The sequence below is a fragment of the Leptodactylus fuscus genome, chromosome 2, assembly GCF_031893055.1.
Source record: "Leptodactylus fuscus isolate aLepFus1 chromosome 2, aLepFus1.hap2, whole genome shotgun sequence".
Lineage (NCBI taxonomy): Eukaryota > Metazoa > Chordata > Amphibia > Anura > Leptodactylidae > Leptodactylus > Leptodactylus fuscus.
In genome coordinates, this window is record NC_134266.1 from 273,641,203 (window position 1) to 273,713,291 (window position 72,089).

The following is a 72,089-nucleotide window of genomic DNA, read 5'->3' on the forward strand; positions in this document are numbered from 1 at the left end:
TTACAGGATTACAGTGGTGGCCTTTTACCGATTTCTGGAAGGCCACCTACAATGACATGGGACCCCTGCTTGCCACCCATTCAGGAGAGTCCGTCACGTAATTGCCTTACACGTCTGACTCCTAGTAGACGGGAGGAGTCAGAGGGGCGGAGCTCACATTGGTTTGACCTTTAGAGGGGGTCATATTGGGATTCTGATATTTGTAACAGCGATTTGTGTAAAATGAAGCACTCACAGAAAACTTGGGTTTTATGGTCTAACTTGCGAAAACCAACGATGTACAAAGAAGATCCTATCTAGTCTACAGGACGCTTAAAGGAGCCCTACACTGTAATTCGTACGTTGCTTTACAGTCTATGTATACTTGGTCATTTTTTTATTGCATTAGATGTATTATTGGCTAGAAAACATTTTTCAAATAGGGTTTTATTAAAAATTCTGCAGTCTTGACCCGCTCTCAGTGCAAGTTTCTCTTTCCCCTTCTCATTGTGATCTGTCTGATAAGCCGCCTGATGGTTCGGTCGGTGACTGTTATCTCTGTTGTCCAAAGTGCTCAGTAACTTTATTAAACTACTAACAATTCAATGTGGACAACAGAGATAACACTCACAGAATGAACCATCAGATGGCTTATCAGACAGATCTCGGTGACAGGGGGAAAGAGAAGCTCGAACGGAGAGCAGGCGAATATTATAAATGCAAATGTTTGTGTGTTTGGATGTTTGTTCCTCAATCACACAAAAACGGCTGAACGGATTTAGATTAAATTCAGCACATAGATAGATTGTAACCTCGATTGAAACATAGGCTACTTTTTATCCCGGTAAATAACATGGCTTCACAACTGTTATGAATTTATGTTCACATGTTATATTACATTGCTCTTGCAGCAGCTTATCTCAGGTCCCAAGACTGTTATCTCTCTATGTAAACACTCAACTAACCCTCAGTCCATTCTGTACATACATTTGCATATTATCTGATCTGTCCCAGGCAGTGCTGACACACTGGATGGGAAAACACCTTTAATCCAAATTGGCAGTTTGCTACTTTTAAACATGCCGGGAATAAGAAAATCTAATTTGTCGGTCGCAAAATTCTAAAACAACGAGAACTATGAAGGAGCCAGAAGTCACAGAGCTCTCCTCAAGCGGGGCTGACGGGGATCATCAATGCCAACAACGCGCTCATTATATGGCCAGCCACCTGCTGAGATGCCGGAACAATCACAGGCACGGTGTGAGGAACAAGTTCAGCAATAGGACAGCTTGAGAGCTGCCGAAACACCGGAGCAGGCAAACCACCAACGGCAGCAAATTGCTGAATATAGGTGGATCATCGACGCCAACAAGACGCAGACGAAGTCGCGGGCAGAGGCTAGTTTTAAATAAAACCTTATTTGAAAAATGTTTTCTAGCCAATAATATTTAACGCAATAAAAAAAAATTCCACAAGGTGAACATAGACTTTAATCTTGAAACCGTTTCTAGCAATTACTCCAGACTCTCTCAGAATACGCCATGTTCTAAGTAGCAATCTGCAGGGGACGTAATCTATGAAAGACTCTATACCGACTTCCCACCAGGAAGTTGACTATAGGAAGTAGCTCCCACCCCCTCAATCTTATTACCTACAGGCCAGTCTTTTGTGACAGGACCCTTAAGTTGCCTGCAGCCTCCGACACGTTCCGTCCATTGCCAATGACTCTACATATACTATACGTTGTGCTACCTACTATTACAGAACAACTGCACTGCCTTCGACGTGACATTCACAGTCCATGGTCATCTGTTCGGCCACAACTTCAGCACAGCTTCTAACACAGTATCATAGCTCTATTGATCCTGAGCTATGAATAAAATGCAAAATGATGGTGAAGACTGACACAGGTGCTACAAAGGGAGACAGAAATTGTAAATCTGTATATCTTTGGGTTATGTAGAGACTGCCATTAGTGATTGTCCCCCATGTAAGGCTATGTTCAGAGGTCAGAATGAAATCAGATGTCTATTTCCGCAATTTCCATTCCAGCAGACTCGCCCCACTAAACTCAATGGGGCGAATTTCCATTAAAATTTTTTGTTTACGCCACCAGTGGAAATCCACATTTTCTATGACTGAGAACGTGTCTGTACATGTGGAATTTATTCAGATTTAGATGTAGAACCCATTCCTAAATTCATGTGAAAAAGGACACGTGTGAATACGCCTTAAACGGATCATGCAGGGACGAAACGGTGTGCAGTGCGCTCACTACACCATACCAATAAACTTATTATATACACCGCAGTCCCCTGTCATGCCGATTCTTACAGTCTCAGAGAGCTATGCGGGACTGGAAGTCTCTCTTAACCCCCCCCCCCCGATGACCAAGATCAACGACTTATCATGCACAGAGCAGAGGGAGGTCGGCCATGTGGCCAAAAGTCAAAGCAGAGACAGAAGACTTCTGACCTCCAGTAACTCAATAATAACGTAAGAAATGCCACGACAGGGAACTGGGGTGTATATTAGTAAATCCTCACCCCTTTAAGAGACCCAAATAACTCAGAATCTGCAGAAGAGGACCTATGGCGACTATAGACAGTCATTCTAGGTTTTCTATATCTAGAGCTAAATTCCATTTTGGTAACAAATGAAGAAATCTCGCATCTTGCCGCATCCACCAAACATGCTGTTTTATCGATTTTTATAAAATTGCGTAATTTTGCAAAAATTTGCGCTCCTATATAAAATTTACAGCAGAGAATCCATCTGAACAGGGGAATTGTAAGAATTTATTGCTGTCACGTCATTACTATTACAAGTTCTGCCCATAGTCCTCCATCCTCTGTCCCTTTAAGGGAGGCCAACATCAATGTAAAGGGAAGTATCAGCTTCATAGGTGTACAAAGTCTATACAATACCAAAGGGCCCATAAAAAAGGGAACGGACACACATAGATGGCATCCATGTGCCGTTAGGGTTACTCAACAGAATAGATGGACCAAGCCGTAAAACGAACAGGAAATCGACTTGCTCGAGCCACAAGCGCGATCCTACGGCCCCCACATGGATCCATTAAGCTACGGCTGTGTATGTCTCCAGACCAAAACTACGGTTGTGTGCTTGGAGTCTTAAGACTGTCTCTATAATCCGAACCAAGTTGAATTTGAGAACCAGAAATTTGTGCCCGTCAATGCAAATTGCGCCATATCAAGGTTCACAGGGAACATGGCTACAATGTGATCCTTCCCTTTTTGTTGCCATATATAAAGAATAGGTGTCGATGATTATAACAGAGCAGTAACAAGGACTACAACAATTTATGGAAATTTATTTTGACCAATTGGTTCCCCCAAAATAAGCATTTAAAAAAAAAATTAAAAAAAAATTCTATGAAATTGCTCAGATTTGTGTGCAATTCATCGGGTTCTGCCATTTCTACAGCTAGATATTTTCCCAAACTTCAGTGCAAAGCTGAGGTATCAATAGGACAGTGCACGGGGGGAGGGGCAAGGGGCGGAGTCACGTAACTAGCACATCGCTAAATAAATATCAGGGGGAAATCGGTCTGCAGTCAGGAAAACGGCTATAACACCACAGCGATGACTAAGGCTTTGTCTACCTGCTGCGGAGACAAATATCAAAATATAGGCCCTGACCGGACCGTCGAGGGCGGTTACCGAAAAACGCGTCTTCCCTCGCTGCGCCGCCATTTGGTCGGCAGCGGGCTAACGGTTTATGACTAAATAATCTTCGATGCCTAAACACACATGCAAACTTTGTATTGTTCTATCTACAGAACACTCAGGCTTTCTACTGTAACACGTCTCACAAATACAACATGTCATAACTAGAGTAAAACCCGACCGCGGGCGGCCTAGCGGCGCCCAGTGCGATCGCCAGATGTTGGGTATATAGTGGTGCGGTGTGTATTTGTGATTGTCTGGTTGCCCAGGACATTTGTGGTAGCGTAGAGGTCTCCCTACAGTGCTAAAATATATATTCGAGATATATATATTTTATGCCCTCAAAAAAAAAAAAAAAAAAAAAAAAAAAAAAATAAGAATGAAATAACAGACACAAAGGTGTTTTGTGCTTTTACAGAAACCGGTGGCTATTATACAACTTATTATAATACCGATAGTTTTCCAACACGAAAAACTAGTATAGCAGCCTTGATATTCATTGCAAGTTAAAAACCACATAAAAAAAAAAAAATCTAAAAAAAAAAAAAAAAAAAAAATTGTAGTTTTCCTATGACATCACCATCACGAAAATAAAAAATGAAAATTGTTCTAGATGTTTTTTTGTGTTTTTTTTTTAGACGTTATTCTAACTTTTGGAAGACACCATTTTTTTTTTTTTTTCAAAACTTATTCTATGAAAAAGGATTTTGGGAGAAAAAAAAATAAAAAAAATAAAATGATTAAAATAAAAGTAAACATCTAGTGTTGCGAAGTCATAGAATGATTTTGGATGAAAAGGATCTTACAATGATGGTTAAAGCAGAGGAACCTGTGACGGCTCGAGCGGCGGATGGATGGTGATCGCGTGAGGAGACGTGGGGGGGATCTGCGCTCGGCACGTGGGCGACGGATGGGAAACCGAAGAGGTTACAGAAAAAGCAGCTTTTTACAAAAACACTAAAGAATATTTAAAGTGACCGTTGCACTTTCGTGTTTCGTTGTTTCGTTCTTGTAGACAAACTTGGTGCCGTCGGCCGGTTGTTCCAGCACCGATGTAAGACTTGAGCAGTTTGCATACAACGTTTTACTCCAGACCTGCAAGACAAGGTTCGTAGGTTATTACTGACGCGACGTTCTTCCACTTACACTGGCAAGGTTCACAAATGGTCAATAAAGTTTATTCAATGTCCACTGGGACAGTCCTGGATTGCAGGTGCAGTCCCGCTGTCCCAGTAAGTTGCAGCATATTGCAATTTCAAGGGGCAGTAAAAGGCATCTCTACTATGCATTTCTGGGGGGAAGGGAAGGCACTCCTATTGTATGTAGGGAAGGACAATAAGGAGCTCTGAATATGGTGTGGGGCAATAAGATATTATATTTAGAGATGAGCGAACACTAAAATGTTCGAGGTTCGAAATTCGATTCGAACAGCCGCTCACTGTTCGAGTGTTCGAATGGGTTTCGAACCCCATTATAGTCTATGGGGAACATAAACTCGTTAAGGGGGAAACCCAAATTCGTGTCTGGAGGGTCACCAAGTCCACTATGACACCCCAGGAAATGATACCAACACCCTGGAATGACACTGGGACAGCAGGGGAAGCATGTCTGGGGGCATAAAAGTCACTTTATTTCATGGAAATCCCTGTCAGTTTGCGATTTTCGCAAGCTAACTTTTCCCCATAGAAATGCATTGGCCAGTGCTGATTGGCCAGAGTACGGAACTCGACCAATCAGCGCTGGCTCTGCTGGAGGAGGCGGAGTCTAAGATCGCTCCACACCAGTCTCCATTCAGGTCCGACCTTAGACTCCGCCTCCTCCAGCAGAGCCAGCGCTGATTGGCCGAATTCCGTACTCTGGCCAATCAGCGCTGGCTAATGCATTGTATTGGCGTGATGAAGCAGTGCTGAATGTGTGTGTTTAGCTCAACTAAACCGGTGGAGTAGTTGAGCTAAGCACACAGATTCAGCTCTGCTTCAATCAGCGCTGGCCAATGCATTCTATTAGCTTGATGAAGCAGAGTGTGCACAAGAGTTCAAGCGCACCCTCGGCTCTGATGTAGCAGAGCCGAGGCTGCACAAGGGTTCAAGCGCACCCTCAGCTCTGATGTAGCAGAGCCGAGGCTGCACAAGGGTTCAAGCGCACCCTCGGCTCGGATGTAGCAGAGCCGAGGGTGCACTTGAACCCTTGTGCACCCTCGGCTCTGCTACATCAGAGCCGAGGGTGCGCTTGAACCCTTGTGCACACTCTGCTTCATCAAGCTAATAGAATGCATTGGCCAGCGCTGATTGAAGCAGAGCTGAATCTGTGTGCTTAGCTCAACTACTCCACTGGTGTAGTTGAGCTAAACACACACATTCAGCACTGCTTCATCACGCCAATACAATGCATTAGCCAGTGCTGATTGGCCAGAGTACGGAATTCGGCCAATCAGCACTGGCTCTGCTGGAGGAGGCGGAGTCTAAGATCGCTCCACACCAGTCTCCATTCAGGTCCGACCTTAGACTCCGCCTCCTCCAGCAGAGCCAGCGCTGAATGGCCGAATTCCGTACTCTGGCCAATCAGCACTGGCTAATGCATTGTATTGGCGTGATGAAGCAGTGCTGAATGTGTGTGCTTAGCACACACATTCAGCTCTACTTCATCGGGCTAATAGAATGCATTGGCCAATCAGCGCTGGCCAATGCATTCTATTAGCGTGAACTGAGTTTGCACAGGGGTTCTAGTGCACCCTCGGCTCTGCTACATCAGATTGCTACATCTGATGTAGCAGTGCCGAGTGTGCATCAGATGTGTAGTTGAGCAGAACTGGCTCAGCACTGCTAAGTCTCTGCATTCGCATAGGAATGCATTGGCCAGCCTTCGGCCAATCAGCGCTGGCTCTGCCGGAGGAGGCGGAGTCTAAGGTCGGACCTGAATGGAGACTGGTGTGGAGCGATCTTAGACTCCGCCTCCTCCAGCAGAGCCAGCGCTGATTGGCCGAATTCCGTACTCTGGCCAATCAGCACTGGCTAATGCATTGTATTGGCGTGATGAAGCAGTGCTGAATGTGTGTGTTTAGCTCAACTACACCGGTGGAGTAGTTGAGCTAAGCACACAGATTCAGCTCTGCTTCAATCAGCGCTGGCCAATGCATTCTATTAGCTTGATGAAGCAGAGTGTGCACAAGGGTTCAAGCGCACCCTCGGCTCTGATGTAGCAGAGCCGAGGGTGCACTTGAACCCTTGTGCACCCTCAGCTCTGCTACATCAGAGCCGAGGGTGCGCTTGAACCTTTGTGCACACTCTGCTTCATCAAGCTAATAGAATGCATTGGCCAGCGCTGATTGGCCAAAGTACGGAATTCGGCCAATCAGCGCTGGCCAATGCATCCCTATGGGAAAAAGTTTATCTCACAAAAATCACAATTACACACCCGATAGAGCCCCAAAAAGTTATTTTTAATAACATTCCCCCCTAAATAAAGGTTATCCCTAGCTATCCCTGCCTGTACAGCTATCCCTGTCTCATAGTCACAAAGTTCACATTCTCATATGACCCGGATTTGAAATCCACTATTCGTCTAAAATGGAGGTCACCTGATTTCGGCAGCCAATGACTTTTTCCATTTTTTTTCAATGCCCCCGGGGTCGTAGTTCCTGTCCCACCTCCCCTGCGCTGTTATTGGTGCAAAAAAGGCGCCAGGGAAGGTGGGAGGGGAATCGAATTTTGGCACACTTTACCACGCGGTGTTCGATTCGATTCGAACATGGCGAACACCCTGATATCCGATCGAACATGTGTTCGATAGAACACTGTTCGCTCATCTCTAATTATATTGTGATGGGTGAGGGAGCGGGGATATTCAAAGGCATCCCAACTGTGGGGTGGTGCAGAAGATTGGTATCCATATTTTGGGGGAAGGGAGACACTCAGGGGGCATAGCTACTGTGTTTGGGGTACACAATTGTGTGGGAAGCATCTTTATCAACTATTAGGGGTCTGGGCAGAATTGAGTACCTATGGACAGGAATTGGGTAAATATCTAGAACTTTCCATTCCAGCCCGGAGGTACCATAAAGTAAATTAGAATAAGGCTATGGGCGCATGGAGTAAACACAGGTATGATGCATTAAAGGGATCCTATCATTAACACTGAATTTTTTCTGCCTACCACGTAGGAAGAGCCTTAAGAAAGTCTATTCTTCTCCTACCTTTAGATGTCTTCTCCGCGCCGCTGTTCGGTATATAATCCGGTTTTCGTTGGTATGCAAATGAGCTCTCTCACAGCACTGGGGGCGGGCCTCAACGCTCATACAGCACTGGGGGCGTCCCCGATGCTGCGAGAGAACTCTCCAGTACCGCCTCCATCTTCTTCAGGAACGGGTCTTCTTCTGGCGGTGGCTTCAAACTCCTAGGCCTCGGGCAGCCGACTGCGCATGCCTGCTGGCCACAAGAAAATGGCCGCTTACAATGTGTAAGCAGCCATTTTCTTGTGGCCGACGGGCATGCGCAGTTGGCTTTGCCCTAGGCCTAGAAGTTTGAAGAAGACCCGTTCCTGAAGAAGATGGAGGCAGTGCTGGAGAGTTCTCTCACAGCATTGGCGATGCCCCCAGTGCTGTATGAGCGCTGGGGCCCACCTCCAGTGCTGTGAGAGAACTCATTTGCATATTGACAAAAACTGGATTATATACCGAACGGCAGCGCGGAGAAGACATCTAAAGGTAGGAAAAGAATAGCCTTTCTTAAGGCTGTTCCTACATGATAGGCAGAAAAAATTCAGTTTTAATGATAGGATCCCTTTAATGAAACCAAGACACAAAACAGAATAGGACCAGTCACAAATTTTGCCTCCCAGCTTATGGCCCATGATAATACAGAACAGGGTTCTAATGAGGGACACGCTATTCACTGACTGTCCAGCAGAGACCCCTCCTAACATCACAACAGCAGAGGCTGCACTACTTACATGGACAGGCCAGCTGGTTTACCAGTGGGGTGGTACATAGCTGTACGCTGGGGTCCCTTGGGCTCTGTATGTTGGCACAGAGACGGGGTGTGCTCCTATAGCGGTGTGCTGAGGTGTAGTCAGCAACGTACCTGACGGAAGAAGATGAGGACAGTCAATCACCATTACGTATAGAGAGGTGAAGCCTGCGGCATGTTGGGTGCGCGTGTACTTTACCTGCTGACATAGCCATGGTGGTCCCAGCGACCATTCCCATTGTGACTCCATTGCTTCGTGGTGCAGCTACGGGGGCCGGGTAGATTGCAGAAGGAATGCTGTTTGGTTGGACCACGGTGGTGTGGTGGATGACGTGGGGTTGTGCCGCATACACAGGCTGAGTGTAGTATGCACCCTAGACAACAAAAGACGGACATAGAAACTGTCAGCAGGCATGTCTTACAGGAGTCACTAAGCTTTCCCAGGATTCTGGATCACTTTGCACCAAAAATTGGATGTTCATGGCGCATCTGCAGACTGTCTGCTCAACATTTGTGCCGTCTACTAGTAATTCTGTCCCAGTAAATAACCACAAACATGTGCAACGTGTATATAGGACAGACTGCAGGAGAGCCTCGGGGTTTCTAGGAGGCATGCTCCTTGTACTGGAGTGTGTGCAGTGCTCCTGGCAGACTCTAGGTGGTGCTCAATGCTTCACAATACAGAGATATTCCACTATTCCATGGGGACAGGAAACAAAAGGCGAGACTGAGACAAATCCTAATACTTAATGGGGTTTTCTAGGGAAAAGAAAAAGACAGCGAAGACGAGATACTCACCTGCCTCCGCTCCCTGCAAAGACGAGATACTCACCTGCCTTTGCTCCTAAGACGAGATACTCACCTGCCTCCGCTCCCTGCAAAGACGAGATACTCACCTGCCTCCGCTCCCTGCGAAGACGAGATACTCACCTGCCTCCGCTCCCTGCGAAGACGAGATACTCACCTGCCTCCGCTCCCTGCGAAGACGAGATACTCACCTGCCTCCGCTCCCTGCGAAGACGAGATACTCACCTGCCTCCGCTCCCTGCGAAGACGAGATACTCACCTGCCTCCGCTCCCTGCAAAGACGAGATACTCACCTGCCTCCGCTCCCTGCAAAGACGAGATACTCACCTGCCTCCGCTCCCTGCAAAGACGAGATACTCACCTGCCTCCGCTCCCTGCGAAGACGAGATACTCACCTGCCTCCGCTCCCTGCGAAGACGAGATACTCACCTGCCTCCGCTCCCTGCGAAGACGAGATACTCACCTACCTCCGCTCCCTGCGAAGACGAGATACTCACCTACCCCCGCTACCTGCGAAGACGAGATACTCGCCTGCCCCCGCTCTCTGCGAAGACGAAATACGAGACGAGGAGCCCGACAGACAGACATGAGCAGTAGGAGCCGGACATACAGACACAGGGGGAAGGGCAGGAGCCCGACAGACATGAGGAGTAGGAGCCCGACAGACAGACAAGGGGGGCAGGAACATGACAGACAAAAACGGGGGGCAGGAGCCCAACAGACAGACAGACATGGGGGCAGGAGTCCGAAAGACAGACACATGGGGAAGGAGCTTGACAAACAGACATGGGGGGCAGGGGCCTGACAGACAGACAGATATGGGGGGCAGCAGCATAACAGACAGACACGTGGGGGGAAGGGGGGGCAGGAGCCCGACAGACACGGGGGACAGGAGTCCAACAAACAGACACAGGGGCAGAAGCCCAACAGACACAGGGGGCAGGTCTTACCTGGGCATACAAGTTCTGCTGTGGGTAGGCACTTCTGATGGGGTACATTGCTGTCTGGTATGGATTTGGTGATGGAGAGTACGGCGGTGGGGCACTGTTACTCTGGGCAGGTGGAACTTTGTATGGGGTGCCAGCAGTGTATCCTAAAATAGGAGAAAAGAAAAATGGAGGATATATATTAACCAGTGTATTACTGTCTACTATTATTGTAATATAACGCCCTGAATCCTAGAGTATAAATAGCTGTATACCTGAGCTCCACATAAAGGGGGCGATATAGAGTCCTACCCTATATTACCTCCATATACCATAACAGGGATGATAGGGAGAGTCAAATCTGACTACTACGGCAGACTCCGATGGCTCCTGGCATGACATGACTATTCTCTGCACCTAACAATCCTTGGCTGGAACACACTGGTAGCTAGAGACCCCCATAACCTAACCATGACAGCCTATTATATAGGAGATCATACACCTAGCACTCATACCTAAGCCACGCCTTCCCTAGGTGTGTCAGTCTATACTGTCGTTCTAGCATTCTATTCACATACTAGAATGAACAGCTCCATAGGTGATGCTGCAATGCAGGGGACAGAAAATGTTGCATGTACATGGAGGAGACGGCTGATGACGGGAAAAACAAGGAGATTTTAAAAAATGGTGTATTTACTGAATGCGGCAGAAGAAGCTTGATAAGTCCTGTTCTCCGTCCCAGAATCGACAGGAAGGTGGAACGTGCCCTCGTTGGCGCAGGATGAAGATGGAGTCTGCGGCCACGCTTGCTTCATCAGGAGCGTCGCTTAAAAACAAAAACATACAGAAGACATTTTGACTTTGGGCACACACAAGGCGCGGGGCGCAACCCCCCCAAACTAGGTCCAGGCTGAGCGGCCATATTGCTGCTTTATAGGCCAGGCACACTGGGCTCTACCACAAGCACTCGCCATCCAAGCAAGAAATAAATTCTGCAGGTTTCGGATGAGCGCAGAACATGACGGCGAGGCTGCCAGGGCGCTCGCTGCGATCCAGAATTGGCATCACACGAGCGGTGACAGCTTGGTGAAGTCTCACATTGCCGCTGCTGGCAGATACACAGAGCTTGTCATTTCTGAAAGACGGCCAAATGGAAATCTAAAAAAAAGTGCGGCTTCTGCGGCTGCCGCGCCATCGCTGTGACCTCTCTTGTTATTTCGCAGTGAGCCGAGCCGTCAATCACACGCCGTCTCCTGAGACCGCATCGCTCCCTGTGATCTTATCAGCGCTCGCAGCGGGATCATTTAAGGAAAACGCTCGCAAAGATGAAAATACCTCTCGAAACTTTCACTACAAGAAGCCATGTTCTATCGTCACCAAGTCGGGCCCCATTCTACCGACACCGCGCCCTAATCTGTACCACGCCGGGCCCCGTTCTAATCGGCAGCGGTGACGAAATCGGGATAGATTAAAAAAAAGTGCGATACCTTAAAGGGATTCCACCATTAAAACACTTTTTTTCTGGTTGACACGTAGGAATAGCCCGTGGCCACAAGAAAAATGGCCGCTTACACAGTAAGTAAGCGGCCATTTTCTTGTGGCTTGTGGTCATGCGTAGTCGGCTCTGCCCAAGACCTACAAGTTTGACCACCTGCGCCAGAAAAAGACGAGTGAAGAGGACGTTCCTGAAGAAGAGGAGGCGTCACTGGAGAGTTCTCTCGCAGCATTGGGGACACCCCCAGTGCTGTTTGAGCGCTGGGGACCGCCCACAGTGCTGCGAGAGAAATCATTTGCATACTGATGAAAAGCGGGATTTCTACGGAACGGCGGCGCAGAGAAGACATCTAAAGGTAGGAGAAGAATAGACTTTCTAAAAAGGGATCCTATCATACAACCCCTTTTTTTTTTTTCTTAGTACTACGTCGGAATAGCCTTAAGAAAGGCTATTCTTCTCAGACCTTTTGTTTTCTTCTCCGCGCCGCCGTTCCGTAGGAATCCCGGTTCCTGTCATTATGCAAATGAGTTCTTTAACAGCACTGGGGGCGGGCCCTAGCCCTCAAAAAGCACTGGGGCATCCCCAATACTGCGAGAGAACTCTCTGCAGCGCCGCCTCCATCTTAGACAGCAGCGTACTCTTCATCTTCTTCTTCCGGCAGTGGCTTGTAACTTCTAGGCCTCGGGCAGAGCAGACTGTGCATGCCCACAGGCCACAAGAAAATGGCCGCTTACAATACTGTGCAAGCGGCCATTTTCTCGTGGCCTGTGGATATGCGCAGTCTGCCTCTGCTTAAGGCCCGAGGTCTAGAAGTTACAAGCCACCACCGGAAGAAGAGGACGCTGCTGTCTAAGATGGAGGTGGCGCTGGAGAGAGTTCTCTCGCAGCATTGGGGACGCCCCCAGTGCTGTTTAAATGCTAGGGTCTGCCCCCAGTGCTGCGAGAGAACTCATATGCATACCGACAAGAACCGGGATTCCTACGGAACGGCGGTGCGGAGAAGACAACGAAAGGTAGGAGAAGAATAGCCTTTCTTAAGGCTATTCCGACGTGTTAGTTAGAAAGAAAAGTGTTTTAATGGTAGAATCCCTTTAAGGCCGAGGGCCCTCGCTGCGGAAAAAGCTTTGTTTGTTGCAGATTTTTCTGAGATTTTTTGAGCCAAAGTCAAGAATGGTTACAAAAGGAATGGAAATATCTAGGAAGCTTCTTAGGGCTAGTTCACACAAAGTGTTTTGCAGGTGGATTTTGAAACCAAAGGATTTCCATCCCAAATGATTTCTCTCGCAGCACTGGGGGCGGGCCCTAGCGCTCAAACAGCACTGGGGCATCCCCAATGCTGCGAGAGAACTATGCTGTAAGAATGCTGTTACATGGCTTCCCAGGTCTTGCCTTCTGCCTCTGTCCAGTGCTTTTCACCAGCTCTACTGCTGCCCGGGAACTCATAAGGGAAGTCAGGAAACCACTTCACAAGGACGGGACTTCCGATTGGCTTTGCCTATAGAATAGGTGATGACTGATAATGTAGGGGCTGGGGGGGGGGGGAATATAATAGCAGCTCACGAGCCGATGATGGGATATGTCAAAGCTACATGAAGGGCGGTAGACTCTTTCCAAAAACAACACCATAAAGGATGGCACCCAACCCCTACAATACAAGAAAGCGCTGACACAATGTAACGAGCCCTACAGCGCCCTCTGCTGGAAACGACATTTGTTCTATTCACATCTAGCAAACAGGGAGGGAATGAAACTGCAGAAAAGTTATTATATGGCAATTAACCCCTTCCTTTACCAAAGAGAGCCATAGAAGGGCTTACTTATTTTTGGGACAAGTTGTACTTTGTAGTAATAACATTTAAAGGGGCTCTACCAGCAAAATTATTCCGTATGGGCCCCACATATGCGTGAATAGCTTTTAAAAAGGCCATTCAGGCACCGCTAATGTTATTTTAAAATAAAACTATAAAAACGAATATGCAAATTATACTTACCGTGCACGGTGGGCGGTCATGCACTGTCCGACGTCATCTTATGTCACGCCTTCCTCTTCTTTCGACGACGCATTCCGGTTCTGGCTCTTCCCCGCCTTGATCTTCCTCTTCTTCCAGCGGGCTTGGTTCAAATCCGGCGCGTGCGCAGTATCGCTCCCTCCAGAGTTACTGCGCACGCTCCGGCGCCATTTTTCCCAATGGCAGTTTGAAGGGAGCGATACTGCGCATGCATCGGATTTGAACCAAGCCCACCAGAAGAAGAGGAAGATCAAGGTGGGGAAGAGCCAGGACCGGAGGGCATCGCCGAAACAAGAAGAAAGAGGAGGAAAGTGAGACAAAAGATGACGTCGGACCGTGCAGACCAACCACCGTGCACGATAAGGATAATTTGCATATTCGGTTTTATGGTTTTATTTTAAAACGGGGGGGAGAGAAGGGGTTGAAATAAGATTAGCGGTGTCTGAATAGCCCCAGTTGCAGGAGGAATATAGCCCCCTGCCCGTTCTATAGAGCTGATCTGGATCCTCTGGGGCCCAGTAAAACTAACAGACTCTGATCCCTGTCGGATCACGCGACCACCGGATCACAGTGATTGGGAAGGCAGGGACGGTAATAAACCTTCCCTGCTTTCTCTAGGGGCGCTCCGGCTCCCCCTTTTAGCAGCCGCACAAAACTTCATGGAACAAAAACTGCAGAATAAGGAAGCCGCTATCCAAATGTATTTACCCAATGGGCGTTCCAGAAGCGATTACATTTTGTTTTGTTTTTAGTATTATTTTGGGGCGATCAGCTCACTAATACAATACACTGCAATGCTTATGCACTGCAATGTATAGTAAAATTCCTTATTTCTGTTACAGTCTGCCTTGGAATGGACTGTCGCCCCTGGAGGGTATTCCAAATGAATGAGATCCTACCCAAAATGGTGCAGCCGGGAAAATAACTCCTTGGCAGTAGGGTTAATGCACTGATTGTGGACGTTACAGCGGAAATCCAGCGTCTACGGTAGCCCCTCAGCTCCTGAGCCGCATATTTAAAGATAATAGGGTGGTTACAGGTCCTTTCTGGAGATTGAATGACAATCAATGCTCTGCATAGATCACTACATAGAAGATGACAAAGGACCTTGTAGTGATGTCATCACAGGTCCTGTTCCAGGCGTCCGGGAAGAGACAGTTGGAGGCGGTGAATCGAAAGCAGGAGGAGGACTTGCATAGAAGAACCAAGAGAGGAGGGCGTGAACAGAGGATGATGTTGAGGGGTGCACGGAACGCCCACGGTGCATGGTAGGGCTCATTTACATATATGTTTAAAAGTGAATTCATTAAAACGGGGGGGGGGGGGTCTTTGCAATTAGCAGGACTTGAATAGACTTTTTATGCTATCCAGGCGTATGTTTATCTAGAATAGCGAAAAACCAGTGATAGAGCCCCTTTAAAACGGCACACAGGCCATGTGACATCAAATTCATCTCTCACATGGACTGATCACCGCTCAGTCCCATTCAAGTAAAAGGGCTGAGCTGCAATACCAAGCACAACCACTACAGAAAGGTACAGTGCTGTAGGCAACACGGTGGCTCAGTGATTAGCATTGCAGCCTTGCAGTGCTGGAGCCCTGGATTCGAATTCTGCCAAGGACAAAACGTCTGCAAGGAGTTTGTATGTTCTACCCGTGTTTGCATGGGTTTCCTCCTACACTCCAAAAACATACTGTAAGGGGGGGGGGGGGGGAATTCTACCGAAATTTGGCGCTGCCCTATAAAGATATAATACAGTGTCACAGTACAGGGCTGTTTTTGGAAGGGAAAAAAAAAAAAATCAGCTTCAAATTTCAAAAGCAGAAATTTTCTGCCTGACAAATTCAGCGGCAAAATCTGACGACAGATAATCTCTAAGAGGAGAAATTATTGGCTTTAGATTATACAATGGCTTAGATATCATGTAATGGGACCAACAGGAGCAAATACTGTATATACTGCATATGGTTTCACTAGACCAGGTTGGCCATGCATGTATAGGAATACACGGTCACGAGATACACATGGCGGGTACAGGGGGCGGGAGAAGATTTCCACCCCATTGGTTGCTCCGAACATGTTAAGCGATTATCAAATCCTTGCAGGAAATCCAATTTAACAAGCACAAGCAGAGCGGAGCCGCTGAAATATTCATGAAGGCAATGATGTGCTGCAGGAGGAAGGATGGAAATAACTAGGATGGCAAGACAGGAAGGGAGAGAGAATCAGGAGGCTGGAGGACTACAAGTCACAGCAGGTCCTGCCAGAGGGTGCAGGTCATTACCTCTATAAACTGGGCGCTGGGTGCTAGACCTCCCCTCTCCTACAGATCAAAATAGCCAGTATACTAAATAACATGCAGAATAGTGAGCGCAGCTCTGGAGTATAATACAGGATAAGTAATGTAATGTATGTACACAGTGACTGCACCAGAAGAATAGTGAGCGCAGCTCTGGAGTATAATACAGGATAAGTAATGTAATGTATGTACACAGTGACTGTACCAGCAGAATAGTGAGTGCAGCTCTGGAGTATAATACAGGATAAGTAACATAATGTATGTACACAGTGACTGCACCAGCAGAATAGTGAGCGCAGCTCTGGAGTATAATACAGGATAAGTAATGTAATGTATGTACACAGTGACTGCACCAGCAGAATAGTGAGCACAGCTCTGGAGTATAATACAGGATAAGTAATGTAATGTATGTACACAGTGACTGTACCAGCAGAATAGTGAGCGCAGCTCTGGAGTATAATACAGGATAAGTAATGTAATGTATGTACACAGTGACTGTACCAGCAGAATAGTGAGCGCAGCTCTGGAGTATAATACAGGATAAGTAATGTAATGTATGTACACAGTGACTGTACCAGCAGAATAGTGAGCGCAGCTCTGGAGTATAATACAGGATAAGTAATGTAATGTATGTACACAGTGACTGCACCAGCAGAATAGTGAGCGCAGCTCTGGAGGATAATATAGGATAAGTAATGTAATGTATGTACACAGTGACTGCACCAGCAGAATAGTGAGCGCAGCTCTGGAATATAATACAGGATAAGTAATGTAATGTATGTACACAGTGACTGCACCAGCAGAATAGTGAGCGCAGCTCTGGAATATAATACAGGATAAGTAATGTAATGTATGTACACAGTGACTGCACCAGCAGAATAGTGAGCGCAGCTCTGGAGGATAATACAGATAAGTAGTGTAATGTAGTGACAGAATTTGCTTTGTGAAAAAAAATGTTAAAAAACAGCCTGTGATGTTCCAGATATTTGGGAAGCTGCAGTACCCGGTGTAGCATCTCTTCTGCTCACATTCATCTATTTTCAGCCACTTTTACCACCTCCCCCTCCCTCTTCCGAGGCTGCAGGTGAACGGGAAAGATGTAAGAGCCTTTGACTGCCCTCTGCGCTCTCTCGTTCAGTCTCTCAGACAAGAAGCATTAAATATACATAGAGAAACCTTCGTGCGCCACAACCAGCTTGACATTGCTTACAGCAGATGAGGTTCTTACCTGGGGCATAGCCTGGGCTGCTGGTGGCATACATGTTGGGATTATAGGCAGGAGCAGCTGTGGGGTATCCAGCGGGGTAACCTACAGGTAAAGACAAAGCTGGGTGAGAAGAGCAGAACAGAGGGATGAAGAATCCTGCAAAGGTTAAATCAATCAACATAGAAATGCAGTTTTAGCAGAAAATGTGACAGCAGATAAGAAGACAAAGACGCCGCCATCCCCCGGCCTGAGGAGGAAGACAAGCGCTTGCCTCAAGTTTTCCATCGTCGCCGTATCCTGTCCTATATCTAGTGACTTTATTATTGATTTATCTGTGATGAATATAGATGAATGTCCTTAGGGTAGCTCATAGTTCCGACAACCGGGACCCCCACTGATCAGCTGTTATAAGAGCAGAATTCGGCTTCTCTTCCCTGAACACCAAGCACAGTGCCATACATTGTATGGTGGCTGCCCACGGTACTGCAGCTCAGCCCCATTCGTGGGATGCAAACAGGCCATGGGACAAATCACCAGTAAAGCAAAAGCCGCCTGTGATGATCTGTGAGGGTTCGGGGTGTTGAGCCCCCACCGATCAGATACAGACCAGTGATTAGAAAGCCAAATATGAAACTTTTTGGGTTAGTCACCAGACTCTCAGTCCTTTTCCAGCCTTCTAAGAGATGTCATGACGCTTGGGGCGATCCCATGTCACCTGTAATCGATACGGTTGAGCCAATCTTGGGATTTCAGGATCGATTTTAAAATCTCATTTCCGATCATTTTCCAGCCGATCACGATATTTGCTCGATCAACGATCATCATCCGATCCCGATCGCTCAACCCTAGTCAATGCTTCTCCACGGGAAGAGTCACTTTTGGGGTTGAGACGATCTTGAGATTTCAAAATCCGATTTCCGATCGTTTTCCAGCCGATCCCGATCGTGAAATTTGCTCGATCGCCGATCGGAATCCGATCTTTTCCGATCCTGATCGCTCAGCCCTAGTAATCGGGCCTCTGAGTGATCCTGGGTGCAAGACGTCATCCAAGAGGCAACAAGGAGGCCCAGAAGAGGGAAGGCAGGGATGACCTCATTTTTACACCTCCCCTCGGAGGGGACTACAAACAAGCTTGGAACGAAACAAACCGGAGGGTCGACTTGTCCGAACCAGAGGCGAAAAAAACTTTATGAGGTTCACCCATATCCACAAATGGCCTCTATATCCCAAATTCTGGGTAAGCGCTGTAATGTCTGGACGGAGAGTAGCTCGGTATACAGAGCAATACGCAATGAAGACAAGAGGTCACCTCAAGGGGGTCAGCTCCTATTAAAGGCACTCCCTCATGACTAATAGACATGACACAGCCCATTTATTTTTATGGTTTCATAGTACCCCCCTTAACTGGCATGACTGATGTATGGCCAGGCCTGGGGATGGCAGTGCCAGGAGGATGGAGCGGGCCGCAGCACTTCTCTTATTGTTCTGATGTACTGCAGAGAAATGTTACTCTGCTGGAATGATGGCCGCCCGGGGGCCCGGCGAGGCTCGCAGAAGATTTCCATTATACACAGGCTGTATTTCTGAGGACTTACAGGTCACTGCTAGCAGCGGCAAAATCAATAACACTATAAAGAGGATCCCGAGCCCAGAGACAATGCACTTACTGCGGAGATCCATGTGCGGCCCCTCTAACCAGGCACAGACATCGTAGCTTTATATACAACATGGAATGACAGGGAGGGGTGAGTGATGTCATCAGATACTGTCCATATGCTACATGACATCACTATACCCCATAAGCCCCGGCCACTGATGAGCGGCCTGGTTAGGGAGCTGGACAACGCGTGGCAACAACTGGGAAATGACGGAAGGAAGAAAGAAAAATCTGCGCACCAGAAAATGTTTCCCCTTAGTTCCCCCATAGTAAAATGTCCATTAAAGCCCTCGCACACAGTATAATGCCTCCTTAGTATACTCCCTCAGTATAATGCTCCCCTCAGAACCTCACACAATATAATGCCCCCATAAAGCCCTCGCACACAGTATAATGCCCTCTTAGTATGCCCCCACAGTATACTACTACCCTCAGAACCTCACACACAGTATAATGCTCCTCTCATAACCCTCTCACAAGGTATAATGCATCCTTTGCTTCCCCCCCCCCAGTATAATGCTCCCCTCAGTACCTCACACACAGTATAATGCTCCCCTCATAACCCTCTCACAAGGTATAATGCTCCCCTCAGTACCTCACACACAGTATAATGCCCTCTTAGTATGCCCCCACAGTATACTACTACCCTCAGAACCTCACACACAGTATAATGCTCCTCTCATAACCCTCTCACAAGGTATAATGCATCCTTTGCTTCCCCCCCCCAGTATAATGCTCCCCTCAGTACCTCACACACAGTATAATGCTCCCCTCATAACCCTCTCACAAGGTATAATGCTCCCCTCAGTACCTCACACACAGTATAATGCCCTCTTAGTATGCCCCCACAGTATACTACTACCCTCAGAACCTCACACACAGTATAATGTTCCTCTCATAACCCTCTCACAAGGTATAATGCATCCTTTGCTCCCCCCCCCAGTATAATGCTCCCCTCAGTACCTCACACACAGTATAATGCTCCCCTCATAACCCTCTCACAAGGTATAATGCTCCCCTCAGTACCTCACACACAGTATAATGCCCTCTTAGTATGCCCCCACAGTATACTACTACCCTCAGAACCTCACACACAGTATAATGCTCCTCTCATAACCCTCTCACAAGGTATAATGCATCCTTTGCTCCCCCCCCCCCAGTATAATGCTCCCCTCAGTACCTCACACACAAGATAATGCCCCCATAAAAGCCTCACACACACAGTATAATGCCCTCTTAGTATGCCCCCACAGTATACTACTACCCTCAGAACCACACACACAGTATAATGCTCTCCTCATAACCCTCACACACGAGATAATGCCCCTCTCAGAACACACACACAGTATACTGCCCTCCGAGCACACCCACACAGTATAATGCTCCCCTCATAATCCCCACACAGGGTATAATTCTCCCACACAGTATAATACCCCCTTAGTAACTCTCCACAGTAAGATACCCTTTAGAACCCTCAAACACTGTATAATGCCCCCTTAGTATTCCCCAACAGTAAGAATCCCTTCATGGCCCTCACACAGTAGACTGTACCCCCTAAGCACACTCACACAGTATAATGCTCCCCTCAGAGACCTCATGCTCCCACACAGTACAATACCCTTCAGAACCCTCACACTGTATAATGCCCCCTTAGTGTCCCCTCACACACAGTAGTATGCACCCCCCAAGCACTCTCACGCAGTATAGTGCTCCCCTCAGAACCCTCATACACAGTATAATACCCCTTAGGGTGCATTCACACTGAGTAAACGCTAGCTTATTTTGTAGAGTAAAATTACACTTGTAAATTTTGCTATCCCATTGACTTCAATGACATTTTACAGGCGTATTTTTACAAGCGTATTTTTTACAGGCGTATTTTTTACAGGCGTATTTTTACACTTGTAAAAAAATATCATTGAAGTCAATGGGATAGCAAAATTTACAAGTGTAATTTTACTCTACAAAATAAGCTAGCGTTTACTCAGTGTGAATGCACCCTTAGTGCCCTTGACAGCCTTCATCAACCGTATAATGTCCCATGTCCACTAATAAACATCATTTAAGTGCACAGACCATTGCCCTCTACTCCATTGCTGATATACTCTGCGCTGCTGGGGAAAGATCAGTCTCCAATTTACCAAAAACCAAGCACTCTCATCTGGTGAGACACTTTGGGGATCGTTCTCTACGCACCAGAACAGAGCTGCCCCTGCCCTCTCCAATGGGCTCTGCACACCCATTCACTTGAATGGTCAGCCCGTACGACTCCCATGGCTTCCCCCTGGTGACAAATAGAGAGGCCAGACCCATTAAACCCCTTAAAAATCATAATTTGTAAGAGACGGCCCGTCATGCATGAGATAAAATTTGTTAGGAAAAATTCTGCGAATCTCTCTATACCCATGGGGCCGCTCAGTCAGCAGAATCACGCGGCCCGCCACCCGTTTACCAGGTAGAAGCTCAACCGCAGCACAAATTTAGAAGCTGGAGTATTGTAAGCAACCCGCCCCTGAACCATACAAAATCCAGAGAGGAGTCAAGAAGATGATACGGAGAAAACCCAGCTATGGCACGGTCACGGGACCACAGGACCTAAGAGTGGCTGCCGAGCTAGCAGCATTAACCCTTTAGATGCCGCACTCTAAAGCGACTGCTGCAGCTAAAGGGTTTTAGAAGTCGGGGGCTCCCTTTAGCTAGCATCAGGACCTTGTACACAACAGGCCGGTCACTAAGGGGTTAAAGGGATGCTCCAGGTGCGGCTTATAGTAACTGTAACAGTAAACCTATCGCTTGCATCAATATATAAAGGGGAAGAAAAGTGATGGCGAAAAGGTTCATCATCCTGTAAGAGGCAACCTCTCCAGCGCCAAGCCATTAAAGATCAGCACCACCCGGGAAGACCTCATGATCATCCATTCTACGGCCGCGACGGTTTCCTTGGAAATGCAGATAATTATCCATATTGCAATTGATTCCTAGTCCCGCTATGTGCAGAGCGGTATTTATACGAGAAGGGAATGCGTGCGGTCACGTATCTGCAGAGAGCCGTAGTATATAGATGGATATAGGACAGGTAGGACTGGCTAATTAGGCCCTAAAGCATAATCGCGATTGATTGGGCATGCTACCTCCATTATGATCAACGGCGAGGTTTGCCAAAGAGACCCCAAAGTATAATAATCGGAGGCCCAGGGTAAGTGATTAAACCTTAATATAAGAGGGTTACTCCCCTCCCCGGACTCCGGGGCTACTCTCTGCTGTTTTTGATGCTTCTGACTGACATCAGGGATCGATGAGGATTGTGGTTGGGCCAATCATAGGCCGTAATAATCCCTGAGGTCAATCACAAGTCCCGAAAACAGCAGGGAGGGGTGTAAGTCTCTTCCTTAATTCCGATCCTTACACTCTGATCTAAAGAGACCCCAGACTATAATGGCAGAGGTTCTGATTCGGACGAGTTCGGTCTCAATGAAACTACAAGTAGAACTTCCCAAATATTGTCGTAACGGAGCCAAAATAATCGATGAGAACAAAATCCCGTCTGTAACCCTGGAGGATGCTCGGTTCTTTTTCCATTTATATACGGTATATAGCTCCTTATAGACTCACCTGATGCCCCCTAGTGCAGTTATAGGCTAATTAGAGGGGGACTCCACATACGTGTAACAGGAATACTCCATACACTTCTGTATTTGCCATCAGAACATTTGCTGCCGGGTCCATACTGTATACCTATGTATTTGTCTGTATATTTCTGTGCATGGTCCCTATAGTGCATATCTATCTATCTCCTATCTATCTACAGCGTTGGCCAAAAGTATCGCCCCCTGCAGTCCTGTCAGATAATCCTCGCTGTCCCCCAGATAATGATTACAAGCACAAACTCTTTGGTAATATCTTCAGTTATTTTGCTTGCAATTAAAAAACACAAAAGAGAATGAAAAAAAAGTCACATCATTGATCATTTTACACAAAACTCCAGAACTGGCCCGGACAGAAGTATTGGCGCCCTCAGCCTAATACTTGGTCGCACAACCTTTAGACACAATAACTGCGCACAACCGCTTCCGCTAACCAGCAATGAGTTTCTTACAAGGCTCTGCTGGAATCTTAGACCCTTCTTATTTGGCTCCTGCTCGCGGTCCCCCCTGAGATGTGAAGGGGGCCTTCTCCAAACTGCCACCAAGAGATCTCTCCCCCTCCCCCACAGGTGTTCTATGGGATTCAGGGCTGGACTCATTGCTGCCACTTTACAAGTCTCCAGGGCTTTCTCTCACCACCATTTTCTAGTGCTGACCTGAAGTGTGTTTTGGGTCCTTGTCCTGCTGGAAGAGCCCTGACCTCTGAGGGAGACCCCGCTTTCTCACACTGGGCCCTACATGATGCTGCACAATGTGTTGGTCATCTTCAGACTTCATAATGCCATGCACACGGTCAAGCAGTCCAGTGCCAGAGGCAGCAAAGCCACCCCAAACCATCAGGGACCTCCGCCATGTCTGACTGTAGGGGGCGTCTTCTTCTCTTTGAAGGCCTCTTTTTCTCCAGTAAACTCTATGTTGAGGCCTTTTCCTACTTTTGTCTCCTCTGACCAGAGAACATTCTTCCAGAACGGTTTTGGCTTTCTCAGGTAAGTTTTGGCAAACTCCAGCCTGGCTTCTGTCTGTGGGTAAGAAGTGGGGTCTTCCTGGGTCTCCTACCATACAGTCCCTTCTCATTCAGACGCTGACGCTGGATAGTACGGGGTGACACTGTTGTACCCTCGGACTGCAGGGCAGCTTGGACATGTTTGGATGTTAGTCGAGGTTCTTTATCCGCCATCCGCACAATCTTGCGGTGAAATCTCTGGTCAATGTCTCTTTTGCGTCCACATCTAGGGAGGTTAGCCACAGTGCCATGGGCTTTACACTTCTTACTGACACTGCGCACGGTAGACACAGGAACATTCAGGTCTTTGGAGATGGACTTGTAGCCTTGAGATTGCTCATGCTTCCTCACAATTTTGCTTCTCAAGTCCTCAGACAGTTCTTTGGTCTTCTTTCTTTTCTCCATGCTCAATGTGGTCACACAAAGACACAGGACAGGACACGACACAGGACAGAGGTGGAGTCAACTTTAATCCATTTCAACTGGCTGCAAGTGTGATTTAGTTATTGCCACCACCTGTTAGGTGCCTCAGGTAAGTAACAGGTGCTGTTAATGACACAAATTAGAGAAGCATCACATGATTTTTCAAACGGTGCCAATACTTTTGTCCACCCCCTTTTTATGTTTACTGTGGCATTATATCCAATTTGGCTTTTTGACAATTCTTTTTGTGGTTTTCCACTGAAGACAAATTAAATGAAGATAATACCAAAGAATTTGTGATTGCAATCATTATCTGGAAGAACACGAGTATTATCTGACAGAATTGCAGGGGTGCCAATACTTTTGGCCAACACTCTATCTATCTCTCTATCTCCTATCTATCTATCTCTCTATCTCCTATCTATCTATCTCCTATCTATCTATCTCTCTATCTCCTATCTATCTATCTCTCTATCTATCTATCTCCTATCTATCTATCTATCTCTCTATCTCTTTTGATCTCCTATCTATCTATCTCTCTCTCTCTATCTATCTCCTATCTATCTATCTCTCTATCTATCTCTCTATCTCCTATCTATCTATCTATCTCTCTATCTCTCTATCTCCTATCTATCTCTCTCTCTCTCTCTCTATCTCCTATCTATCTATCTATCTATCTATCTATCTATCTATCATCTATCTATCTATCTATCTATCTATCTATCTATCTCTCCTATCTAACTATCTCCTATCTATCTATCTCCTATCTATCTATCTATCTATCTATCTATCTATCTATCTATCTACTGTTTCTTTATATTTAAACCTATTAGTTGATCAGATAATACATGAGAAATAGACTTTAAGTTGTGATTTGGGTCTCCTAGGGAAATGTGCAAAGCGGTGGTTACAGACTACTAACCCCTATGTAGTCTGATCCTACAGCCCTGCGTTAGCTTCATGGGTTATCAATAATAGGGGGTAAGTATAAGGGCGCACTTACACTGCCCATTGTTCAGACAGTCGAACGCTGATTGACGTGTTATACGACCACAGCGCACTACACGGGGAAGGACAATCCCTACAATCCCTACTAGCCCTTATAGATTTGGTGTTTCTATGGGGCGAAGTGCTGCGGTATAAGTGGTAGAGCCCATACATAAACCACAGAGCCCAGGAAAGGAGAGAACACAGGAACCGGCCATGACATATTACCTGCCACGTGGCGGTGCAGATCACTATTACACGGCTAGGGTGGGCGCTACATCGGCATAGGAGCGGTGTACACAAAACGGTAGGAGCACAACCCTTGCAAAACCCTTTTTATAAATGTATGCAGCACCCTAAGGCCATGTTCACACTGCAGTTATTACAGTGCATTGTCCTCAATCATAGGATGAGAGCAACAGACATAAATGACAGCTGTCGCCACCTCGGTCGGTGACTCTAATATAAACACGATGGCCACCGTCTTCCGTCATGTAAGAAACCTTCCTTCTTCCTTATGTCAGAAAAGTAAAAAAAAAAATATCACACAAGAAAGAAGATGGAAGAAAATTCCATCATGATTTTATCTCATGGGGTGAATGCAAATGTGCACCAGATCGAAGGGGCTCCGTCTGCACCTGCTATGCAATGTCCGTTGCTCTCATCCTATGACGGGTGAGGTTGAAGTTCCATGGAAATCTGACACCCAGGACCCCTGCGGATCAGCGAGGCAGTAAGACTCCCCCCACATCACGACCCGACCACCGCTCAGCCCCATGATCCCAAGCCCAGTCGCTGTGCAGCGGTTTGATTCTATGCAGAGCTCACCTGCATGATGCAGCCTCTTAAATCTGATCAGCGGGGGGGCCCCGATGCTGAACCCCTGCCGATCTACAAGCCCTGGAAAACCCCTTTCATCTGTGTAATTGACTGCCATGGTAAGGACACAGATGCAGGTATCACCCTGAACACCAGCAGGCACCGCATCCTCTGTTCTGCGATCGCTGTCTACACCCCTGGGGACCGTGCTAAATATAGCACCCGGCTAGAACAAAGCGAACATGTCGTGTAATTACTGAGGGGCGGCAACAAAAAAAAAACGGCCTAAATGATGAGAAGCGGATGATTCTCAAACGGAAAATGATATAAAAATAATCGAGAATCGGAAAAACTCTGTGAACCGCCATCATTAGGGATATCACTATGTCAACATGCAAGATCTGTCAGCTCTGCCACGTAAGGCGTTGCGTTATCGGTTTTTGGAGGCTTTCCGACAGAAGAAATGGGGGTGTCGGGCACAATCCTCAGACCTTGGAGGGCTACGTCTGCTCGCGCCGTGACGTCACCATCTGATCAAAATGTACACAAAGAGCTTCGCGGTGCAGTAAATAGGAGCGAGCGCGACGTCTCCGAGCGCTCCTGCAGGGCGCTGCGGCATCTCGGTGTGCGCTTGCTTCTGCATTGCAGTCACATCCGCACCTGCTCGTGTCACTTTATTAGGCCCCCACATCTGAATCCGGGGTTTTTTTTTTTAACCATTCGTTGTCCATGCGGCTGATATTTCTGGTATTTACCCTTCATATGTCCTTTGTTTCTCATGGACATTAAAAAAAACGACCCACTGACAACACTCAAAGGGTCACCTAACCGGATAGACGTCTAGTAACGGTCCGTGATGGCGTCCGTGCACCGTCCGGGGTCTTCACAGACCCATTGAATCGTGAGCGCATTCTGCCCCCAAACTTGTCCCACATACGGCACGATTCAGGTAATATAGCTGAATAGAAATATGGAATACTATGGGACCATGTAAAATGAACACGGACAGAAATCGCTGGTGTGTGAATAAGGCCTTAGGAGGTACCCTCCACCAATTCTGGAGCAGTTGGAATTTTTTCTCTAGCCCCCACCGTTCCTGAGTAATCAGAGTCTGCTATGCTAACTAAACTAATCTTAGTCACGCCCCCTTTTGCCTGCTCTTGCAAAACATCATCCACTAGACCAAGGGTGGGCAATTAATTTTCCCATGGGGCCACATGAGAAATTGTAACGGTTCTAGAGGGCCATGCGCGCCGCGGCAAATTTAGCTCCACCTACTTCTTCGCTGACTCCGCCCATTCTCAATCATTTTTCCATGTGCCCCACAAAGTAAAATCCTCCTACAGTCACCCGTACATTATAACGTTTCCCTCCAAATGTCCCACAGTATTAAGTCCCTCTCCTGATGCCCCAGTATAAACCAGCAGAAACTAGAGGGGACATTAAACTGGGGCAGCTGGAGGGGGACATTAAACTGGGGGCAACTAGAGGCAGACGTCCCCCTCCAGCTACCCCCCATGGCTTAATATCCTCCTCCAGCTGCCCCAGTTTAATGTCACCCTCCATCTGCCCCCTAGTTTAATGGCCCCCCTCCATGTGCACTCAGTTTAATTGCCCCCCTACATCTGCCCCTATTCCCCCCCTCTTGCTCACACATGCTGTCTCTTCTCTCTTCCTTATCATCCAGCAGCCTCCATTGCCGGCAGCTTGCAGAAAGCACACAGTCCCGTGTGGCTCCGCCCACTAACGAGTCATAGCTCCACCCATAGCTCCTGGTGATAGGCTGTGATGACATCATCACAGGTCCTTGAAAAAACTTCCACTAGCTATGCGGGCCGCATAGAAGCAGTCAGAGGGCCGGATGTGGCCCGCAGGCCGCACGTGGCCCGCAGGCCGCACATTGCCCAGGTCTGCACTAGACATTAGGGAGTCTAGTTAGTATATCAGATACTGAAAGGTATTGCTGATTACTCAAGAAGGGTGGGGGCCAGAGAGAAAATTCCAACTGCACCAGAATCTGTCAAGCGGCGTCTATTAAAGGATCAAAAGAGGTACAAGCAGGATCAGGTGGTGGAAGGTCCTCTATAGAAGGAACAACAATCACTAAGAAGAGAATTCAACCAGTCACCTGCCATGTACCTTGGCGTTCGCACTACTGCCGGGATCTCTGTTGCTCGGGTCAGTCGGGGGACCCAAATGATGGAAAACCGGACTGGTACAACAGTGGTTGCCCACTGCCCAAGACTACCTAAAACACCCTCTACGGCAGGGGTAGGTAACCTTTGTAAAAACTACAACTCCCAGCATGCATACCTGCTCTGCTGTTCTTGGAACTCCCATGGAAGTGAATGGAACATGTTAGGAGTTGTAGTTGCATGGCAGCTGGAGGGCCGAAGGTTGTGGACCCCTGGTCTAGGGTGTTTAGGAACTTGCTCAGCTGCTCCATCCACCTGGTTTATGGTCGCTCCTTCCTGTACGGAGGGACCTTTGAAATACAAATGGCCTTTGGACACACCGATGACTGGATTTACACAATGTCTACGTAGGATCCCTCTAACAATATGTCATCAATATCAGATTGCCAAGGGTTCAGCATCCCTGTGAATAAGCTGTACACAGAAAATTGAGCAGGAAGCAGACAGCGCCGTTCTGTGTAGTGGTCAATTCAGGTACTGCAGATCAGCTGCCATTCACTTGAATGGAACGTTGCTGAGCACAGGTCACAAGACCAGCGAACACAGCACTAATGTTACTTCAACTGACCTGTAGAGGTTCTAGGTGTCCGTCCCTTTGCAATCTTTGACTATCCAAAGGTATAGGTCATCTATATATTCGGATATTGTGCCTTATGGGGCCAGAGACCTATAGCAGGGGTAGTCTACTTTTAGCAAAGGTCTGTTGACCCAGGTCCGCCATCAAGTAAAGGTCCGAACTGAACACGTCCAGTATTTACGGTATTTTTTGGACAAAGATGCGTCTGACTATGAGACGCACAAGAAAAATTAGGAAAAAAATATACCCTAATGTGGCAATATACCGTGTGGAGGCCACTAAAGAGCATTATATATGGTGGTAAGGAGCATTATTGTGTCTTGTCCTTGTATACTCCTTATACGGTATGGGCGGGGGGGGGGGGAGATATTATTGTCCTTCAAGGCATCAGAGATGATTACCGATCCTTGATCCTTGATATAGGAGCTCGGGGTCAGTGGACGGGAGAGCCATTGTCCTAACAAAAGAGTAGAGGTAAGGGTCCGGCCCGTGATCCGCCAGGTCAGTCTACCTGACTTATAGGAACAGGATTTCTTCCATGAATAGAATGAAAGCTCAGTATACACAGACATGTACACACGGTAGGGGGAATCATCATGGGTTAGCATAGGATGCTATTTAGGATAATGGCGGCCAATAACAGAAGATCGCTCACATAAAACCGAACATGTGAAAAAATCCAGGATCCTGAGAATGAAGGGGACGCGACACCGCACTCCGGCGCTCCCAACAGCTTTCCTCTGCCGCGTGTTACATAAGCCAGTGCGGGGTTCTATATGACGGAGAGGGCGGTATATACTGTTGCCATAATAACAGAATAAACCACGGCAGGATTGTAACACTGTATCACTGATGAATAGATTACATTTCCTGCAAGAAGAGAATGTTCCGCTCTCCCCCAGGCAGTGCAACCCTACGCTAGTGCCGCAGTGACGCCGGAGTCCGTATCCTCCCTGCCAGTCATATCTGCATGGGCTATTATTAGTCAGGAGGACGGCGAGCGGCCCTGCAAGGGATTCCCGAGAAAGATCATGATAAGAGCGCCGAGGATGAAGGAGAGCGACATGAGAGTGAACAGGATGAGGAAGAGACAGATGAGAGTGCTGAGGATGAAGAAGAGCGACGTGAGAGTGAATAGGATGAGGAAGAGACAGATGAGAGTGCGGAGGATGAAGAAGAGCGACATGAGAGTGAACAGGATGAGGAAGAGACAGATGAGAGTGCCGAGGATGAAGAAGAGCGACGTGAGAGTGAACAGGATGAGGAAGAGACAGATGAGAGTGCCGAGGATGAAGAAGAGCGACGTGAGAGTGAACAGGATGAGGAAGAGACAGATGAGAGTGCGGAGGATGAAGAAGAGCGACATGTGAGTGAACAGGGTGAGGAAGAGACAGATGAGAGTGCCGAGGATGAAGAAGAGCGACATGAGAGTGAACAGGATGAGGAAGAGACAGATGAGAGTGCCGAGGATGAAGAAGAGCGACATGAGAGTGAATAGGATGAGGAAGAGACAGATGAGAGTGAATAGGATGAAGAAGAGCGACATGTGAGTGAACAGGATGAGGAAGAGACAGATGAGAGTGCTGTGGATGAAGAAGAGCGACATGAGAGTGAACAGGATGAGGAAGAGACAGATGAGAGTGCTGAGGATGAAGAAGAGCGACATGAGAGTGAATAGGATGAGGAAGAGACAGATGAGAGTGCTGAGGATGAAGGAGAGCGACGTGAGAGTGAATAGGATGAGGAAGAGACAGATGAGAGTGCTGAGGATGAAGAAGAGCGACATGAGAGTGAACAGGGTGAGGAAGAGACAGATGAGAGTGAATAGGATGAAGAAGAGCGACGTGAGAGTGAACAGGATGAGGAAGAGACAGATGAGAGTGCGGAGGATGAAGAAGAGCGACATGAGAGTGAAAAGGATGAAGAAGAGCGATATGAGTGCTGTGGATGAAGAAGAGCGACGTGAGAGTGAATAGGATGAGGAAGAGACAGATGAGAGTGCTGAGGATGAAGGAGAGCGACGTGAGAGTGAACAGGATGAAGAAGAGCGATATGAGTGCTGTGGATGAAGACAACACATGCACGAGTGGGATGAAGATACAGACATATATGAGTGATGGGGGGTATTAAAAAAAATAAAATACAACATGGTGTGACAGGAAGAAGAGACCCAGGTGGTGTGAGGAGGTGGGAGGCAGTCTAATAATATATATCAGAGGAGGAAAGATGGTGCGAAGGGGAAATACACAGGGGCACATCCATTAAAACTGGGGTATTGTATGTCAGTCTTTACAAAGACCCCGACTGGCGCAGGGCCCGAGAGATATATGAAGAAGAGATATATGAGCGATATATGAAGAAGACGCTTCATGAACAGTCAGACATCCCAGAAGGTAGAACGAGCTCAGGTAGGAACTGGCAGAGAAAGCCAATGCAAGTCATGGCAGAAAGAAAGTGGAGCGGAAAGGAAGTTATAGCGCACATTAGGTGCAAGATTTGGTGTCACAGTATCACCCTATTATATCAGAAAACTGGCAGAGAGGGACAGACAGATGTACCCCATAGAGCTCGTTCACATCTGCGCCCGGGGTCTCCGTTCTGTAGGTTTCCGTTTCCTGCACGAAACTGGGCCAGAGACAGAAACCTGCAGTCACAATCATTAGAATGGGATTGAAAAGTGTCCGCCCGTGAGCACCGGTGAGTGTTTTATGCTCTCCGCGGCGAAACTGATTTTTTTTAACCGGACACAGAGTCGGACATGCAGAACTCTGTGTCCATTTTATAAAAAAAGGTTTCTCCACGGAGAGCGTAAATCGCTCACCGGCGCTCACGGCCGGACTCTGACAGGTTTCAGTCTTCTACCGGCACAAGACAGAAACCTGATTCAGAGACCTGAACGCTGGTGTGAACCCCTGCAATAGAGCAAACAGCGATAGTGAACAAGAGATAAGAGGAAGAAGAGACATAGGAAGAGAGGAGAATGTAGAGGAAGATAAGAAGAGAGACGGGTGAAAAAGGGTTAACGGGGAGGAAGAAAGATGTGCAAGGAGGGGAAGAAGAGACTAGAGGAAGAAAATGCCAGGGGTGACGAGACACAACAAGATAGATACAGGACACTTAGAGGGGACAAGATGGCGACATGATGAATGAAGGAAGGACAGACACGGGTAATGTGGAAGGAGCAATGAAGGAATGATGGGCACTGCTAGGTAGCGAGGATGGGAGGGAGGAAGGAAGAATGGACACTGGTAATGCGGAAGAAAGGAAGGAGGGAAGGAAGGAAGGACACTGGTAATGTGGAAGAAAAAAAGGAGGGAAGGAAGGAAGAATGGACACTGGTAATGTGGAAGAAAGGAAGGAGGGAAGGAAGGAAGGAAGGAAGAATGGACACTGGTAATGTGGAAGAAAGGAAGGAGGGAAGGAAGAATGGACACTGGTAATGCGGAAGAAAGGAAGGAGGGAAGGAAGGAAGGAAGAATGGACACTGGTAATGTGGAAGGAGCAAGAAAGGAAGAATGGACACTGGTAATGTGGAAGAAAGGAAGGAGGGAGGGAAGGAAGGAAGAATGGACACTGCTAACATAGATGGAGAGAAAAGAAGGTTGGACACTGGTAGGGAGGAAGGAAGGAAGGAAGGAAGGAAGGAAGGAAGGAAGGAAGGACGGACACTGCTAACACAGGAGGGAGGGACAGAGCAGACAGTGGTAACAGAAGGAGGGAGGAAAGATGGAGCACCGGGAAGCTAGAGGATGTGCAGGGGCGCCAGCAACAGGGAAAGGAACCAATAACAAGAAACAAAGGGGTGATGTGAGGTGAAAGGGCAAAAAAATAAACCGAGAAACGAGAGTGCTTGGGGGCGGGAGAGAAAAAAGAAAAAACACATGCAGTTCCTCCAAGCCTTTCAAGACTCATTTAGATAAACGGTGCCAAAGAAAGTCACTGATGCAATATTTTCTTCCCGTGCGCCAAGAGCCAGGACTGGGAAGTCTTATAAATCATCCACTGCAGAGGCATTAACATTCCAGACCAGCTCCGAGGAGAGATGAAATCACCAAGACTGCAGCCCCGAGATACAAGAGGAGCCCACCGGAGGAATCTATAGGGGCCGGACCCCTCACATATACAAAACCCCCTGACTATAGAGGAGTAACCCGTCCCAGCACAGACCTGCATACATCTATAACCACCTGCCTATAGGGGGCATAACCCCTCCCAGCACACACCTGCATACATCTATCTATCTATCACCTTATCTAACTTTGATCAGCCATAACATTAAAACCACCTCCCCGATATAGTCCCCCTCATGCCACAAACTAGCTCTGACTCACCAAGGTGAGGACACCACAACACCTCTGAAGGCGCTGAGGTAGCGGCCACTAAAGCAGTCCAAACACATTCAATGTTAGGGCATAACAATACTGCGGACATCCGTTCACAACTAATTTTAATTTGCCAAAATAGTTTGGCTTTGGCTTGCCAAAAATATTAGCCAAAAGCCGGTTTCCTCCGTGTACTCCGGTGTCTTCCCATACTCCAAAGACATCCTGATAGGGAACATAGACCGAGTCCTACATAGGACAGTGACCAATGTCTAAAGCGCTGCGGAGTATGTTGGTGTTACACAAGAGAACACCGTGCTCCTAAACCCAACTGAGAAGCAAATATACATTTTTAGATGTCAAGCAGTATAATGCTCTATAGTGGTCTCCCCAGCGCCCCCCCCCCACAGTGTAACACTCCCCAATGGCCTATATACACACACAGTATAATGCTCCCCAGTGCCCCCTCCACAGTATAATGCTCCCCAATGGCCTATATACACACAGTATAATGCTCCCCAGTGCCCCCCTCACACACACAGTATAATGCTCCCCAATGGCCTATATACACAGTATAATGCTCCCCAGTACCCCCTCCACAGTATAATGCTCCCCAATGGCATATATACACACGCAGTATAATGCTCCCCAGTGCCCCCTCCACAGTATATTGCTGCCCAATGGCATATATACACACAGTATAATGTCCCCCAATGGCCTATATACACACAGTATAATGCTCCCCAATTGCCTATATACACACAGTATAATGCTCCCCAATGCCCTATATACAAACAATATAATGCTCCCCAGTGCCCCCTCACAAACACAGTATAATGCTCCCCCAGTGGCATACACACACAGTATAATGCTCCCCAGTACCCCCCCTCACACACACAGTATAATGCTCCCCAATGGCAGCCACACACACAGTATAATGTTCCCCAATGGCAGTCCCACACACACAGTATAATGCTCCCCAATGGCAGTCCCACACATACACACAGTATAATGTTCCCCAGTAGCCACCACACACACAGTATAATGCTCCCCAATGGCAGTCCCACACATACACACAGTATAATGCTCCCCAGTAGCCACCACACACACAGTATAATGCTCCCCAATGGCAGTCCCACACATACACACAGTATAATGTTCCCCAATGGCAGCCCCACACACACAGTATAATGCTCCCCAATGGCAATCCCACACATACACACAGTATAATGTTCCCCAGTAGCCACCACACACACAGTATAATGTTCCCCCAGTGACCACCGCACACAGTATTAAGCTCCAAAGTGGCCCCCACACTATTCTTCCATACACACTTACTATGCCCTGTACCCATAGAGATTTGTGCAGCTCGCAGATATTTGGCCCCATTCAGCGGGCCTGCACAGAGCTGTACCCAGTACTAGTGGCCGCCTGAATGGTGGAGCAGGAAGCTAAAGGCTTTGTATGCCACAGTGTATCTTTAGGACACAGAGTTGACATTTACATGTGGCCATCTTGTGTGCCGCGCGTTGCTTTTATCTCATGTAGGCAGCCCAGCACCAGGGCTTGTTCTAAGGGGCTAAAACGTCTTGCCGCCACTTGCAAATTCTTAGTTATATGATTGGTTGTTGGACTCAGCTAATACACATCTAATGTTAGGGGCAATCTATACACCCTGACAACTCTTACTTCTCAGGTAAGTTCACAAATGTATTCCTGGTTGTACAGAGTCTGCTCTACACTAGGTGACCTTCATGCACTAGAATGAGCCATTAACATTCAGCCCGTTCTCACCCCACCTAACAGGCTTAGCGGAGACCTCTCCATCCTCCGGCCGTGCTCCGGCACATACTGTTCTTAATGTATAAGAAAATGACGCCATTTAGCTAGAGATCAGCACATTGTGCCGCCGACCTTAGAAAGAACACAGTGTTCCCTGCCGACCAGCTCAGCAAAACCTCCAGCACAAAGAGAACGACGGCAGCGAGAACATACACGAATACTAAGAAATGCTAACGGTAGGGTCTTACAAGGCAGATACTGCACAACACTATGAAGAATCTTGTAGCTACGGGGGTTGCATATGTTGCATTTGCACCCTGAGGGGATCCAATAAAGTGGAACCTAGAACAAGACTGCTGTGCTTAGCTACAAGATGTTGACTCCTTTAACATTGGAAGAATTCCATCAGCTGTGTGCGCAGGTCTACGTTTTGGTGACCACCTGGAGTCCTGTCAACAACGCAATATAGAAAATTCCCAGGAACACACTGTCTCTTTAAGATAAGAGCAAGCAAACAGGGAACACTCAACCACATGGATGGATGGCAGTCCTTTCCACAGATAAAATGGTGAAGCAGGAAGACTTAAGCTTCCTGCTCCACCATTCAGGCAGCGGCTAGCTACGTCTGCGGCTCAGGGAAGGCCTGCTGCATCAAGGCAGGGACAAGAGGAGGAGCGCTGTAGAGAATGGGAACGGAGCAGAATAGTACATCACAACTAATATACAGGGGCCACTAGGGGGCATTATGTGTATACTGTAAAGGGGCCACTGGCTACAGCATTATATATACTGGGGAAACTGGACAGGAATACTGCAGGGTGGGGCAAATGGGTAAAGCATTAGAAAAGATGGAGCATTATATATACTGTGTGGAGGCCACTAAGACCATTCATCATTATGGGAGGGTCATTAGGTAGAGCATTATATACTGGGGGCTGTGGAAAGTATTATAATGGGGGCACCAGAGAGCGCTTTATATATATTATTGCATGGGAGTCACTAGTGAGAGAAGTCAACATTATGCAAGAGTCACTGGGTAAAGCATTACATATACGATGGGGAGTGACCGGGGAAAGCATTATACCGCGTGGGCGAGCATTATCCAGTTACAGACCTATCACTTAAGAAGGTGGTAAACATTGTAATTTATCAAACAGGTTTGACTCCTGGTCTGTACGTTCCTTTCTACGTAGGCACTAGTGATCTCGAAGTAACCATAACAGTCTTCCGAGTATTTCACATAGGTTGTAACACTTGTTTTATATAGACGTTGGTGGTATAATGACAAACATAGCCGTCTTACAAGCAATGGCCTCCACTTTGATTCCTGGTCAACATAACACTTGTAACAAGTAGTCGTTGGTGGTATAGTAGTGAGCACCGCCATCTTTGTAAGTAACAAGCCCAGAGTCCCACATTGTACATGACTATAACAGTGTCCATAATCTAAAGCCTCTATACAGAAACATATACAATTACTATAAAGGTCATTAAAAGATTTGCCCCTGCACAGTAGTCTGCCCACCTCTGCTAGTGTCATCATGAACCAGCCCGCCTTCCTTCCTACCTGCGTAGGTCATGTTTTTCGGGTTTCCATAGGGAGCCCCTGGTTGGACAGGGCTATAAACCGGATTCATGGTGGAAGACAGAGCTCTGCAAGACAAAAAAAAGAACACAATGAAATAAAACCACAAAAAATTCAAAAAATTCTCAGGACTATAGAAAACATACAACTAGACCATTCTATTAGTGGTACTCTGAATGATCATAACTTCCTGCAGCGCCCCTACAGGAGATATAAGGAATAACAGGCCCAGTTGAAATCAATGTGTTGGATGAGTAATAATCAGGTTGAATATATGAATATATATATATATATATATATATATATATATATATACATACATTATATTACAAGGGCGGCCATCTTGCCTGAGCTTCTCCTCTTCTCAGTTTACAGCATTTAGTGATATACTTTACAGCACAATCATGGCCACGGGCAGCAATAGTCTGGAGCCGTCTTACTGAGGTCTATGGGAGAGATTTCTAGACCTATTCTGTGCAGGGAGGGGGAGGAGATAAACTGTGACATCATCTATAGTCAGTAGTGATGCAATCATAGGTCAGAGGTGGGGAGTAGGGACACATGACCTCCACAATGGACAGAGGTTTCCCCCTTCTCAACCACACCGAGCAGCTGAAGGGGTAGTTGACAGCGATTGTACATGTATAGACAGCAAAATACTGAAGCCACGTAGCCACTGGAGACTTAGCACGCCAGCGGCCATCCCTGCTGGTCCCCATTCCAAATTTTCTTCCGCCATTTCCTTCATTAAGGACAGACGGGAGGAAGACTCTGCACACTTCAGTCAGTATATGGCAGCTTATAACACGTAACTGTACAGTCGCTGCTCTACAAGAATTATAGGTAATCCTAAAGCGTCACGGCAAAACCCATTGAAACGTTTCCGCCGCTCTGCTATCTGTCGATAAGGGGATATCTTAAAGTAACATCAGAAGACGTCTTAATACTGTGTGTAGAGTGTTGCAGAGGAGATAAGGCTCATGGCCTCTTCATCATACAGCTGAGGCATCGCAACTACTCTACACTTATCTCCGGAGAGATCACCATTCTCTGCTGCAAGGCGACCTGGGAACGCAATGATAGAAGGATCCGGAACTGCCGTCTCCATGTGCTGGAGTCAATATGAAGGAAATGCTGAAGTCAATAAGAAGGTGCCAACAGTCAGATGAATGATTCTTCATGCTGGTTAAGAACTGGCCTGGATGTAACGTGGAGACAGCTACTATAACTATTATAATACTGCTCCTATGTACAAGAATATAACTACTATAATACTACTCCAATATACAAGAATATAACTACTATAATACTACTCCTATGTACAAGAGTAAAACTACTATAATACTACTCCTATGTACAAGAATATAACTACTATAATACTACTCCTATGTACAAGAATATAACTACTATAATACTGCCCCCTATGTACAAGAATATAACTACTATAATACTGCTCCTATGTACAAGAATATAACTACTATAATACTACTCCTATATACAAGAATATAACTACTATAATACTACTCCTATATACAAGAATATAACTACTATAATACTGCTCCTATGTACAAGAATATAACTACTATAATACTACTCCTATGTACAAGAATATAACTACTATAATACTACCTCCTATGTACAAGAGTATAACTACTATAATACTACTCCTATGTACAAGAATATAACTACTATGGGCCACACGGTGGCTCAGTGGTTAGCACTGCACTGGAGTTCTGGTGTTCAAATCCCACCAAGGACAAAAAACCATCTGCAAGGAGTTTGTATGTTCTCCCCGTGTTTGCATGGATTTCCATCCCATATTCCAAAAAAAAAAAAAAAAAAAAAAAAAAAAAATATAACTACTATAATACTACTCCTATGTACAAGAATATAACTCCTATAATACTACTCCTATGTACAAGAATATAACTACTATAATACTACTCCTATGTACAAGAATATAACTACTATAATACTGCCCCTATGTACAAGAATATAACTACTATAATACTACTCCTATGTACAAGAATATAACTACTATAATACTCCTCCTATGTACAAGAATATAACTACTATAATACTGCCCCCTATGTACAAGAATATAACTACTATAATACTACTCCTATGTACAAGACTATAACTACTATAATACTGCTCCTATGTACAAGAATATAACTACTATAATACTACCTCCTATGTACAAGAATATAACTACTATAATACTGCTCCTATGTACAAGAATATAACTACTATAATACTACTCCTATGTACAAGACTATAACTACTATAATACTACTCCTATGTACAAGAATATAACTACTATAATACTGCTCCTATGTACAAGAATATAACTACTATAATACTACCTCCTATGTACAAGAATATAACTACTATAATACTGCTCCTATGTACAAGAATATAACTACTATAATACTGCTCCTATGTACAAGAATATAACTACTATAATACTGCTCCTATGTACAAGAATATAACTACTATAATACTACCTCCTATGTACAAGAATATAACTACTATAATACTGCTCCTATGTACAAGAATATAACTACTATAACACTGCTACTATGTACAAGAATATAACTACTATAATACTACTCCTACGTACAAGAATATAACTACTATAATACTACTCCTACGTACAAGAATATAACTACTATAATACTACTCCTATGTACAAGAATATAACTACTATAATACTACTATGTACAAGAATATAACTACTATAATACTGCTCCTATGTACAAGAATATAACTACTATAATACTGCTACTATGTACAAGAATATAACTACTATAATACTACTCCTACGTACAAGAATATAACTACTATAATACTACTCCTACGTACAAGAATATAACTACTATAATACTACTCCTATGTACAAGAATATAACTACTATAATACTGCTACTATGTACAGGAATATACTATAATACTACTCCATTCCATGGTGCTGTACATTATTACATTAATCCCATGGTGCTTTACATTTGGGGGTTACATACAGTACACAGAATATACAGGTAGATATAAAACTAACAATGACGGACTGGCACAGTGGGGTAGAGGGCCCTGCCCACGAGGGCTTGCAATCTATGGGGGAAGAGGGTAGAGACAGAAGGAGAGGGGGAGACTGTACAGATGGGGGTGCGGTGATAGTGTTATTGGAGGTTGTAGGCCTTCCTGAATAGATGAGTCTTCAGGGCCTTCTTGAAGCCTGTGATTGTGGGGGGTCAGTCGTATGTGTCGTGGTAAGGAGTTCCAGAGTATGGGGGATGCACGGGAGAAATCTTGGAGACGGTTGTGTGAGGAGCGGATGAGGGCAGAGCGGAGTAGGAGGTCATTGGAGGATCTGAGGTTACGTGTGGGCAGGTAGCGGGAGATGAGGTCAGAGATATATGGAGGGGACAGGTGAGGTCAGAGATATATGGAGGGGACAGGTGAGGTCAGAGATATATGGAGGGGACAGGTGAGGTCAGAGATATATGGAGGGGACAGGTTGTGGATGGCTTTGTATGTTAGCGTTAGTAGCTTGAACTCAATTTGCTGGGCTATTGGTAGCCAGTGGAGGGACTGGCAGAGGGGAGCAGCCGATGAAGATCGGGGGGTGAGGTGGATTAAGCGAGCAGCGCAGTTTAAGGTGGACTGGAGGGGGGCGAGGGTGTTAGCTGGGAGTCCATGGAGAAGGGTGTTGCAGTAGTCTAAGCGGGAGATTATGAGGGCCTGGACGACCATCTTAGTGGTTTCAGGGGTGAGGAAGGAGCGGATTCGATGGATGTTCTTGAGTTAGAGGCGGCAGGAGGTGTTGAGGGTTTGAATGTGTGACTTGAAGGATAGGTCAGAGTCCAGGGATACCCCAAGGCATCGGGCCTGTGGGACAGGGGTAGTTGTGGTTCCATTAACTTTGATAGATGGGTCAGGTGGAGGGGCCATACGGGGTGGGGTGAGATGATAAACTCCCATTTTCTCCATGTTGAGTTTGAGAAAGCGGGTGGAGAGGAAGGAGGCTACAGCCGCTAAATAATCTGGAACTCTGGCCAGCAGGGAGGTAATGTCTGGTCCAGAGATGTAGATTGGGGTGTCATCGGCATAGCAATGGTACTGGAATCCATGAGATTCTATGAGTTGGCCCAGGCCAAGGGTGTAGATGGAGAACAGGAGGGGTCCTAGGACGGAGCCCTGGGGGACACCAACAGAGAGAGGGCGAGGTGAGGAGGTGGCGTGCGAGTGGGAGACGCTGAATGTGCAGTCGGTGAGGTATGAGGAGATCCAGGAAAGGACCAGGTCTGAGATACCATGGCTGCACCTTTTTCTTTGCTTATATCACCTCCTCTTTAATAGCCATGGGTTTGGAGACGAGATGTTCAGCCAGTGACTGTGGGGGAGGGGTGCTCACAATTTTGGCCTTGATATATATTGGCACCTATAAGGTACTGCAGCAGATTTCTGCTGCCTTGCTCCTAGTTTCGGCCTTGTAGATTACAGTCCGCAGGAGCTTTTTCTGCTTCTTTCAGCTGAATTTATTCATAGAAGCCCAGAGGATTGTCTTGCTGAACATGGAGATGAATGTCTTTCATCTGGAGCTGAACTCTACATGCACAGTATGGGCCTTCCTGGCAGCCACTGTGCAGTATTCAACCTCCTTCAGTGACTTATTACAGAAGGTGTTGAGGCGCTCTCTGTGATGCTGGGCGTGCTACCAGGACAATGCTCTAGGCCAGTATATATTCCCTCCTCCAGTATTGATATGGTAATTTATAATGAGGCTTCTTATCACTGGCCCGAGGCGGTCGGAGGCTCCTCATGGCTACACATCTAGCAAATCCCACATAATAAATTAGCAGACACCGTCATGTGGTGCTCTAGATGGTGTATAACGGCATCTCCAGGTATGTTGTCAGTGGTACCTATAGAAGTGACTGTATACAGTCAGGCTGTAAACATACATGTAGTTTGATGGGGTTTTATTATCCAACCACAGGATTAGATACAGAAGAGAACAGAGTGAATGTCCTTGTATACTATGTGGTCCTGCCTTGGGTCAAAAAATTACAAGTTATTCAGCCTTACAATTATTATATATGAGGAATACTAACACCGTATTATCACAGAATATTGGATATGATGTGGGTAATGAAATTATATTCTTGTACATAGGAGCAGTATTATAGTAGTTCTATTCTTGTACATAGGAGTAGTATTATAGTAGTTACATTCTTGTACATAGGAGTAGTATTATAGTAGTTATATTCTTGTACATAGGAGTAGTATTATAGTAGTTATATTCTTGTACATAGGAGTAGTATTATAGTAGTTATATTCTTGTACATAGGAGCAGTATTATAGTAGTTATATTCTTGTACATAGGAGCAGTATTATAGTAGTTATATTCTTGTATATAGGAGTAGTATTATAGTAGTTATATTCTTGTACATAGGAGGTAGTATTATAGTAGTTATATTCTTATATATAGGGGTAGTATTATAGTAGTTATATTCTTGTACATAGGAGCAGTATTATAGTAGTTATATTCTTATATATAGGAGTAGTATTATAGTAGTTATATTCTTGTACATAGGAGTAGTATTATAGTAGTTATAGTCTTGTACATAGGAGCAGTATTATAGTAGTTATATTCTTGTACATAGGAGTAGTATTATAGCAGTTATATTCTTGTACATAGTAGTATTATAGTAGTTATATTCTTGTACATAGGAGGTAGTATTATAGTAGTTATATTCTTGTACATAGGAGTAGTATTATAGTAGTTATATTCTTGTACATAGGAGGTAGTATTATAGTAGTTATATTCTTGTATATAGGAGTAGTATTATAGTAGTTATATTCTTGTACATAGGAGTAGTATTATAGTAGTTATAGTCTTGTACATAGGAGCAGTATTATAGCAGTTATATTCTTGTACATAGTAGCATTATAGTAGTTATATTCTTGTACATAGGAGTAGTATTATAGTAGTTATATTCTTGTACATAGGAGGTAGTATTATAGTAGTTATATTCTTGTATATAGGAGTAGTATTATAGTAGTTATATTCTTGTACATAGGAGCAGTATTATAGTAGTTATACTCTTCTATACAAGAGCAGTATTATAGTAGTTATATTTTTCTACATGGGACAATAGTACAGTATGTCTGTATTAGAGAGTTCACCTGTAAATAATTTGGCACCCCTTCGTACACTCAGCCCCATAGACATAGCACTTCTACCAACTTGCGGTGATGACAGATAAACTGTACGGTATATAAATAAACTTCCCCTGTCTGGCACAGGATGAACTTTTCAGACTTTTGTAAAGTTGTTCTGGAAAACTTGAATGATTAAGTAATGCGACATAATGACGATTCATCATCCGGCACGAGCAGAGCAGCTTGTGTACTGGGCGCAGCTGGTCCCTTTATGCAGTCTAGGAATAGTCAGACATGCTGAGCTTAGTAACATAACAAGACGGATGGGAGGAGGACTGGAACACCAGAATGCAGCATTCAGGAAGAGATATATGGCTGAACACTAAATCTGCATCTTAAAGAAGTGCAGCAGCTGATGTGTATATATGGGAAGAAATGTGCAGAGATGGATCAAACCTATAGGCACGATTCATAACTTTAAAGGGGTTGTCCAGGATCAGATACTGATGGCCTATCGGCCTACATTTCTGAATCCAGAATATGGGTGGTGGAATGCGAGCCTGTAGAAGATGAGCTGCAATAGCATGGCATGGCGACTGCACAAAGTATGGCGCCATCTGATTCCTCTGTACAATAGACCTCGTATACATATTAAACTGCAGTTAATACAGCAGCATGGAATATAAAAAGTTACTCTACAACTCTTCCGGCAAAAAAAAAGTCAAAAATTTCAAAAAGAAAAACTTGCTAAACTTATCAATCATTACATGGGGAAGAGAATGGAAATAAGTTTTCCTTGGAGAAAGAGGAGAACTTGCTCTAGCACCACCTTTAGGAAGGTAACTTCATACAGATCAATGCCTGGATTTCCTGAAACCTAGGAGTATAAACTGAGAATAACGCCAAAACCAAATATCTCCTTCCAAAAGAAATTGAGGACGAACCACAATAAAAAAAAAAAAGTTCAGAAGAATGTGAGAAATGACCACAAACCTCCCCAATCCTCTGGGCCAAAAAGGTCCCAAGAGGGTTGAAGGCTACACACTCTCCTTATGCCGAAGTTCAGGGATACCCAATGGGTTCTTAGCTTCAACATGGGCCCTCATTCCTGTGTCCACCAAGGATTTGACAACTGGTTGAACCCGACCTCAACAAAAGCAAAGGTAGGCCGACATTGCTTGGGAGAAGGGAACAGATATGGCCAAACAACTCCTCCCCCTAGAGGGTCCCAAAACTAAATAAAAGCAAAAACTGACAAAAAGTGCTGTGAGGTTACAGCCTGGTCCTCTCGATGGATACATACAAATCTCATCGCAAGGACAGAGGGTTGAGCAAATACGGGCCAGTGATCACAGGCTGAGCAAGGAGAAGTGCAGTACAGTGAACCAGAACCCCATCCCTAATGGGTGCAGATGCCCCAGGGTCACTGCTCCTGGGGAATTCAAGCTCACAACTCCTTGGAATTGATCTATCGGCCAGGCAATACCACCATGTGGTTCTCTGCAATCATTCAATGTTGATCTATTACCCTTCGGCAATGGGGCACCACTGCCACTAGGAGACAGGTTTACGGACTATGGGCTACACCTGATCTTAGACAAAAGGCAGGGCACCGACAGGATGGAGAAGAGGACATAGACATGGTCAGAAGGGGTACAATGTCTCAATTTGAAGCTTACAAGGACTTTTTATACCATACATGGCCTGCTAAGGATTCTGAGAGTAAAAATGCAAATAAGTCCTCCTTAATGAAAAAAGAGAACGTGCTCTAGCATCACCTTTGTGAAGGCATCTCCATATGGATCAATGGGGAGAACAAACAGAATGGGGGTGGAGGTGCACAGGACAAGGATCTGCATAGAGTTATTAATAGTGAGGGGACTCTGAGACATCGCACCTGAAAGGACATGAAGCCCCCGACACATAAGATGGATGGTGGAGAGATTATACAGGATCATCCTGATGGATGGAGGAGGAAGGGGGGGAATAGGGCAGCGCAGCTGGGGAGCAGCAGGAGCGCCGCACGGCATCACAGCACATATGCTGCACCCCCAAGGGAGAGGATCAGAGCGTGAAAGGGAGGAATATGCAGAATACCAACACTGGAAGAGCAGAAAAGGAAGTCGTGAACACTAGTACAGGTGTGATGTCTGCTCCTGACCGGGGGTAATGCTCAGTCATAGGGAAACGTCGTCACTACAATACATGCAAAAAAAGGAAGCCGAGAGACAGTAATAAGTGATGGGGAACCATACAGTGCTGCAAAAGTGTTTGTGTACTATATACAGCACATGTACATAGATGGCAGTATTATAGTAGTTATATTCTTGTACAGACCTGGGTAAAGTCCGGCCCCCGGGCCACATCCGGCCCTCTGACTGATTCAGTCCGGCCCGCACAGCTTTGACTAGGGAGGCGTGTCTAGGGGGCGTGTCTTAGTGCCGGCCGAAGATGGAGATGTGGAGCGTGTCATAAAGTGCTGAGAGATGTAAGGTGAGCTGCAGGGGGGGAGAGAGAGTGTGTATGTGTGAGTGTGTGTGTCTATATGTGTGTGTGTCTATATGTGTGTGAGTGTGTATGTGTGTGTGTGAGTGTCTATATGTGTGTCTGTCTATATATGTGTGTGTGTGTGTGTGTCTATATGTGTGTCTGTCTATGTGTCTGTCTATATATGTGTGTGTGTGTGTGTGTGTGTGTGTGTCTATATGTGTGTCTGTCTATGTGTCTGTCTATATATGTGTCTGTCTGTGTGTGTGTGTGTGTGTCTCAGCAACCTAGGGGGAAAAAATGGAAGGGGAATGTTATACTAGGGCAGAGATGGCAGATGGAGGGGGGGGGGGACATGAAACGGGGCTAATAAAGGGGCATATGAAACTGAGGGAGAAATGGAGGGGGGGGGCATGAAACTGGGGTTAGATGAAGAGGGCACTTAGACTGGGGGGACATTAAACCGTGGAGGAAGCTGTAGGGGGACCTGTCTGCCTCTAGTTGCCCCCAGTTTAATGTCACCCTCCAGCTACCCCTACAGTTTAATGTCTGCTTCCAGCTTCCCGATTTTAATGTCCCCCTCTAGTTGCCCCCAGTTTCATGTCCCGTTCCAGCTGTCAATTTATTGCCCCCCTCCAACTACCCCCACTGTTTAATGTCCCCCTCCAGCTGCTCCAGTTTTGTGTCCCCTCTAGTTTCCCCCAGTTTATACTGGGGCACCAGGAGAGGGACTTAATACTGTGGGGCAGTTGGAAGGGAACATTATAATGTGGGGGCATATAATGTACGGGTGACTGTAGGAGGATTATTACTGTGTGGGGGCACATGGAAAGATGATTGGGAATGGGCGGAGTCAATGTAGAAGTGGGTGGAGCTAAATTTGCCGTGGCACGGCCCTCTAGCATAGTTTCAATTTCTTATGCGGCCCCATGGGAAAATTAATTGCCCACCCCTGTTCTTGTACATAGGAGGTAGTATTATAGTAGTTATATTCTTGTACATAGGAGGTAGTATTATAGTAGTTATATTCTTGTACATAGGAGGTAGTATTATAGTAGTTATATTCTTGTACATAGGAGGTAGTATTATAGTAGTTATATTCTTGTACATAGGAGGTAGTATTATAGTAGTTATATTCTTGTACATAGGAGGTAGTATTATAGTAGTTATATTCCTGTACATAGGAGGTAGTATTATAGTAGTTATATTCTTGTACATAGGAGCAGTATTATAGTAGTTATATTCTTGTATATAGGAGCAGTATTATAGTAGTTATATTCTTGTACATAGGAGGCATAATTATAATAGTTATATGCTTGTACATAGGAGTAATATTATAGTAGTTATATTCTTGTACATAGGAGCAGTATTATAGTAGTTATATTCTTGTACATAGGAGCAGTATTATAGTAGTGATATTCTTGTACGTAGGAGCAGTATTATTGTAGTTATATTCTTGTACATAGGAGGCAGTATTATAGTGGTTATATTCTTGTACATAGGAGAAGTATTATAGTAGTTATATTCTTGTACATAGCAGTAGTATTATAGTAGTTATATTCTTGTACATAGGAGTAGTATTATAGTAGTTATATTCTTGTACATAGGAGCAGTATTATAGTAGTTATATTCTTGTACATAGGAGCAGTATTATAGTAGTTATATTCTTGTACATAGGAGCAGTATTATAGTAGTTATATTCTTGTACATAGGAGTAGTATTATAGTAGTTATATTCTTGTACATAGGAGTAGTATTATAGTAGTGATATTCTTGTACGCAGGAGGTAGTATTATAGTAGTTATATTCTCGTACATAGGGGTAGTATTATAGTGGTTATATTCTTGTACATAGGAGCAGTATTATAGTAGTTATATTCTTGTACATAGGAGTAGTATTATAGTAGTTATATTCTTGTACATAGGAGGTAGTATTATAGTAGTTATAGTCTTGTACATAGGAGGTAGTATAATAGTAGTTATATTCTTGTACATAGGAGCAGTATTATAGTAGTTATATTCTTGTACATAGGATTAGTATTATAGTAGTTATATTCTTGTACATAGGAGTAGTATTATAGTAGTTATATTCTTGTACATAGGAGTAGTATTATAGTAGTTATATTCTTGTACATAGGAGGTAGTATTATAGTAGTTATATTCTTGTACATAGGAGGTAGTATTATAGTAGTTATATTCTTGTACATAGGAGGTAGTATTATAGTAGTTATATTCTTGTACATAGGAGTAGTATTATAGTAGTTATATTCTTGTACATAGAAGTAGTATTATAGTAGTTATATTCTTGTACATAGGAGTAGTATTATTGTAGTTATATTCTTGTACATAGGAGTAGTATTATAGTAGTTATATTCTTGTACATAGGGGGCAGTATTATAGTAGTTATATTCTTGTACATAGGAGTAGTATTATAGTAGTTATATTCTTGTACATAGGAGCAGTATTATAGTAGTTATATTCTTGTACATAGGAGTAGTATTATAGTAGTTATATTCTTGTACATAGGATTAGTATTATAGTAGTTATATTCTTGTACGTAGGAGTAGTATTATAGTAGTTATATTCTTGTACATAGGAGTAGTATTATAGTAGTTATATTCTTGTACATAGGATTAGTATTATAGTAGTTATATTCTTGTACATAGGAGCAGTATTATAGTAGTTATATTCTTGTACATAGGAGTATTATAGTAGTTATATTCTTGTACATATATTCTTGCTTATAAGCAACAGTATGAAAGCACTGTTTTTTCCAATAGGGACAGTACTTTCCTCAGGGCAAATGAATGGTAAAAAAGCTTTGTTCCTTTTACTGCTAAGTAAATTGTTTTCTTAAAATTCCATATAGATGATAACCATTTGGTTCCTTGTGTTCTCTAGTATTAGGCATCTTGTGGTTTTTACCTAAGAAAAGTCTTTGAGTCCCCCCTGCGGTTTGTACATTATGTGTGAGCTGTCAGAATCTGCTCTCTGCAGTGGTATTATCGCCATCCCATTGACTGTATATAGTCTCTGTACAGATCAGGCTTCTTCAGAGTGAATGTCGCCTCCAGCAAGAACCGTTTGTTCATCATTTATTTTTTTTGTCTTCGGCCACAAGGATTTTTTTTTTTCCAGTGTAACAAGTCTCTGATTATAGTTATCCTTAAAGACGCTAATCCGCTCCTAGCGTCTCCAGATCTTCACCTACTGCTAAACTAGGACATTCTGCTGTGAACCTTGAATCAAGAAAGAATTTGTGAAGTCAAACTATATAGTGCTTGGAGTAACCCAATGTATGCCGAAATTCTCCAAACTCTATAGTCTAGAGGTGTATTATAAAAATGTTGTAATAACATGCACTTTACTGCAGTACAGCCATCAATTACAAGATCGGCAAGGGGTAGAAAGCAAGTCTTGTCTATAGAGGGCAGCATTATACTACCGTATTTTGCGGACTATAAGGCGCATTACCCATGAGCGCCTTATAGTCCTGCCTAGGTCCATATATAAGGCGCACCGGACTATAAGGCGCACCGAACTATAAGGCGCAGCGCTGTCCAGTGCGTCTTATATGTGATTGAAAGCGGCGGCCGGCAGACTTTGCCAGCGGCCGCTTAACCCCCCGAGTGCCAGCCGCTTCTATTCATTTCAATGGCACGCTTCCATTGAAATGAATGGAAGCGCTCGGCACGCGAGGAGTTAAAGGGATTCTACCATTAAAAGTACTTCTTCCTTCTTGATTACGTCGGAATAGTCTCCTTACCTTTTTACTATAGCCAGTGCCGCCTTCTTCCACAGCTCCGTCTCTGTCTTCTTTGGGCCTCATGGATGACGCATGCGCAGTCGGCTCTAACAGGCTCTCGCAGCCAGAGCCGACTGCGCATGCGTCATCCATGAGGCCCAAAGAAGACAACACAGACGGGGACACGGAAGGCCTTTTAATGGACACGGAAGTTCTTTTAATGGTAGAATCTAGAGTTGAGCAAGTACTGTTCGGATCGGCTGATCCGAACAGTACTCGCTCATCTCTAGTAGAATCCCTTTAAGCAGCGGCCGCCGGCAAAGTCTGCATGCTGCTTCCATACATTACAATGAGAGCGCGCTATTCAAATAGTTAGAGATGAACGAATACTATTTGAATAGCGCGCTCCCATTGCAATGTATGGAAGCGGCATGGAGACTTTGCTGGCGGCCGCCGCTTAACTCCTCGTGTGCCGCCGCTTCAAGCCTTATATAAGGCGCACTGGACTATAAGGCGCACTTTCGATTTCTGAGGAAATCGAAGTATTTTATGTGCGCCTTATAGTCCGGAAAATACGGTACTTTTATTCCTGCACCTAGGAGCAGTGTTATAGTAGTTATATTCTTGTACATAGGGGGCAGTACTATAGTAGTTGTATTCTTGTACATAGGGGGCAGTATTATAGTAGTTATATTCTTGTACATAGGAGTAGTATTATACCTATGCTGGCTGCCCGCTGCTGGCTTCATGTAGGGCAGAGGAGCGCAGCGATGTCGCAGGCCCCGGCACCTGTAATGGCGTCTATCACTTGCCGGCTTCCGCCTCTCTATTACAGCGGATGCCAGGCGCCACATTCGGCCTATAAGACGCACCCTTCTTTTCCCCCCAAATTTTGGGGAAAAAAAGTGCGTCTTAGGGAGCATTCACACGGCGTAACGTCCCGCGAGATTTGGCACGTGTACGCCGCGTGACCCTTTGCGTGCCGTACACGCTCCCATTCATTTCAATGGGAGCGGGGAGCGTATGCGCCGCGCTAGTTTGCGGCCGTGCATTTATTCACGGCCGCAAACTAGCGCGGCGCATACGCTCCCCGCTCCCATTGAAATGAATGGGAGCGTATACGGCACGCAAAGGGTCACGCGGCGTACACGTGCCAAATCTCGCGGGACGTTACGCCGTGTGAATGCTCCCTTATAGTCCGAAAAATACGGTAACTACTATAATACTACTCCTATGTACAAGAATATAACTACTATAATACTACTCCTATGTACAAGAATATAACTACTATAATACTACTCCTATGTACAAGAATATAACTACTATAATACTGCTCCTATGTACAAGAATATAACTACTATAATACTACCTCCTATGTACAAGAATATAACTACTATAATACTGCTCCTATGTACAAGAATATAACTACTATAATACCGCTCCTATGTACAAGAATATAACTACTATAATACTACCTCCTATGTACAAGAATATAACTATTATAATACTGCTCCTATGTAGAAGAATATAATTACTATAATACTACTCCTATGTACAAGAATATAACTATTATAATACTGCTCCTATGTACAAGAATATAACTACTATAATACTACTCCTATGTATAAGAATATAACTATTATAATACTGCTCCATACTGATTAATACATACAATTAGGGGGATTTTCATAATACTACCAAGTTGTGGTCATTTTCAGTTATAATTTGCTTATGTATGCAAAAAAAAAAAAAACAAAAAAAACGGGCAGGTTTAATTTTTTTTGGTCCACATTGAAAAATTGCACAATTAATGTCGAAATTGGTGAGTTTGCACGTACAGACCATCCTATTGATGGAGGTCACTGCAAGATGTCAAAATGACAGTAGTTCACTGGAAACCTAAGAAAAAGGCATTGAGGAGAGTGGGCGACCATTTTATCTATTAGACCCTACGGTATTTGGCTCCTCCCTACCACGTGGGAACACTTTACGGTACATTTCATAGACCTTTCTTCCACAAAAACCCTTTATAAAGATATAAGAGGAGATGAAGAGCTCCTTACAAGAAAGTTCTTTTCCCCTTTAAAATACGGAGGAGAAGGGTCCTTGAGGAGAGAGTTGAGGAAGTTTGCCATACACCGATAACAATTCCGAGACACACAATTGAGCGCCATAACCAGGCAACCCTACATAAACCAGACGGGAAATCATACCGGGGTGAGGACTGAAGGAAGCTCAGACAGTCTTGATTAAATAATGGCACGTTACGCTTTCCTAATGAGAATTCTGTGCTAGGAGGGCGGCGCGTATAATAGTACGCACAGGAGAGAATGGCTGTCCCCGGGCGGGGGGATGGTTCGTAAGAAAGGAAACCAATGAAGTCTAATACTATGAAGATAAGATAATAGCTAGAAGGATCACATTAATATTAAAAATATACAAATCCACTCGGCAAAAATAAAAAAAATACCGCACCCAGAAATGTCAAATTACTGAAAAACTGGTCCAGCAGATATGTAAAAGGTAATAGGTGAGGTCTGATGAGATACCAGGCCCTGCCACAAGAGGGCGTAAAAAATGCTTCCACCACTGGCTACTTTTGGGTAGTTTACCTCTTGGTGAGAGATCACTGACCACTAAATAGAAGTCTATGACGCACAAAGCTATTTTGCCCAGTTGACCAACTTGAAAGGAGCAGAACATTGGGCTGTGGAACGAATAGTAGTTTTGACAATTTAGGCAGTGATCTAGGCCGTCCTCACCTAAATGTTTGGTACTGAGTCGTGATATAAAGGCGCACACAGTATACAGGCTCCGACGGCCCAGACAGACCACTAGTAGAGGATTGTTAGATACACCAACAAGCACGAGCAGCTCCTGTAGTTTCCTTATCCAGACCCAGGGGGCGCCTTCATTACAACTCCTGTCTCTACCCACACCATTACAACACATATCAGTCCTGCCCGGTCACCAGATTTATCACCAATCCACCATTAATGGGACTTCAACCTACGAATGTACAGGATATACAGGCCGGAGTGTGACATCTATGGTAAATGTACTGCTATATACCATACACAGCCTGTATATACCTCCATGTCCTGCTGTATCTCATCTTGTATCCAGACTACAGGTGTAACATCTGTGGTAAATGTACTGCTATATACCATACAGAGCCTGTATATACCTCCATGTCCTGCTGTATCTCATCTTGTATCCAGACTACAGGTGTAACATCTGTGGTAAATGTACTGCTATATACCATACACAGCCTGTATATACCTCCGTGTCCTGCCGTATCTCATCTTGTATCCAGACTACAGGTGTAACATCTGTGGCAAATGTACTGCTATATACCATACACAGCCTGTATATACCTCCATGTCCTGCCGTATCTCATCTTGTATCCAGACTACAGGTGTAACATCTGTGGTAAATGTACTGCTATATACCATACACAGCCTGTATATACCTCCATGTCCTGCCGTATCTCATCTTGTATCCAGACTACAGGTGTAATATCTGTGGTAAATGTACTGCTATATACCATACAGAGCCTGTATATACCTCCATGTCCTGCCGTATCTCATCTTGTATCCAGACTACAGGTGTAACATCTGTGGTAAATGTACTGCTATATACCATACACAGCCTGTATATACCTCCATGTCCTGCCGTATCTCATCTTGTATCCAGACTACAGGTGTAACATCTGTGGTAAATGTACTGCTATATACCATACACAGCCTGTATATACCTCCATGTCCTGCCGTATCTCATCTTGTATCCAGACTACAGGTGTAACATCTATGGTAAATGTACTGCTATATACCATACAGAGCCTGTATATACCTCCATGTCCTGCCGTATCTCATCTTGTATCCAGACTACAGGTGTAACATCTGTGGTAAATGTACTGCTATATACCATACAGAGCCTGTATATACCTCCATGTCCTGCCGTATCTCATCTTGTATCCAGACTACAGGTGTAACATCTGTGGTAAATGTACTGCTATATACCATACACAGCCTGTATATACCTCCATGTCCTGCCGTATCTCATCTTGTATCCAGACTACAGGTGTAACATCTGTGGTAAATGTACTGCTATATACCATACACAGCCTGTATATACCTCCATGTCCTGCCGTATCTCAACTTGTATCCAGACTACAGGTGTAACATCTGTGGTAAATGTACTGCTATATACCATACAGAGCCTGTATATACCTCCATGTCCTGCCGTATCTCATCTTGTATCCAGACTACAGGCCTGTAACATCTGTGGTAAATGTACTGCTATATACCATACAGAGCCTGTATATACCTCCATGTCCTGCCGTATCTCATCTTGTATCCAGACTACAGGTGTAACATCTGTGGTAAATGTACTGCTATATACCATACAGAGCCTGTATATACCTCCATGTCCTGCCGTATCTCATCTTGTATCCAGACTACAGGTGTAACATCTGTGGTAAATGTACTGCTATATACCATACACAGCCTGTATATACCTCCATGTCCTGCCGTATCTCATCTTGTATCCAGACTACAGGCCCCGCTGTAACATAGGGACTTCAGTCTCCTCCAGTGCGACTTATTTGCTACTAGAAGTTGTGGTTACAATGGCCCCTCGGATACAATGTGACTCCACTGATGTACATTAGTGAAGGGGTCGCGCTGATATTTGGACACAACATGTGTTCAGGTTCAGGTTTCAGGGTCTACATGGGAGAGCTCCCTGCACAATAGTGAGGGTGCCTTGAGCAATAAAGAGTTAATAAAGTTCTGCAGAATGTTCTTCTGCTCTTTACATTGTGCTGAGAATGTTCCGGCACTTTATAGTAATGGGCACAAGCTGTCTGTCCTAATACGAGCCGGTAGTTTATCCCCATTACCTACGTCGTGTCTCTGGCGCTCGCATGAGACTGCTTAGTGGTGTGCTACCTACCTGCTGGCACCAGGGAGCAAAGTACATTGTGTGGAAGCAACGCTGGTTCTAAGTGCAGATGACTGGCGTTATGGGGGAAGACCACATACAAAAGTACATGACACGGTCAACTCTGCTGCACCAACTCCGTATAGCAGAGTTGTCTAAGAGCTCAAATACTCAGTGAGGGCGGGGGTGAAGAGAGAAAAAAAAAACCTACTGAACCTGATACCCCATTGCTTTAAAGGAGACCTACACTTTCCCAAAGGGGTTTTTCAGGTCATACAGATTGATTAGTAGAGGTCTGATGCCGGGATCCTCGCTGATCAGCTGTCATGGGTGACATCACACCTATTGGTCACATGGTACAGAAGCAGTTCAGTCTCCCATATAGGGCGGAGTCACATCTGCGCCCCGGTCTCCTCTTTGTGGGTTTCCGTCTTCTGCTCGAGAAACTGGACAGGAGACGGAAACCCGGCAGTCAGTGTATAGCATTCGGCAAATCAACGCTGGTTCTGAATCGAATCTTTACTGCGAATAGCGATAGTACTCGAACGAGTACGAGTATATCGAATATCGTAGTATGAGTATATCAAATACCTGCTCGATCATCTCTAATTTTTAGCTCAACAAGTTTCATTCTTGCATCAATGTATCGACTTCGGGTCTTGTTTTTTGCAGGACCTGTTGTACTTTGCACTCATGGGGTACATATCCGTATACGTTAGTATTTCAAGACAAGTAAAAGGCACAATCTCTTGTCTCCACCCACATGACATCCGAGGTTGAATAAGACAAGACTTTCTATAACTCTATAATGTGTATGGACCAGAAGCTATAATGGACAGCGTAAGACTGGGATCACATCTGTGCGAATTCGCCATCAGTTACAGTCACAGCGTCTACATAATAACAACACATCAAATAATACATCTAATCCATATCTACACAGCCAACACCAGCCATGTGACTCTCACACCAGTCCTTCAGACAGTTATAATACGGCAGTATTGTAGGCAGTATTGTATCAAAAATGAAACAGTCGCAAATTGCGTTCAGACTGAACTAGTTGCATCAAATCTCCAGGTCTCCAGACGGTGTTCACACTTGGAAAACTGAGTAATATACAGGCCGGATATTTTAGACCATATTCCCCTGTGTTCAGGAGGTCCTATAGAAGCCATACATCAACATCTAGGAAATATAAAAGACAACTTACCTCTTCAACAATGAACGATCCTACTCAGATTAAAAAGTAGTGAATTCAGACAGGACCAAATGTGAATTCAGAAGAAAAAAAAATAAAAAAGAAAAAAAAAAAGAATAAAAAAGAAAAAAAAAATTGGATCAGATCACTGTCATTTCGGGTAATTGTCCTGGAGTCCAAAAGAGAGATTTCTGTAAAAGAAATAAAAACAAAACAGGATATTAAGTATCACATAATAAACAGCTCATACTACATGAGTATAACTACTATAATACTGCCCCCTATGTAGAAGAATATAACTACTATAATACTACTCCTATGTACAAGAATATAACTACTATAATACTACTCCTATGTACATGAATATAACTACTATAATACTGCTCCTATGTACAAGAATATAACTACTATAATACTACCTCCTATGTACAAGAATATAACTACTATAATACTACTCCTATGTACAAGAATATAACTACTATAATACTACCTCCTATGTACAAGAATATAACTACTATAATACTACTCCTATGTACAAGAATATAACTACTATAATACTACCCCTATGTACAAGAATATAACTACTATAATACTACCCCTATGTACAAGAATATAACTACTATAATACTACCCCTATGTACAAGAATATAACTACTATAATACTACTCCTATGTACAAGAATATAACTACTATAATACTACTCCTATGTACAAGAATATAACTACTATAATACTACTCCTATGTACAAGAATATAACTACTATTATACTACCTCCTATGTACAAGACTATAACTACTATAATACTACCTCCTATGTACAAGAATATAACTACTATAATACTACTCCTATGTACAAGAATATAACTACTATAATACTGCTCCTATGTACAAGAATATAACTACTATAATACTGCCTCCTATGTACAAGAATATAACTACTATAATACTACTCCTATGTACAAGAATATAACTACTATAATACTATCTCATATGTCCAAGAATATAACTACTATAATACTACTCCTATGTACAAGAATATAACTACTATAATACTACTCCTATGTACAAGAATATAACTACTATAATACTATCTCATATGTCCAAGAATATAACTACTATAATACTACCTCCTATGTACAAGAATATAACTACTATAATACTACTCCTATGTACAAGAATATAACTACTAAAATACTGCTCCTATGTACAAGAATATAACTACTATAATACTACTCCTATGTACAAGAATATAACTACTATAATACTACCACCTATGTACAAGAATATAACTACTATAATACTGCTCCTATGTACAAGAATATAACTACTATAATACTGCTCCTATGTACAAGAATAAAACTACTATAATACTACTCCTATGTACAAGAATATAACTACTAGAATACTACCTCCTATGTACAAGAATATAACTACTATAATACTGCTCCTATGTACAAGAATATAACTACTATAATACTGCTCCTATGTACAAGAATATAACTACTATAATACTACTCCTATGTACAAGAATATAACTACTAGAATACTACTCCTATGTACAAGAATATAACTGCTATAATACTGCTCCTATGTACAAGAATATAACTGCTATAATACTGCTCCTATGTACAAGAATATAACTGCTATAATACTGCTCCTATGTACAAGAATATAACTACTATAATACTGCTCCTATGTACAAGAATATAACTACTATAATACTGCTCCTATGTACAAGAATATAACTACTATAATACTGCTCCTATGTACAAGAATATAACTACTATAATACTACTCCTATGTACAAGAATATAACTACTATAATACTACTCCTATGTACAAGAATATAACTACTATAATACTACCTCCTATGTACAAGAATATAACTACTATAATACTACTCCTATGTACTAGAATATAACTACTATAATACTACTCCTATGTACAAGAATATAACTACTATAATACTACTCCTATGTACAAGAATATAACTACTATAATACTACTCCTATGTACAAGAATATAACAACTATAATACTACTCCTATGTACAAGAATATAACTACTATAATACTACCTCCTATGTACAAGAATATAACTACTATAATACTACTCCTATGTACAAGAATATAACTACTATAATACTACTCCTATGTACAAGAATATAACTACTATAATACTGCTCCTATGTACAAGAATATAACTACTATAATACTACTCCTATGTACAAGAATATAACTACTATAATACTACTCCTATGTACAAGAATATAACTACTATAATACTACTCCTATGTACAAGAATATAACTACTATAATACTACTCCTATGTACAAGAATATAACAACTATAATACTACTCCTATGTACAAGAATATAACTACTATAATACTACCTCCTATGTACAAGAATATAACTACTATAATACTACTCCTATGTACAAGAATATAACTACTATAATACTACTCCTATGTACAAGAATATAACTACTATAATACTGCTCCTATGTACAAGAATATAACTACTATAATACTACTCCTATGTACAAGAATATAACTACTATAATACTACTCCTATGTACAAGAATATAACTACTATAATACTACTCCTATGTACAAGAATATAACTACTAAACTACTACCGAGGGTCCAGGTCCTGTTCTGCGCCGGTTCATTGGAACACAAGGGATCGGAAGCCCCCATAGAGGTGTATAACAGATGTCACTCATTTGGCCCGAACTCTGATGCCCCCCTATGTCATGTGCATGGGGTCTTACTCCAGGCCTCCGGAGAGGATCCAGGGATCGCTTTTCCCATAGATCACATCTGCCAAAATTCTTATCCCTTCTAATAACTGGTTAAAGCAGTTTCCCTCCGGTACAACCAAGTGAGCCAGCGAGGACGCTGCAGCCAGGGTGACAGTATTATACCGGCCCCCCCCACCCCCAATCACTGCCAGTCAATGGATTTGTGTCGGCTTCCAGGAGGCTCAGCAGAATATATTGAGCCTTCCCTTAATGCACTGCACGCAAGACGGCCGTCTTCACCTCCTGCACAGACAGATCAGCATCTCCTCAGAAGATCAGACGCTCAGCCAAGGAAGCAAAATCTACTTCATAAGGAGAGAAGAAAAATTCCAGACATGTCTGCAAGAAAGGCACTGCGCCAAACAAAGAGTCTGCAGAGAACGCCATCAAAATCAGGGACAAGGGCCTTGAATATAGCACCATGTACTAGAACCGGCCTCGTATACAGCACCGTGTACTAGAGCCGGCCTTGTATACAGCACCGTGTACTAGAGCCGGCCTTGTATACAGTACCGTGTACTAGAGCCGGCCTTGTATATAGCACCGTGTACTAGAGCCGGCCTTGTATACAGCACCGTGTACTAGAGTCGGCCTTGTATACAGCACCGTGTACTAGAGCCGGCCTTGTATACAGCACCGTGTACTAGAGCCGGCCTTGTATACAGCACCGTGTACTAGAGTCGGCCTTGTATACAGCACCGTGTATTAGAGCCGGCCTTGTATACAGCACCGTGTACTAGAGCCGGCCTTGCATACAGCACCTTTTAGTAGAGCAGGCCTTGTGTACGGCACCGTGTATTAGAGCCAGCCTTGTATACAGCACCGTGTACTAGAGCCGGCCTTGTATACAGCACCGTGTACTAGAGCCGGCCTTGCATACAGCACCGTGTACTAGAGCCGGCCTTGCATACAGCACCATGTACTAGAGCCGGCCTTGTATACAGCACCGTGTATTAGAGCCGGCCTTGTATACAGCACCGTGTACTAGAGCCGGCCTTGTATACAGCACCATGTACTAGAGCCGGCCTTGTATACAGCACCGTGTATTAGAGCCGGCCTTGTATACAGCACCATGTACTAGAGCCGGCCTTGTATACAGCACCGTGTATTAGAGCCGGCCTTGTATACAGCACCGTGTACTAGAGCCGGCCTTGCATACAGCACCGTGTACTAGAGCCGGCCTTGTATATAGCACCGTGTACTAGAGCCTGTATTTGCACCCCCCCCTAATCTAAGAGGGGCGCAACCTGTACAGCCAGAATCAAGGGCCACAGTAAAGACTGACACTAAGGTAAAGCAGTAAGTGGAGAAGGAGGAAGGGAAGGGGGGGTTCCGACACCCATGTCCAGGGGTCTCCGTCATACAGTCCCTGGCGGCCATTACTGTAAATGTAGAAAATCTCCATTTTTTTTTGCTCAGTAATCCCAGTTAACAACAAGTGTCTGACCTTTACGTCGTCCTCTAATGCCCCCCTGACATTTACATACCGGAGCGAGCCGAAAAATAAAAAAAATTAAGCCCTTAGAAGAAACTACAGGATGACAGCCAAATAACTACTAGAGATGAGCGAACACTAAAATGTTCGAGGTTCGAAATTCGATTCGAACAGCCGCTCAATGTTCGTGTGTTCGAACGGGTTTCGAACCCCATTGTAGTCTATGGGGAACAGATACTCGTTAAGGGGGAAACCCAAATCCGTGTCTGGAGGGTCACCAAGTCCACTATGACACCCCAGGAAATGATGCCAACACCTCTGGAATGACACTGGGACAGCAGGGGAAGCATGTCTGGGGGCATCTAACACACCAAAGACCCTCTATTACCCCAACATCACAGCCTAACAACTACACACTTTACACACTCAATACCACCTCTCTGACAGTAGGAAAACACCTTGAAACATGTGTATTTGGCACTTGCAGTGAGGAGAGCTTGTCACCAGCAGTGAATTTGGCCCTTGTAGTAAGTTGAGGTTGGCACCAACATTTGTTTTGAAAATCAGGGTGGATTGAGCCTCTAACCAGCAGAGTTTGGGCAAATTCATGGTGGAGGGAGCCTCTAAAAACCCCAGTTTGGACCAATTCATGGTGGAGGGAGACTCTAAAAACCCCAGTTTGGACCAATTCATGGTGGAGGGAGCCTCTAAAAACCCCAGTTTGGACCAATTCATGGTGGAGGGAGCCTCTAACCAGCCCAGTTTGGACCAATTAATGGTGGAGGGAGCCTCTAAACAGCCAAGTTTTGGGAAATTCATGGTGGAGGGAGCCTCTAACCAGCCCAGTTTGGACCAATTCATGGTGGAGGGAGCCTCTAAACAGCCCAGTTTGGGCAAATTCATGGTGGAGGGAGCCTCTAACCAGCCCAGTTTGGACCAATTAATGGTGGAGGGAGCCTCTAACCAGCCCAGTTTGGACCAATTAATGGTGGAGGGAGCCTCTAACCAGCCCAGTTTGGACCAATTAATGGTGGAGGGAGCCTCTAACCAGCCCAGTTTGGACCAATTAATGGTGGAGGGAGCCTCTAACCAGCCCAGTTTGGACCAATTAATGGTGGAGGGAGCCTCTAAACAGCCAAGTTTTGGGAAATTCATGGTGGAGGGAGCCTCTAACCAGCCCAGTTTGGACCAATTCATGGTGGAGGGAGCCTCTAAACAGCCCAGTTTGGGCAAATTCATGGTGGAGGGAGCCTCTAAAAAACCCAGTTTGGACCAATTCATGGTGGAGGGAGCCTCTAATTAGCCCAGTTTGGACCAATTAATTGTGGAGGGAGCCTCTAACCAGCCCAGTTTGGACCAATTAATGGTGGAGGGAGCCTCTAACCACCCCAGTTTGGACCAATTCATGGTGGAGGGAGCCTCTAACCAGCCCAGTTTGGACCAATTCATGGTGGAGGGAGCCTCTAAACAGCCAAGTTTTGGGAAATTCATGGTGGAGGGAGCCTCTAACCAGCCCAGTTTGGACCAATTCATGGTGGAGGGAGCCTCTAAACAGCCCAGTTTGGGCAAATTCATGGTGGAGGGAGCCTCTAACCAGCCCAGTTTGGACCAATTAATGGTGGAGGGAGCCTCTAAACAGCCAAGTTTTGGGAAATTCATGGTGGAGGGAGCCTCTAACCAGCCCAGTTTGGACCAATTAATGGTGGAGGGAGCCTCTAACCAGCCCAGTTTGGACCAATTAATGGTGGAGGGAGCCTCTAACCAGCCCAGTTTGGACCAATTAATGGTGGAGGGAGCCTCTAAACAGCCAAGTTTTGGGAAATTCATGGTGGAGGGAGCCTCTAACCAGCCCAGTTTGGACCAATTCATGGTGGAGGGAGCCTCTAAACAGCCCAGTTTGGGCAAATTCATGGTGGAGGGAGCCTCTAAAAAACCCAGTTTGGACCAATTCATGGTGGAGGGAGCCTCTAATTAGCCCAGTTTGGACCAATTAATTGTGGAGGGAGCCTCTAACCAGCCCAGTTTGGACCAATTAATGGTGGAGGGAGCCTCTAAAAAACCCAGTTTGGACCAATTCATGGTGGAGGGAGCCTCTAATTAGCCCAGTTTGGACCAATTAATTGTGGAGGGAGCCTCTAACCAGCCCAGTTTGGACCAATTAATGGTGGAGGGAGCCTCTAACCACCCCAGTTTGGACCAATTCATGGTGGAGGGAGCCTCTAACCACCCCAGTTTGGACCAATTCATGGTGGAGGGAGCCTCTAAACAGCCCAGTTTGGGCAAATTCATGGTGGAGGGAGCCTCTAACCAGCCCAGTTTGGACCAATTAATGGTGGAGGGAGCCTCTAAACAGCCCAGTTTGGGCAAATTCATGGTGGAGGGAGCCTCTAACCAGCCCAGTTTGGACCAATTAATGGTGGAGGGAGCCTCTAAACAGCCAAGTTTTGGGAAATTCATGGTGGAGGGAGCCTCTAACCAGCCCAGTTTGGACCAATTAATGGTGGAGGGAGCCTCTAACCACCCCAGTTTGGGCAAATTCATGGTGGAGGGAGCCTCTAACCAGCCCAGTTTGGACCAATTAATGGTGGAGGGAGCCTCTAAACAGCCCAGTTTGGGCAAATTCATGGTGGAGGGAGCCTCTAAACAGCCAAGTTTTGGGAAATTCATGGTGGAGGGAGCCTCTAACCAGCCCAGTTTGGACCAATTCATGGTGGAGGGAGCCTCTAAACAGCCCAGTTTGGGCAAATTCATGGTGGAGGGAGCCTCTAAAAAACCCAGTTTGGACCAATTCATGGTGGAGGGAGCCTCTAATTAGCCCAGTTTGGACCAATTAATTGTGGAGGGAGCCTCTAACCAGCCCAGTTTGGACCAATTAATGGTGGAGGGAGCCTCTAACCACCCCAGTTTGGGCAAATTCATGGTGGAGGGAGCCTCTAACCAGCCCAGTTTGGACCAATTAATGGTGGAGGGAGCCTCTAACCAGCCCAGTTTGGACCAATTAATGGTGGAGGGAGCCTCTAACCACCCCAGTTTGGACCAATTCATGGTGGAGGGAGCCTCTAACCAGCCCAGTTTGGACCAATTCATGGTGGAGGGAGCCTCTAAACAGCCCAGTTTGGGCAAATTCATGGTGGAGGGAGCCTCTAAAAAACCCAGTTTGGACCAATTCATGGTGGAGGGAGCCTCTAATTAGCCCAGTTTGGACCAATTAATTGTGGAGGGAGCCTCTAACCAGCCCAGTTTGGACCAATTAATGGTGGAGGGAGCCTCTAAAAAACCCAGTTTGGACCAATTCATGGTGGAGGGAGCCTCTAATTAGCCCAGTTTGGACCAATTAATTGTGGAGGGAGCCTCTAACCAGCCCAGTTTGGACCAATTAATGGTGGAGGGAGCCTCTAACCACCCCAGTTTGGACCAATTCATGGTGGAGGGAGCCTCTAACCACCCCAGTTTGGACCAATTCATGGTGGAGGGAGCCTCTAAACAGCCCAGTTTGGGCAAATTCATGGTGGAGGGAGCCTCTAACCAGCCCAGTTTGGACCAATTAATGGTGGAGGGAGCCTCTAAACAGCCCAGTTTGGGCAAATTCATGGTGGAGGGAGCCTCTAACCAGCCCAGTTTGGACCAATTAATGGTGGAGGGAGCCTCTAAACAGCCAAGTTTTGGGAAATTCATGGTGGAGGGAGCCTCTAACCAGCCCAGTTTGGACCAATTAATGGTGGAGGGAGCCTCTAACCACCCCAGTTTGGGCAAATTCATGGTGGAGGGAGCCTCTAACCAGCCCAGTTTGGACCAATTAATGGTGGAGGGAGCCTCTAAACAGCCCAGTTTGGGCAAATTCATGGTGGAGGGAGCCTCTAAACAGCCAAGTTTTGGGAAATTCATGGTGGAGGGAGCCTCTAACCAGCCCAGTTTGGACCAATTCATGGTGGAGGGAGCCTCTAAACAGCCCAGTTTGGGCAAATTCATGGTGGAGGGAGCCTCTAAAAAACCCAGTTTGGACCAATTCATGGTGGAGGGAGCCTCTAATTAGCCCAGTTTGGACCAATTAATTGTGGAGGGAGCCTCTAACCAGCCCAGTTTGGACCAATTAATGGTGGAGGGAGCCTCTAACCACCCCAGTTTGGACCAATTCATGGTGGAGGGAGCCTCTAACCAGCCCAGTTTGGACCAATTCATGGTGGAGGGAGCCTCTAAACAGCCAAGTTTTGGGAAATTCATGGTGGAGGGAGCCTCTAACCAGCCCAGTTTGGACCAATTCATGGTGGAGGGAGCCTCTAACCACCCCAGTTTGGACCAATTCATGGTGGAGGGAGCCTCTAACCACCCCAGTTTGGACCAATTCATGGTGGAGGGAGCCTCTAAACAGCCCAGTTTGGGCAAATTCATGGTGGAGGGAGCCTCTAACCAGCCCAGTTTGGACCAATTAATGGTGGAGGGAGCCTCTAAACAGCCCAGTTTGGGCAAATTCATGGTGGAGGGAGCCTCTAACCAGCCCAGTTTGGACCAATTAATGGTGGAGGGAGCCTCTAAACAGCCAAGTTTTGGGAAATTCATGGTGGAGGGAGCCTCTAACCAGCCCAGTTTGGACCAATTAATGGTGGAGGGAGCCTCTAACCACCCCAGTTTGGGCAAATTCATGGTGGAGGGAGCCTCTAACCAGCCCAGTTTGGACCAATTAATGGTGGAGGGAGCCTCTAAACAGCCCAGTTTGGGCAAATTCATGGTGGAGGGAGCCTCTAACCAGCCCAGTTTGGACCAATTAATGGTGGAGGGAGCCTCTAAACAGCCAAGTTTTGGGAAATTCATGGTGGAGGGAGCCTCTAACCAGCCCAGTTTGGACCAATTAATGGTGGAGGGAGCCTCTAACCACCCCAGTTTGGGCAAATTCATGGTGGAGGGAGCCTCTAACCAGCCCAGTTTGGACCAATTAATGGTGGAGGGAGCCTCTAAACAGCCCAGTTTGGGCAAATTCATGGTGGAGGGAGCCTCTAAACAGCCAAGTTTTGGGAAATTCATGGTGGAGGGAGCCTCTAACCAGCCCAGTTTGGACCAATTCATGGTGGAGGGAGCCTCTAAACAGCCCAGTTTGGGCAAATTCATGGTGGAGGGAGCCTCTAAAAAACCCAGTTTGGACCAATTCATGGTGGAGGGAGCCTCTAACCACCCCAGTTTGGACCAATTCATGGTGGAGGGAGCCTCTAAACAGCCCAGTTTGGGCAAATTCATGGTGGAGGGAGCCTCTAACCAGCCCAGTTTGGACCAATTAATGGTGGAGGGAGCCTCTAAACAGCCCAGTTTGGGCAAATTCATGGTGGAGGGAGCCTCTAACCAGCCCAGTTTGGACCAATTAATGGTGGAGGGAGCCTCTAAACAGCCAAGTTTTGGGAAATTCATGGTGGAGGGAGCCTCTAACCAGCCCAGTTTGGACCAATTAATGGTGGAGGGAGCCTCTAACCACCCCAGTTTGGGCAAATTCATGGTGGAGGGAGCCTCTAACCAGCCCAGTTTGGACCAATTAATGGTGGAGGGAGCCTCTAAACAGCCCAGTTTGGGCAAATTCATGGTGGAGGGAGCCTCTAACCAGCCCAGTTTGGACCAATTAATGGTGGAGGGAGCCTCTAAACAGCCAAGTTTTGGGAAATTCATGGTGGAGGGAGCCTCTAACCAGCCCAGTTTGGACCAATTAATGGTGGAGGGAGCCTCTAACCACCCCAGTTTGGGCAAATTCATGGTGGAGGGAGCCTCTAACCAGCCCAGTTTGGACCAATTAATGGTGGAGGGAGCCTCTAAACAGCCCAGTTTGGGCAAATTCATGGTGGAGGGAGCCTCTAAACAGCCAAGTTTTGGGAAATTCATGGTGGAGGGAGCCTCTAACCAGCCCAGTTTGGACCAATTCATGGTGGAGGGAGCCTCTAAACAGCCCAGTTTGGGCAAATTCATGGTGGAGGGAGCCTCTAAAAAACCCAGTTTGGACCAATTCATGGTGGAGGGAGCCTCTAATTAGCCCAGTTTGGACCAATTAATTGTGGAGGGAGCCTCTAACCAGCCCAGTTTGGACCAATTAATGGTGGAGGGAGCCTCTAACCACCCCAGTTTGGGCAAATTCATGGTGGAGGGAGCCTCTAACCAGCCCAGTTTGGACCAATTAATGGTGGAGGGAGCCTCTAACCAGCCCAGTTTGGACCAATTAATGGTGGAGGGAGCCTCTAACCACCCCAGTTTGGACCAATTCATGGTGGAGGGAGCCTCTAACCAGCCCAGTTTGGACCAATTCATGGTGGAGGGAGCCTCTAAACAGCCAAGTTTTGGGAAATTCATGGTGGAGGGAGCCTCTAACCAGCCCAGTTTGGACCAATTCATGGTGGAGGGAGCCTCTAACCAGCCCAGTTTGGACCAATTAATGGTGGAGGGAGCCTCTAACCAGCCCAGTTTGGACCAATTAATGGTGGAGGGAGCCTCTAAACAGCCAAGTTTTGGGAAATTCATGGTGGAGGGAGCCTCTAACCAGCCCAGTTTGGACCAATTCATGGTGGAGGGAGCCTCTAAACAGCCCAGTTTGGGCAAATTCATGGTGGAGGGAGCCTCTAACCAGCCCAGTTTGGACCAATTAATGGTGGAGGGAGCCTCTAACCACCCCAGTTTGGGCAAATTCATGGTGGAGGGAGCCTCTAACCAGCCCAGTTTGGACCAATTAATGGTGGAGGGAGCCTCTAAACAGCCCAGTTTGGGCAAATTCATGGTGGAGGGAGCCTCTAAACAGCCAAGTTTTGGGAAATTCATGGTGGAGGGAGCCTCTAACCACCCCAGTTTGGACCAATTCATGGTGGAGGGAGCCTCTAAACAGCCCAGTTTGGGCAAATTCATGGTGGAGGGAGCCTCTAAAAAACCCAGTTTGGACCAATTCATGGTGGAGGGAGCCTCTAAACAGCCCAGTTTGGGCAAATTCATGGTGGAGGGAGCCTCTAACCAGCAGAGTTGGGGGAAATCAGGGTGGAGGGAGCCTAGTATTAGCAGAATTGTGCAACGCTTATGGTGGATGAGTATGAGGATGCGGAGGAATTGGAGAGGTTGAGTACAGACATGGAGTTTCATGTTGGGGTGCTTTACACAGGTGGGCACAAAAATGACGGCTCTACCCAGTGGTGGTTCATTTTTATCAAAGTGAGCCGGTCGGCACTCTCAGCTGACAGACGGGTGCGCTTGTCAGTGATGATGCCACCGGCTGCACTGAACACCCTCTCAGATAGGACGCTGGCGGCAGGACAGGACAGCACCTCCAAGGCATATAGGGCAAGTTCAAGCCACAGGTCCAACTTCGACACCCAATACGTGTAGGGCGCAGAGGGGTCGGAGAGGACAGGGCTGTGGTCGGAAAGGTATTCCCGCAACATGCGCCTATACTTCTCACGCCTGGTGACACTAGGACCCTCCGTGGCGGCACTTTGGCGAGGGGGTGCCATCAAGGTGTCCCAGACCTTAGACAGTGTGCCCCTCGTTTGTGTGGACCGGTGAGAACTTGGTTGCCTACTGGAGGAACTGCCCTCCCTGCCGCCAACGTCACATGCTGGAAACATCTCCATCATATTCTGCACCAATTGCCTGTGGCAAGCATTGATGCGATTGGCCCTCCCCTCTACCGGAATAAAAGACGAGATGTTGTTTTTATACCGGGGGTCAAGGATAGCAAAGATCCAGTACTGGTTGTCCTCCATGATTTTGACAATACGCTTGTCGGTTGTAAAGCACCCCAACATGAACTCAGCCATGTCTGCCACAGTGTTAGTTGGCATGACTCCTCTGGCCCCACCGGAAAGTTCAATCTCCATTTCCTCCTCATCCTCCATGTCTACCCATCCGCGCTGCAACAATGGGACGATTCGAAGTTGCCCGGAAGCCTCCTGTATCACCATCACATCATCGGACAACTCTTCTTCCTCCTCCTCCTCCTCCTCCTCCTCCATTAAACGCAGTGAAGCGGACAGATGTGTGGACCTACTCTCCAGCTGTGACGGATCGGATGCTATCCCTAACTCCTCTGTGTGATCTGAGTTATCCCTGATGTCAATCAGGGATTCTCTCAGAACACACAAGAGCGGGATTGTAAGGCTCACCATCGCATCCTCAGAGCTCACCCTCCTTGTGGACTCCTCAAAGACCCGTAGGATGTCACAAAGGTCTCTCATCCATGGCCACTCATGGATGTGAAACTGAGGCAGCTGACTTTGTGGCACCCTAGGGTTTTGTAGCTGGTATTCCATCAAAGGTCTCTGCTGCTCAACCACTCTATTCAACATCTGAAACGTTGAGTTCCAGCGTGTGGGGACGTCGCACAAAAGCCGGTGTTGTGGCACATGCAGGCGTTGCTGGAGAGATTTTAAGCTAGCAGCGGCTACTGTCGACTTGCGAAAGTGGGCGCACATGCGCCGCACTTTCACCAGTAGCTCTGGAACATTGGGGTAGCTCTTTAGGAAACGTTGCACCACTAGGTTGAAGACGTGGGCCAGGCATGGAACATGTTGGAGTCCGGCAAGCTCCAGAGCTGCTACCAGGTTCCGGCCGTTATCACAAACGACCATGCCTGGGCCCAGGTGCAGCGGCTCAAACCATATTGCCGTCTCATCGAGGAGGGCATCCCTCACCTCGGAGGCAGTGTGCTGTCTGTCCCCCAAGCTGATCAGCTTCAGCACAGCCTGCTGACGTCTACCAACGCCAGTGCTGCAACGTTTCCAACTCGTAGCTGGGGTCAATCTAACAGCGGAGGAGGAGGCGGTGGCGGAGGAGGAGGCGGTGGCGGAGGAGGAGGCGGTAGAGGAGGAGGAGGAGGAGGGGGGTGTTCTTCTCGTGTCCCTGCCAGGAATGTTAGGCGGGGAGACGAGGTACACCGGGCCAGTTTGGGAAGCAGTCCCAGCCTCAACTACATTCACCCAGTGTGCCGTCAGTGAAATGTAGCATCCCTGTCCGCATGCACTTGTCCACGCGTCGGTGGTCAAGTGGACCTTTGTGCAAAGCGCGGAACTAAGGGCCCGCCTGATGTTGAGTGACACGTGCTGGTGCAAGGCGGGGACGGCACACCGGGAGAAGTAGTGACGGCTAGGGACGGCATAGCGAGGTGCCGCAGTTGCCATCAGGTCCAGGAAGGCGGGAGTTTCAACAAGCCGGAACGCCAACATCTCCTGGGCCAGCAGTTTAGCGATGTTGGCGTTCAAGGCTTGCGCGTGTGGGTGGTTAGCAGTGTATTTCTGCCGCCGCTCCAATGTCTGAGAGATGGTGGGTTGTTGTAAAGAAACGCCTGATGGTGCCTTTGATGGTGCAGGAGAAGGAGATAAGACAGGACCAGGGGAGGATGAGGTAGAAGTCAACAAAGTGGCGGAGGCAGATGAAGTGGTGTCCTGGCTCGTCCTCTGGAGTGCATCGCCAGCACAGTCAGCAGTGGCAGTGGCAGAGGCAGAGGCAGAGGCAGTGGCAGTGGCGTGAACGGCAGTCGGCCTTTGTCCTGCCGTTGCTGCCTGCCACTGATTCCAGTGCTTGGATTCCAAATGACGGCGCATTGAAGTGGTGGACAGGTTGCTCTTCTCAGAGCCCCTAATCAATTTCGAGAGGCAAATTGTGCAGACAACACTATATCTGTCCTCGGCGCATTCCTTGAAAAAACTCCACACCTTCGAGAAACGTGCCCTCGAGGTGGGAGTTTTTCGGGGCTGGGTACGAACTGGAACATCTTGGGAGATTCCGGGTGTGGCCTGGCTTCGCCTAAGCTGCTGACCTCTGCCTCTGCCTCTAGCTACCCTTTTTGGTGCTGCACCTGCCTCAACATCCACACTACTTTCCCCGCTTGACATCCCCCCTGTCCAGGTCGGGTCAGTGTCCTCATCATCCACCACTTCCTCTTCCAACTCCTGTCTCATCTCCTCCTCCCGCACAATGCGCCGGTCAACTGGATGCCCTGACGGCAACTGCGTCACATCATCGTCGATGAGGGTGGGTTGCTGGTCATCCACCACCAAATCGAACGGAGATGGAGGAGACTCTAGTGTTTGAGCATCTGGATACAGATGCTCCTCTGTTAGGTTCGTGGAATCGTGACGTGGAGAGGCAGGTTGAGGGACAATGAAAGGAGCGGAGAACAGCTCTGGGGAGCAGGGACAGTTTGGGTTATTGTTCTGTAAAGCTTCGGAATTTTGGGAGGAAGGAAGACAAGACTGTTGGGTAATAGGAGGAGAGGAGGCAGAGTCTGACTGGCTGCTGGACAATGTGCTGTAAGCGTTCTCTGACAGCCATTGCAAGACCTGTTCCTGGTTCTCGGGCCTACTAAGGTTTGTACCCTGCAGTTTAGTTAATGTGGCAAGCAACCCTGGCACTGTGGAGTGGCGCAATGCTTGCTGCCCCACAGGAGTAGGCACGGGACGCCCTGTGGCTTCACTGCTACCTTGCTCCCCAGAACCATTCCCCCGACCTCGCCCACGGCCTCGTCCACGTCCCTTTCCGGGAGCCTTGCGCATTTTGAATTCCTAGTTAGAAATTGGCACTGTATACCAGTAGTAAAAATTGTGGGTGCACGTAACCCCAATATATTCTTTGAATTCCCAGTCAGACACTGGCACTATATGGCAGTAGCAAGAAATGAGGGTATTTGTATTCCCAATATATTCTTTGAATTCCCAGTCAGACAATGGCACTGTATACCAGTAGTAAAAATTGTGGGTGCACGTAACCCCAATATATTCTTTGAATTCCCAGTCAGACACTGGCACTATATGGCAGTAGCAAGAAATGAGGGTATTGTATTCCCAATATATTCTTTGAATTCCCAGTCAGACAATGGCACTGTATACCAGTAGTAAAAATTGTGGGTGCACGTAACCCCAATATATTCTTTGAATTACCAGTCAGAAACTGGCACTATATGGCAGTAGCAAGAAATGAGGGTATTTATAACCCCAATATATTCTTTGAATTCCCAGTCAGACAATGGCACTGTATACCAGTAGTAAAAATTGTGGGTGCACGTAACCCCAATATATTCTTTGAATTCCCAGTCAGAAACTGGCACTATATGGCAGTAGCAAGAAATGAGGGTATTTATAACCCCAATATATTCTTTGAATTCCCAGTCAGACAATGGCACTGTATACCAGTAGTAAAAATTGTGGGTGCACGTAACCCCAATATATTCTTTGAATTCCCAGTCAGAAACTGGCACTATATGGCAGTAGCAAGAAATGAGGGTATTTGTATTCCCAATATACTCTTTGAATTCCCAGTCAGACAATGGCACTGTATACCAGTAGTAAAAATTGTGGGTGCACGTAACCCCAATATATTCTTTGAATTCCCAGTCAGAAACTGGCACTATATGGCAGTAGCAAGAAATGAGGGTATTTGTATTCCCAATATACTCTTTGAATTCCCAGTCAGACAATGGCACTGTATACCAGTAGTAAAAATTGTGGGTGCACGTAACCCCAATATATTCTTTGAATTACCAGTCAGAAACTGGCACTATATGGCAGTAGCAAGAAATGAGGGTATTTGTATTCCCAATATACTCTTTGAATTCCCAGTCAGACAATGGCACTGTATACCAGTAGTAAAAATTGTGGGTGCACGTAACCCCAATATATTCTTTGAATTCCCAGTCAGACACTGGCACTATATGGCAGTAGCAAGAAATGAGGGTATTTGTATTCCCAATATACTCTTTGAATTCCCAGTCAGACAATGGCACTGTATACCAGTAGTAAAAATTGTGGGTGCACGTAACCCCAATATATTCTTTGAATTCCCAGTCAGAAACTGGCACTATATGGCAGTAGCAAGAAATGAGGGTATTTATAACCCCAATATATTCTTTGAATTCCCAGTCAGACAATGGCACTGTATACCAGTAGTAAAAATTGTGGGTGCACGTAACCCCAATATATTCTTTGAATTCCCAGTCAGAAACTGGCACTATATGGCAGTAGCAAGAAATGAGGGTATTTGTATTCCCAATATACTCTTTGAATTCCCAGTCAGACAATGGCACTGTATACCAGTAGTAAAAATTGTGGGTGCACGTAACCCCAATATATTCTTTGAATTCCCAGTCAGAAACTGGCACTATATGGCAGTAGCAAGAAATGAGGGTATTTATAACCCCAATATATTCTTTGAATTCCCAGTCAGACAATGGCACTGTATACCAGTAGTAAAAATTGTGGGTGCACGTAACCCCAATATATTCTTTGAATTACCAGTCAGAAACTGGCACTATATGGCAGTAGCAAGAAATGAGGGTATTTATAACCCCAATATATTCTTTGAATTCCCAGTCAGACAATGGCACTGTATACCAGTAGTAAAAATTGTGGGTGCACGTAACCCCAATATATTCTTTGAATTCCCAGTCAGAAACTGGCACTATATGGCAGTAGCAAGAAATGAGGGTATTTGTATTCCCAATATACTCTTTGAATTCCCAGTCAGACAATGGCACTGTATACCAGTAGTAAAAATTGTGGGTGCACGTAACCCCAATATATTCTTTGAATTCCCAGTCAGAAACTGGCACTATATGGCAGTAGCAAGAAATGAGGGTATTTGTATTCCCAATATACTCTTTGAATTCCCAGTCAGACAATGGCACTGTATACCAGTAGTAAAAATTGTGGGTGCACGTAACCCCAATATATTCTTTGAATTCCCAGTCAGAAACTGGCACTATATGGCAGTAGCAAGAAATGAGGGTATTTGTATTCCCAATATACTCTTTGAATTCCCAGTCAGACAATGGCACTGTATACCAGTAGTAAAAATTGTGGGTGCACGTAACCCCAATATATTCTTTGAATTCCCAGTCAGAAACTGGCACTATATGGCAGTAGCAAGAAATGAGGGTATTTGTATTCCCAATATACTCTTTGAATTCCCAGTCAGACAATGGCACTGTATACCAGTAGTA

The 72,089-nt window shown here is 45.6% G+C and overlaps 1 protein-coding gene across 2 annotated transcripts; it reads right to left on the reverse strand.

The window, feature by feature from the left end:
• Nucleotides 1-4,409: 4,409 nt before the first annotated feature.
• FAM168A (family with sequence similarity 168 member A) lies at nt 4,410-54,939 on the reverse strand. 2 transcript variants are annotated; one of them, XM_075266309.1, is made up of 8 exons: nt 54,922-54,939; nt 36,314-36,441; nt 17,401-17,481; nt 11,066-11,194; nt 10,393-10,535; nt 8,835-9,009; nt 8,619-8,749; nt 4,410-4,766 (listed from the first exon to the last, which is right to left on the reverse strand). In XM_075266309.1, exons 2-7 carry the CDS (start codon nt 36,423-36,425, stop codon nt 8,637-8,639), a joined length of 753 nt encoding a protein of 250 aa, XP_075122410.1. In that variant the 5' UTR covers nt 36,426-36,441; nt 54,922-54,939; the 3' UTR covers nt 4,410-4,766; nt 8,619-8,636. The 2 variants fall into 2 exon arrangements, with proteins under 2 accessions (XP_075122410.1, XP_075122411.1); XM_075266310.1 differs by lacking the exon at nt 54,922-54,939 and having other exon boundaries at nt 4,411-4,766; nt 36,356-36,441.
• Nucleotides 54,940-72,089: the final 17,150 nt, after the last annotated feature.

Bases quoted from the DNA above. Each gene is read 5' to 3' on its own strand.
- FAM168A (XM_075266309.1), bottom strand. From the start codon at position 36,425: ATGAATCCGGTTTATAGCCCTGTCCAACCAGGGGCTCCCTATGGAAAC. The intron at 10,536-11,065 runs GTAAATACACCA...CTCCTATTTTAG, and splicing joins AGCTTCTTCTGCCGCATTCA to GATACACTGCTGGCACCCCA. The intron at 9,010-10,392 runs GTAAGACCTGCC...TTTGTTGTCTAG, and splicing joins AGCAGAACTTGTATGCCCAG to GGTGCATACTACACTCAGCC.